The sequence below is a fragment of the Nicotiana tabacum genome, chromosome 15, assembly GCF_000715075.1.
Source record: "Nicotiana tabacum cultivar K326 chromosome 15, ASM71507v2, whole genome shotgun sequence".
Taxonomy (NCBI): Eukaryota; Viridiplantae; Streptophyta; class Magnoliopsida; order Solanales; family Solanaceae; genus Nicotiana; species Nicotiana tabacum.
The window spans coordinates 13295166-13367254 of NC_134094.1; the positions used below are offsets into that span (position 1 = coordinate 13295166).

Genomic DNA, 72089 nt, shown 5'->3' on the forward strand with positions numbered 1-72089 from the left:
CTTAAGCCCATTTAATTAATTATTTGAGATGAAAAATCCATAATAAAATTTCCAATAATTATCAAACCAACAAATTCACGAAATTACATAAATATTCAAGTAACAATCACATCAAATTGTCATATAACAACATATTCAACAATAACAAGGATTTAGGTACGAAAAATAGATGATTAAATATATACCAACAATTATCTAATTTACCACACAATATTCTCAAGACTTTAACTCATGAAAATTCACACATATAAGCTCGAGTACGTACTCGTCACCTCGCGTACACGGCTTTTCACATTTTACAAATGGCACATAAGACTCGATGCCTAAGGGGTAATTCCCCCACTCGAGGTTAAGCAAGACACTTACCTTTTTGAAGTTAGGCCGATATTCTAAAATAGCCTTATTGCTTGAATTGACCTCCGGACAGCTCAAATCTATCCAAAATAATTGTATAACTTCATTAAAATTCATCGGAAACAGTTCCGGATAATAATGCATCGACTTAAAAATTTATTCCAAAAAATCAACAAATGTCAACGCGGGGCCCGCCCCTCGGAACCCGACATAATTTTCATGAAATCCAAACACCCATTCCGATACGAGTTCAACCATACCAATTTTATCGAATTCCAATAACAACTCGACCTCCAAATCTTAAATTTTCGTTTTTGGAAGATTTTACAAAAATCTTGATTTCTTCCATTAAAATCCGAATTTAAACGATGAATATAATCATAGATTCATGAAATATGAATATTTTAGGATATAGAATACTTACCCCAATCCATATGGTGAAAATCGCCTAAAAATCGCTTCAATCCGAGCTCCATAGAACCAAATATGTTAAGAACGGCTGAAACCTCGAAATATAGCTACTGCCCAGATATTTACTCTTCGCGATCGCGAAGCTCCAAAATTTCACTTCGCGATCGCGAAGAACAAACTCCTCAACTCTTCAAGACAGCCTCTAGTATAATGGTCATAACCTTTTGTACGAAACTTCAAATGATAAATGGTTTAGCTTTTGAAAACTAGATTCCAAGGGATATACTTTCATTTGTTGTTCATCTACCAATTCCTTATATATATTGAGATATAGGCTTCCAAAGTCATACCTATGCAACAGAGATTTCCAAACTCTTCCCGGACAGCTTGTAGTTTATCCATCATACCTTTTTGTACACACCTCCAAATTACAAATAGTTTACATTTCTGAAAACTAGACACAAAGGGCTACAACTTTCATTTTTAGATCATCTCAAAATTCCTTATAGATTGCGGGATATAAGATTCCAAAGTTGGGTCAGTGCAGCAGAAACATTCCTCTACGCGATCGCGAAAGGCCTTCCGCTATCGCGATTCACTGGCCATTTTCCCCCATTTTGTGCTTCGCGATCGCGGCCAATTCTACGCGATCGAATAGCACATTGCTGTAGCCAAAAACTAGCAGCTATAAATGACCTAGATATGGTCCGAAACCACCCTGAAACTCACCCGAGCCCCTCCGAACCCCGTCCAATCACACCATCCAGTCCCATAACATAACACAGGCCTGTTCGAGGCCTCAAATCACATCGAACAACATCAAAACGACGAATCACACCTCAAATCAAAATCTATGAATTTTGAACTTTCAAATTCTATATCTTGTGCTGAAACACATCAAATCAATTCGGAATGACTTCAAATTTTGCACACAAGTCATAATTGACATAACAAAGCTATTCAAATTTCCAGAATCGGATTCCGACCCCGATATCAAAAAGTCAACCCCCCGGTCAAACTTTTCAAAAATTTAACTTTTGCTCACTACGGACCTCCAAATAATTTTTCGGACACGGTCCTAAGTCCAAAACCACCCAACGGAGCTAACGGAACCGATAGAACTCCGTTCCGGAGTCGTCTTTACACATTTCCAACTATGGTCAAAATCCTAAGACTTAAGCTTCCGTTTTAGGGATCGAGTGTCCCAAATCACCCTGAATCATCCGGTAACTGAATTCAACCACGCACGCAAGTCAATACACATAATACGAAGCTACTCAAGACCTTAAGTCGTTGAACGAGACGTTAATTCTTAAAATGACAAGTCGGGTCGTTACATTCTCCACCTCTTAAACAAACGTTCATCCTCGAACGTGCTAAGAATCTTTCTGAGGACTTTGAATTACTGAGTGTATTCTTACACACATACTTGTGAGTGATTCTACATTCCCGCAATTTAACACGGGTCCGACAGCACCATCTTAATTGAGATTATTTATTTTCTCCATTCTTATAATCTTTAAAGCAAAATCCCTAACTCTCCAGTCATTTCAAAAATGTCTGATTTTTACTTCGACGCACGATATTAGTCTCAACTGGCTATAGAAACTCATGCCTACGCACACATCAACTTTCTTGATAGTATTGAAGTACTCCGGGGTGTTACATTCTCCCCCGCTTAGGATCATTCGCCCTTGAATGAGAAGTAGAGTCCGCCCTCAAACACATAACATAACTTTTCTCTTTTTTCGCACATAACAATCTCCCAAATTTTTCATTCAGAAAGTTCGGCATAGTCTCCCCTGTAAATGGGCCTATCCACCTGCCAGAGTAACGCAAAACAACTCCTAACAACACATGCACAACCCAACAAAATACCACAAGGTATATATCAATAACACTAATCTCAACATTACAAGGATTGCATTATTATAATGATATCAGGACATGAAGTACATCATATGTATGCCCATCATCACATCTCTGGTCTTAATAATTGTTCATAATCGATTACAACATCGCCAATTAACCTCATATTAACCAAAACTTCGTTTCGAAGTCTCACAACACTGCCAACAGAATGTGAGGCATGAGTACTTCATAATTATTTATCCGAATTAACGAGTCACATTTAATGCCACCCGGGCACTCACCTGGTAGGCTAACACCCAATAATTACAGCACAATTATGACACAGAAACACATAAAATAATTATCACATAAGCCTATCAGGCATGACTCCCTATTAATACTATAGTACAATTTAAACTTCACAAAAGGGAGAATTTGAACTCATAAATATTTCACCACAAGGACCTCGTCCTTATATACTCCTACCGCGGCTTGTATCCCGGTTTAAATATTTCACATCATATAAAAAATGCGAGGATCTCGTCCTCAACTCCGTATCACAAGTATTTTGCACATTGTGCCAACTGAAATTTTCAATCTCCTTTCTTTATTCTTTTCAATAAATTTCGTAAATAGTTTTCACAACACATAATGAACCCTCATACCGGTAGGGCATATAATTCATAATAATTGGAATCGATCATTCCGAAACACATTAAACCCACTGTAATGAATAATATTAATTACTTTTTGGACTTAGAGCCCTCAATGCTGTATAAAAATAAAATGACAGACACGGGCTCACATCTTCAAATCTCCCAACGGGGATAAACATATAAGTGGGTCACAAATTTACAAAGCTCACCCATAAGCGGAGCATAATAGGAGGACTCATCTCAATATTTAAAACCGAATCAAATTAAAGGAAAATATCCTTTTATAACAAAATCAGGATCGTACCTGTAACGACACCATCTGGTGTATCGGCCTCAGCCAAATCATAGTGATTATATCAACGGGTCAGGCCTCCACCTCTTAGGGCCCCACTACCCGCCTGTCCTCCACCTCTAGCTGACGGTGCATGTGGAGTATTAACTGGAATAAAGCTTGTAGCTGGAGTGCTCTAATGAAATCCACCCCTCCCAAGTCTGGGACAATCTCTCATAATGTGCCTAGTGTCACCACACTCATAACAACCCCTCTGCGGGTTCGGCTGCTCACACTGAGTATGTGCCGGATAACTGGAATAATCATTACAGGAATCCCATGCCGGTGGTGCATTGTAAGAACTTACTGTAGTACCCCGAATATTCTGAAATTATTTTTGTGACCCCGCTGGTACTAACATATAGAATTATTAAGGACGCAGAAATACCGCAAGCCCCAGCATCATCCATACAATCTCACCTCTTAATCATATACAAGTTTCGGAGAACCTTTCAATACCACATAAATACATCTCAGGTCCCAACTAATATAGCATATGACCCCGCAATCTGATCATTGATAGTGGACTCCCCTCACTTAGCGCGAAGCCACATGATACATTCTGATGATCCACGATACTAACCTTCATCGCTCGTAGGACACCGGTCATAAAACACCTCAAGCCATTTATTTGGCGCATGTCATCCTCGTGACAGTTAAACTCGCTTCCTCCAGTGCTTTGGCTGCGTATGTACCCTTCGCTAAATAGAAATCCCATACGAACTACATAGTCTCTAATACCACCAACTATTTCAGATCTACAGCCACCTCGTGACCCTACCACAATTGTGATGATTAGGAAATTAATTAAACCTTCTTAAGATCATACTTATTAACCGGATGTCAGAACTTGTTGCACCCCCATGTGCACAACCGAATGATCTCTAAATACTTTCGCATCCTCGATCTGGATGACACGTTGTAACAATGGTTGAACAACCCTGGTGCCCTTATAACCCCTCTGTAGTATCACAAACCGTTGGCGCATAGTTGATACTGAGTGCGCAATTTCATACACGAGTGGATGCAAAAGAACATAAGATATATGCTTCAAGTTGAATAAATGTCTCACGATAAGGAATGAAAGAAGTGAATTTTTCCTACTAGCTTTGTAGCCTCTCGAAGATAAGTACAGACGTCTCCGTACCGATCCGCAAGACTCTACTAAACTCGTTCGTGACTCGTAGAACCTATGAACCTAGAGCTCTGATACCAACTTGTCACGACCCAAAATCCCACCACAGGCGTCGTGAAGGCACATAGTCTCTAAGACTAGGTAAGCCGATTTCTTTTACATTTTGAAGCCATTTTTTTTTAATTAAATAAGTAACCAAAACTAATAGCGGAATAAATATGAATATACAACCTCCCAAGACTGGTAGTACTGAGTCACGAACTCTAACTGAATACATGGAATGATCACGAGGACCGAATATACAATACCGTTTGATTAAAAATTAACAGTACAATGAAATGAAAATACTTCAAGGGACTGCGACGACCAAACAGCTCTACCTTGAATCCTTACGGTCCCGCTTTAACTATGCTTAAGTCCGATATCTCCAATACCTGGCTCTGCACAAAAATATGAAGAAGTGTAGTATGAGTACACCACGGTCGGTACCCAGTAAGTATCAAGACTAATCTCAGTGGAATAGAGGCGAGGTACAGTCAAGACACTCACTAGTCTAATAGCCTGTGCAATATAATATACAAGATAGTAGGAAACAGATAACAATAAGGACATCATAAAACAACCAGTGATATGCACAACAAGACAACAAACACCATTTAATATCGTTCAACAAATAATAAATACAAGTACACCCAATTAAATCAAATTCTTCATATAAATATCCTTCACATATAATTCTACCAAATAACTCTCTTTCAAATATAATTTTCCTCAAATAAATATCTTTCAAATATAATTCTTTCATGTAATACTTTCTAAATAAAAATCCTTCCAAATAAATATTTTGAATATAATTCTTCAATTAAAAAGTCACCATGTGACACCTCATTTCATAATCATAAAAATACAGGTCTTAGCCCATTTTCATATTTTTCATAAACACGGGTCTCAGCCCATTTTTTATATCTCCACGTCACTTCGTGCTCATAATTAAATCATCATATTTTTCCGGCACCTCGTGCCCTCATTTCATATCATAACTGCACGGACAATTCACATGATGTATATAAGATCCACATGATCAATTTATTTCCATTAAAGTGAGTTTAGAATTTTTAAATCAAGTAAGAAATCAACAAAGAATTGAATTTATTTTTAGAAATCATTTGGGTGAAAAAAATAACATTGCACTTAAATTAAAGCATTTGATAAACTACTGGTTTGGTTGTAAAACTATTTAATTTAAAATATAATAATAATTTTTTTTATTTAAATCAACTTAATCATCGAAAATCAGTAAGAAAAACCAGAAATATACTTCTTCAGAGTCTCGTGCTAAAAAGTCAAAGCCAACACAATACCACTAGGAGAACAAAACACATAATAATAAAGTCAACTAGTACATCACAGAAGAAGACAAGAATTTACATATTAAATGAAACAAAATCACCCAAGGTAAGAACGTAAATAAAGAAATATCAACAGGGCACTCCCAAGGTACCGCCTCGTAGTCCCCAATCGTAAATAAATTCACAATATCTCATTTTTTATATTACCGCGGGAGCCTTCACATTTAATTTTACAGAAATTATTTTTTTCCGAAATAGCATCCCGCATTTTAGCCATCCTTATCACACCGCATGACTTCTAGTAGTTCCCCTACTAGCCACGCGTCTCAAGCTACCCTTATCTCACTGCGTGCGTTTCAACACCCTGACCTTATATCACCGTATGACTTCTAGTAGTTTCCCTACTAGCCACGCGTTTCAAGCCACCCTTATCTCACTGCATGCGTATCAATATCACAATATTTCACAAATCGCACCTCAAGTGCCCAAATATCACAACATAATACAACTTGCACCTCAAGTGCCCAAATATTACAGCATTTCACAAATTGCACATCAAGTGCTCAAATCTTACAACATATCACAGATTGCACATCAAGTGCTCGAATCTTACAACATATCACAAATTGCACATCAAGTGCCCAAATATTACAACTTGCCACAGAAATCAACAATACATTATTTTCCACAATAAGGAGCCCATGGCTCGACCATAATGTGCACAACACGCAAAAACAATCAATAGAGATAGAAATTACTCAACATAAAGCAAAGTCTTCATTAAATTCAAATTTTCAATAATTATATAAACACCTCTTCTTAAGCCCATTTAATTAATTATTTGCAGAGGGAAAATCCATAAAAAAATTAAATTCCAATAATTATCAAACCAACAAATTCACGGAATAACATAAATAATAAAGTAACAATCACATCAAATTGTCATATAAAAACAGATTCAACAACAACAAGGATTTAGGCACGACAAATAGATGATTAAATATATACCAATAATTATCCAATTTACCATACAATATGCTCAAGACTTTAACTCCATAAAACTTACACATATAAGCCCGAGTACGTACTCGTCACCTCGCGTACACGGCTTTTCACATTTCACAAATGGCACATAAGACTAGATGCCTAAGGGGTAATTCCCCCACTCGAGGTTAAGCAAGACACTTACCTTTTTGAAGTTAGGCCGATATTCCAAAATCGCCTTCTTGATCGAATTGACCTCCGTACCGCTCAAATCTATCCAAATTAATTGCATAACTTCATTAAAATTCGTTGGAAATAATTCCGGATAATAATATGTCGACTTAAAAATTTATTCCAAAAAGTCAACAAAAGTCAACGTGGGGCCCGCCCCTCGGAACCCGATATAATTTTCATGAAATACGAACACCCATTCCGATACGAGTTCAACCATACCAATTTTATCGAATTCTAATAACAACTCGACCTCCAAATCATAAATTTCTATTTTTGGAAGATTTTACAAAAATCTTGATTTTTTCCATTAAAATCCGAATTTAAATGATGAATATAACATAGATTCATGAAATATAAACACTTTAGGATATAGAACACTTACCCCAATCCATATGGTGAAAATCGCCTCAAATATCGCTTCAATCCGAGCTCCATAGCTCCGAATAGGTTAAAAATGGTTGAAACCTCAAAATATAGCTACTGCCCAGGTATTTACTCTTCGCGATCGCGAAGCACAAAATTTTTCAGCTCCAAAATTGCTCTTCGCGATCGCGGAAAACCATTCGCGATCGCGAAGAACAAATTTCCCAACTTTTCCAGACAACCTCTAGTATAATGGTCATAACCTTTTGTACGAAACTCCAAATGATGAATGGTTTAGCTTTCTGAAAATAAGATTCCAAGGGCTATAACTTTAATTTGTTGCTCATCTCCCAATTCCTTATATATTTCGAGATATAAGCTTCCAAAGTCATACTAATACAACAGAGATTTCCAAACTCTTCCCGGACAGCCTATAATGTATCCACCATAACTTTTTGTACACACCTCCAAATTACAAATAGTTTATATTTCTGAAAACTAGACACAAAGGGCTACAACTGTCATTTTGGATCATCTCGAAATTCTATATATATTGCGAGATATACGCTTCCAAAGTTGGGTCAGTGCAGCAGAAAATTTCCTCTACGCGATCGCGAAAGGCCTTCCGCGATCGCGATTCACTGGCCATTTTTCCCCATTTTGTGCTTCGCGATCGCGGCCAATTCTACGCGATCGCATAGCACACTGCTGTAGCCAAAAAACAGCAGCTATAAATGGCCTAGAAATGGTCTGAAACCACCCTGAAACATCACACCATCCAGTCCCATAACATAACACAGACCTGCTCGAGGCCTCAAATCACATCGAACAACATCAAAATGACGAATCACACCTCAAATCAAAATCTATGAACTTTGAACTTTCAAATTCTATATCTTGTGCCGAAACACATCAAATCAATCCGGAATGACTTCAAATTTTGCACACAAGTCGTAATTGACATAACAAAGCTATTCAAATTTTCAGAATCGGATTCCGACCCCGATATCAAAAAGTCAACCCCCCGGTCAAACTTTTCAAAAATTTGACTTACGCCATTTCAAGCTTAATTCCACTACGGACCTTCAAATAATTTTTCGGACACGGTCCTAAGTTCAAAATCACCCAACGGAGCTAACGGAACCGACAGAACTCCGTTCCGGAGTCGTCTTCACACATTTCCAACTATGGTCAAAATCCTAAGACTTAAGCTTCCGTTTTAGGGATCGAGTGTCCCAAATCACCCTGAATCATCCGGTAACTGAATTCAACCATGCACGCAAGTCAATACACATAATACGAAGCTACTCAAGACCTTAAGTCGTTGAACGGGGCGTTAATTCTTAAAACGATAAGTCGGGTCGTTACATTTACCAAAAATTAAAAATTATTTACCCACATTTTACTCATTTTAACATGACTTCTAAACTGTAACCTTATTCTATTCATACCTAATTAATTATATAGGCATCCGAACTCGATTATTATGAATAATTTATTTTTTAATTTTTAGCCCGTTCGTTGTCTTATTTTATCTATGATTTCTTTTTAAGGTACTTTTACTTGCGGCAAATTACATATATATGTTATTTTCTCTATTTTAATTTCTTTGTATAAAATATTGATTAGTCGTTTTACCGTTTAAAATAATTTTACATTTTAAAAGACTGTCATTTGAATTTCCTAATATCTAGACAATAAAAGTGGTCCAAAATTTGAGTATACTTCAAATTCTAAGTCCTCTGACCAAAAAGAAAGTCTTGATTGCTAATTCTAAATTCATACCACCTCAATATAATGCTTCCACATTTTATAATCAAAACTATATTTAACTGCACTTTTTTTACGTGCCTTGCCAAAACAATTGAATTATAATTGTTGTGTCCTAATTGAACAATATTTCGTTTTTTACGTCCTAATTATTAACTATAATTGAACTATAGTTAAATAAGAAAATAATTTATATAAGTAAAAAATATCTAGAATTCTGTTCCGATTTAAATTATACATATATATATTATTATAAAAGCACGAATGTTTTACGCTAAATGTTGAACGACAAAAATACCCTCAATAAATTGATCGACTTTTATGTCCTTCAAAACATAATTCTATGTTGGATAAAATTGTAACTTAAAACTTGGACTAATATTAATTTGCATCAAATTCTAATCATAATCAAATTTAATCGGACTTAGAAGTAAAGTTTTAAAAAGATAGTATGATTTGGAGTTGAGATAAAGTTTAAGAATCATAGAAGAAGATTAATTCTATTAAAATTAATTATTTAATTTTTATAGACCAATTGTAGGTCTTGTTAAAGAGAAAAATATGGGATATCGGCTCTCTGTCATTCTCTCAAAGTCACGGATAATGTCCTTTTTGTTGGTAAGATTTTGTAAATGGTCTTATTTTCGCAGTGAAAGAAACAAAGTCAAGTCGATCTCGGTATTATATTGTTCATGACTCAAAAGATAGAGCAGGTAATTAATTACTTTGTCATCCTAAAGGATTTGTAAGGTTTTTCTTTTTGTTCAAAATTTTTGGACAAAACTTAGTTTGTGATGCAACATGGCGTATATTAAACTAATCATTAGTAAACTTTTTAAGAAGTAAAGCTCTTATCTTGTCCAAGCCAATCAAGCAAAAGACAAGGAAGGAATACAATATTTTGATGCATTGATATCTTAAAGTATGCTAATTATGTGGGAAACAAATCGGTAAATTTCTTTATTTAGACTCAAAAATAATTGTCCTGCCTAACTAATAATAGATATTGCTTACGAATCCAGTACTCGGTATTAGTAGCCATATGATATTCATCAAGATTTAGCGTATATATGTTACATGTGAATACAATTTTGATTTCAATGGAAGACTTTTATCGTACGACTTTAAGCGTTGACCGTAATTCATGAAAAATTTGAACATTTGGTTAAAGTATAGTTTGCTCATATTAATTATTGATTGAATATTTACTTACAATTATTAAACAGACTGAATATCTACGTGCAATTATTAACGTGCAATGCACGTTCATAGAGACTAGTACTATATTAAAAGCATGAATGTATTTAACGAAATGTCGTTCGTCTTTTTTACCCTTTAAAAATAGAGCTCACATTGAATAAAATAGTCATTTTATTAATTTTCTAATATCTAGGATTTTGAAATCAACTAAAACTTTATTTATTATAGTAGGAAATCCCAATATTTAGGACATTTAAATCAACTAGAATTTTCCTTTTATAATTCAAAATCCTAATATTTAGGAATCAAATATAAGAACTATTTTTTTTTACGTTAAAATACATTTTAGGAATTCAAATTTCAAAGTTTAAATATCTCACCACTAAGCGTTAGATTTGGGTTCAAGACATACTACTTTTTAATTTAAAGTATTGATTCGTCCATTAATTTTTTTTGTCCAGTACTATTAATTATTCTAAATGGAAAGCTAGATGAGAAATTAGAGTTAAAATAAGCCAATATACGTGTCACGACCCAAAATCCACCTAGTCGTGATGGCACCTAACCCAACTCGTCAGGTAAGCCAATTAACAACTATCCAATTCCATTAATATATAACTGACTCTAATACACTCCCCAAGGACTGATACTACAAATCATGAGCTTCTAAGATTAGAATTTACAAAACTGGTATGAAATAAATACATCATCTGTTCGAAATGTGCATAAACAGATTCTTATAAATCTAGGGCTACCATGAACAAGAGGCAGCTACAACCGGAACGCATGTACGTCTTCAATTCCAGCTCCCGTCGAATACAGCAACATCATCATCCAATATCTGCACGCAAGGTGCAGAAGTGTAGTATGAGTACAACCGACCCCATGTACTCAATAAGTAACAAAGCTAACCTTAGGTTGAAAGTAGTGACGAGCTTGTACCAAGGTCAGAGTCCAACTCTCATAAGCAACAATAATTCATAATAACATAAAGCAAGAAATAAAAGAAGTAACCCAGAGATAAAATACTCAGTTGAATCATGATTTTTGAAAATAGTTCTGCCTTTCGAGTACATCAGTGAAAAAAATCAAATCGTTTACCGAAGTTGCCAAAAACATGAGTAAGTTTGAAAACAGTAATTTTCCAAAAAAAATCCTTTCCACAAATGTTTCATTTTTCTTTCCAGATAGCCAGTGAAAAATGCATCATTATGCCCATAGGCCAGTATGTGTGAGAAGTCATGAATGACGTGATACCGTACAACATGAGAAAAATGCATCTCTATGCATGTATGTCAAATGTACATGTCAATGCGATGCAACTCAGTGATAAAATAATATGCATACTCTCATAGTATCATTTCACTCAGTCCTCCCAGTCACTCAATCCTCCCAATCGCTTAGCACTCGGCACTCGCACTCAGTAGGTACCTGCGCTCACTAGGGGTGTGTACAGATTCCGGAGGGACTCCTTCAGCCCAAACGCTATAATCTGCATGGACAACTCACGTGCTATAGTATGAATATCTATTTTCGCACGGGCAACTCACGTGCTATAATAAATGTCACGACCCAAAATCTCACCACAGGCATCGTGATGACACCTAGTCTCTAAGACTAGGTAAGCCGATTTCTATTACATTTTGAAGCCATTTTTTTTTAATTAAATAAGTAACCAAAACTAATAGCGGGATAAATGTGAATATACAACCTCCCAAGACTGGTAGTACTGAGTCACGAACTCTAACTGAATACATAGAATATTCACGAGGACCGAATATACAATATTGTTTGATTACAAGTTAACAGTACAATGAAATGAAAAGACTCTAAGGGACTGCGACGACCAAGCAGCTCTATCTTGAATCCTTACGGTCCCGCTTTAACTCTGCTCAAGTCCGTTATCTTCAATACCTGGCTCTGCACAAAAATATGCAGAAGTATAGTATAAGTACACCACGGTCGGTACCCAGTAAGTATCAAGACTAACCTCAATGGAGTAGAGACGAGGTATAGTCAAGACACTCACTAGTCTAATAACATGTGCAATATAATATACAATATAATAGGAAACAAATAACAATAAGAGCAACATGAAATAACCAGTGATATGCACACCATACAACAAGAATACCATTAATATCACTCAACAAATAATAAATACAATTACACCCAATTAAATCAAGTCCTTCAAATAAAAGTCTTTCTGCCATATAATTCTTCCAAATAACTCTCTTTCAAATATAATTTATCAAATAATTATTTTTCAAATAATAATTCTTTCAATAAATCTTTTCAAATATAATTCTTTCATATAATACTTTCTAAGTAAAAATCCTTCCAAATAAATATTTTGAATATATAATCTTTTCAATTAAGAAGTTACCATGTGACACCTCAGGTCATAATCTTAAAAATACGGGTCACAACCCATTTTCATATATTTCCATGGCACTTTGTGCCCTCAATTAAATCATCAAATTTTTCCGGCACCTCGTGCCAACTTTTCATATCACAGTTGCACGGACAGTTCTTGTGCCAATATTATTATCATTAATCACAGCACCTCGTGCCCATATTTCATATCACAACTGCACGGACAATTCACGTGCCAATATCCCCATTTCATATCACAATTCACGACACCTCGTGCACATATTTTATTTTATAAACTGCCTGGCACTAGCCACAGGCTCTCAATTTCAACATAAATCAGATTGTTATCAATTTACCATCAACAAGATAAATTACACAAGGTATAAAAGTAAACACAAAAAAATCACAACATCACATAAAAATCACCAACACCACAACTCCACATCATCATATCTCGTCCCTCACAATAGCCACCCTTTATCGCTCCTATTGCCGCCCTTATCACTCCTATAGCCACCCTTATCACTCCGCCCAGACAATATCAATAGCCACCCTTATCGCTGCTATTGCCATCCTTATTGCTCCTATAGCCACCCTTATCGCTCCGCCCAGACAATATTCCAACAAACACAACCACAGTGAAATGTCACCCTTATACCCACATAATATCAACGGCGAAATGCCACCCTTATATCTTTAAAATAATAATTAACACAACACAATAATTTACACGAAAAATTATCACGACAACATAGCAAAATCAATTCATATCACAATTTGCCAATGGCTACAACCAAAATTCCAAAGATACAACCAAGTCAATTAATTTCACAACAAATAGCCGAAGGCTCCACACAATGTATACAACACCCAAAAACAATCAATAGAGATAGAAATTACTCAACATAAAGCAAAGTCTTCATTAAATCCAAATTTTTAATAATTATATAAACACTTCTTCTTAAACTCATTTAATTAATTATTTGCAGAGGCAAAAATTCAAAATGAAATTAAATTCCAATAATTATCAAACCAGCAAATTCACGGAATTTCATAAATAATCAAGTAACAATCACATCAAATTGTCATATAACAACAGATTCAACAACAAGGATTTAGGCACGACAAATAGATGATTAAATATATTCCAACAATTATCCAATTTACTACACAATATGCTCAAGACCTTAACTCAATTAAATTTGCACATATAAACTAAGTACGTACTCGTCACCTCGCGTATATGGTTTTCAATTACACAAATTGCACATAAGACTCAATGCTTAAGGGAAAATTCCTTCCCCCACTCGAGGTTAAGCAAGACACTTACCTTTTCGAAGTTATGCCGATATTTCAAAATGGCCTTCTTACTTGAATTGGCTTCCGGACCGCTCAAATCTATTCAAATCAGTTGTATAACTTCATTAAAATTCATCGAAAATAATTCCGGATAATAAAACGTCGACTTAAAAATTTATTCCAAAAAGTCAACACGGGCCCGCTTCTCGGAACCCGATAAAATTTCCACGAAATCAAAACACCCATTCCGATACGAGTTCAACTATATCAATTTTATCGAATTCCAATAACAATTCGACCTCTAAATCTTAAATTTGTGGTTTATGAAGTTTCTACAATTTTTCCCAAAATTCCATCTCAAAGTACTAATTAAATGATGAAATCAGTGATATATTCATGTATATTAACCCAATCCGAGTTAGAATCACTTACCCTGATGAATTTCTTGAAAAACCCACGTAAAATCGTCTCAAACCGAGCTCCCAAAGTCCAAAAATAAAATAATAACCTAAACCTCGGATATATAGTATATCCTCTGAACTTCCAATTTGCGGTCCGCACAAAAATGGTGCCAGCCTTCTCCTCTATCAGGCTTCAGTAAATTAGCCATAACTTTCTTTACAGATGTTCGAATTACTATTTCTTTACTTTTATTGAAACTAGACACAAAGGGCTACAACTTTTGTTTTTGAATCATCTCAAAGTTCTTTGTAGATCAAAAGATATTAGCTTCCGAAGTCGGACCGACGAATGTACAGAACTCCCTAGAGTGTGGCCGCGGACAGAATTGTGCGGTCCGCGCCCCTCCTCTAAGGTCCGCATTTTTCTGCTGCGGTCTGCACTCTTATGTGCGGTCCGCGCCCCTCCTTCACCTCAGCACCCAAAAATGTGCGGCCCGCACCCCCAAAGTGCCAGAACAATATTAGAGTGCCGAAATGCCCGGACTCGCTCAAAACTCACCCCGAAACTCATCCGGAACCTCTCGGACACAAACTATATATGAATTTCAATCATAAAATATGCTATGGACCTGCTCGCGTATTCAAAACACTGAAAAGAGGTCGTCTTGACCCGATATTGACCATGGTCAAACTCCCAAATTTCTTAACTTTACTAATCTCTCAACCAATGACCCAAAATATACACCCAAGCCCCTCGGGACCTCAACCAAATATACCAACACGTCCCAAAATATAATATGAACTTAGTGAAAACTTCAAATCTCGTCAAACAATGTCAAAATTATGAATCGCTCCTCGAATCGAATTATGAGTTTTCAAATCTCCCAACTTGTATGTTTTGCGCCGAAATGTATCAAATCAATCCGGAACGACTTCAAATTCTGCATACAAGTCATAATTGATGTAATGGAGATATTCCCATTTGAGGAATCGAAATCCGACCTCGTTATAAAAAATTCACCCTTCGGTCGGATTGTTTTCCAAAATCTTCTATTTTCCAATTTTCACCAAAATGTGTCGAATTGTCCTATGGACTTCCAAATCCAAATCTGAACATACGCCTAAGTCCGAAATCATCATACGAAGCTATTGCCATCCTAGAAATTCTATTCCGGGGTCATTTGCTCAAAAGTCAATTCTCCGATCAACTCTTTCCATTTAAGCTTCTAAATAAGAATTGCTCTTATAATTTAATTCCGAATCTTCAGTAAATCAAACTTGACCACACCCGCGGGTCATAATACATATTGCAAAGCTGTTCGGGACCTTAAGCCACCGAACGGGACGTTAATTCTTAAAATAACAAGTCGGGTCGTTATAATAAAGCCTATAAGGCCTGCTGCATGCGGGCAACCCCGATCCACATAATAATAAAGTATATAAAGACAATATGGCCTGCTACGGCGTGCAGCCCGATCCCATAATTATCCTCACAATCAGGACCTCGGCCTCACTCAATCTCTCCAGTCTCTCGGGTTCAGAATGTCATGAAACTAGCCCAAAATGATGATATGATGAATCAATAAATAGCAACAGAGACTGAGATATGATATGTAATGAAATGAATATGACTGAATATAAATTTTCAATTTAAACAAATAATTCACAGCAATATGACCTCTGTGGGTCCCAATAATACAAGCACATAGTCTCAACATAATTTTTTAATATGATTCTCAGCTCAATTTCTTTAACACATAAAACTGCATAGAAAATGCCAAGATTATTTGACTACAAAATTTCACGGAAACAATTATGTCACAATTTCTATGGTGCACGCTTACACGCCCGTCACCTAGCATGTGTGTCACCTCCCAACAATTCACATAATACATATATTCAGGATTCATACCCTCAGCTCCAAGATTAGAAGAGTTACTTACCTCAAACCGTGAAATTCTTTACTCTGCTATGCCTTTGTCTCGCAAATCGGCCTCCGAATGCCTCGAATCTAGTCACAAATAATTCATTTTAGTCAATAAAAATTACAAGAATTAATTATATATGAAAATACCAATTTTTCAACAAAATCTGAAATTTAACTCAAAAATCGTCCATGGGGCCCACGTCTCAGAATCTAACGAAACTCACAAAATCCGATAACCCATTCAATTACGAGTTTAACCATACTAATTTCACTCAAATCCGACTCTGGATCGGTATTCAAATCCCAAAAATTTGTTTTATGAAATCTCTACAATTTTTCCCAAATTTCCATCTTAAAATACTAATTAAATGATGAAAACAATGATATATTCATGTATGTTAACCAAATCTGAGTTAGAATCACTTACCCCGATGAATTTCTTGAAAAATCCATGAAAACTCATCACAAACTGAGCTCTCTAAGTCCCAAAAATAAAATAATACCCTAGGCCTCGGTTATATAGTACACCCTCTAACCTCCCAATGTGCGGTTTGCACATTTCCAAGTGCGGTCGCACATTTCCAAGTTCTGCGGTCGCACAAAAAAATTGTGCGACCGCACTTCACAGCCTCTCCACTACTATGTTTCAGTACATTGGCCATAACTTTCTCTACAGATGTCCAAATGATGCTTTCTTTACCTTTTAAGAAACTAAACACGAAAGGCTACAACTTTTGTTTTTAAATCATCTCCAAATTCCTTGTGGATCAAAAGATATAAGCATCCGAAAGCGGACCAGCGAACCTGCAGAATACTGTGAAGTGTGGCCGCAGACAAAATTGTGCGGTCCGCATTTTTCCTCTGCGGTTCACACATTTTGCATCTGCTGCAGCACTTTTGCATATGCTACAACACTCAAAAATGTGCCTCAGCACATGAAATTATGTGGTCCGCACTTCCAACGTTCCAGAGCAACATTAGAGTGCCGAAATGCCCGGACTCGCTCAAAACTCACCCCGAAACTCACCCGAGGCCCCCGGGACCTCAACCAAAGATACCATCAAGTCCTAAAATACCATACGAACTTGGGCGAACCCTCAAATCACCTCAAACAACATCAAAAACACGAATTCCCTACTGATTCAATCCTAATGGACTTTGGAATTTACAACTTCTACAAACGACGTCACAACCTATCAAATCACGTCTGATTGACCTCAAATTTTGCACAAAGTCATAAATGACAAAACAGAGTTGTTCTAATTTCTAGAATCACATTTTGATCCCGATATCAAAAAGTCAACTCCCGGTCAAACTTTCAAACTTAAATTTTCTATTTTCGCCATTTCACGTCTAATCTAGCTACGGGCCTCAAAATAAATATCTGGACACACTCCTAAGTCCGAAATCACCATACGGAACTATTGGAACCATCAGAATTCCATTCTGGGGGTCGTTTATACATAATTCACCATCCGGTCAATTATTTCAACTTAAGCTTCCAAAACAAGAATTGTTCTTTCAATTAAATCCCGAATCATCCAAAAACCAAACTTGATAGAATATAAGGGTCCACCAAACTCTATAGAGAACTAGGTTCTCTATTGGTTCCACTGGAACACACGCACACAACAGTAGGTAAATGACAAGAGGAGTTTTACGTGGAAAATTCCCAGCTCAACGGGATTAAAAACCACGACCTACCCTTGTAGGATTTTAACTTCACTATTGAGCAACTTTTAGATTACAACCTATGCAACATAGGAATTAACCTCTTAATCCCTCACTAACTTGTAATACTCTATTACAAGCTACTTTGTAATAACTCTATTACAAAGACTTTACAACTCGACTAACTCTAGCCAAGACTCAAATACAAAGGTTTAAGGTTTACAAAGAGTTTCCTACAGAATACTTCTAAACAAGCTAAGTAGGAAATACAGTTTAAGAACTATTACAAAGTTACAACTCAACTAAGTACATACAATGACTTGTTGTGGGGAACTGGTCCATAGTAGTGTTGTTCTTTGTTCTTGATGCACTTGAGAATTGATTTCTTGATGATTAATGACCATAAGAGTGCTTGAATGAATTCTCTAAGTGAACAAGTGATTTGTTTTTATCTTTCTTGATGTTAATAATGCATTTATGACATCACTAGGATGATGTAAGCAAGGTAGGTAAAAGACACTCCCCATAAAGTTGACTGTTGCACTATTTCTGCACTGTAGCGTGTGCAGGCAGCAACTTTACAGCTGGGGCAGTTGACTTGTACTGTTTCCTCGGGAAACAATAGTTATCTGTTTCCTCTGTTGTTCCTCTAACTCTGAAGAGTCTAAGCATATTCCAAGCTGGAACCTTTCGATCTTAAGGTCTTGAGGATATGTAACTGGTTCCTTATCTGGTTCTTGACAATAAGTTTGTTAGATCATCAAAACATAAAGCAAGGTACTTGCAACCTATCAATTTCCCCCTTTTTGATGATGATAAACTTATAATTTAAACATCCCAGAAAAAAAACGCACAGAACCAGACAGTGAACCAGAAAAGCCTTAAGTTTCCCCCTGAGTCTGTATTCCCCCTTAATCAGTGCTCATTAATCAATTATGCACATTCATCTTCCCCCTTTTGGCATCATAAAAATAAGAGCAACAAGTATATAGAAAAAAGAAGTCTAGCTTGAGTTAACTCATGCCACTTGTGTGCACACAACATGACTAAAAACAGAGCATAAAGACAAGGCATAGTTAGCAAAAAGGAAAAGTTGGCATTAGCATTAATTTTGATTTTTCAACAGGAGCAGGGTCAATGTTACTACCACCACCCACAGTTTTGAACAAACAAAAAGAACCACCACAAACATCATCATAAAAACTGACACTGAGGGAATAGACTGATCACTAAAGACTGGACACTGTTTAGGGGACACTATTTAGGGAGCACTGGAAGGAGATGGCTTTGAGAGGGCTTGGAGGACTAAATCCATTTGAGCATTTGCTGACATTTGCTCGTTGAGCAGTCTCTCTTTCAGGTCCTCCACTTATTTCCTGAGCTCAGCATTCTTTTTTGTTAGACGAGCAACCTCTTCTCCTTGAGAACAACTGGAACCAAGTGCCTCCTGCAGATGACTTAACTGAGTCTCACGGATAGCATTTCTTGCTTTCAATTTCCTTTTCTCCGAGGTAGCACTGTTCTGAGCATTTATCAGCTGAGATATGGTAGAAGTGCTTCCAACCCCTCCAATTTTCTTGATACACTCACATTCTTCAAGAGTAGCTTTGGAGAAAGATTACTTCTTTGTGCCCACTTTAGCTTATCCCATAGGAACCTTGAAATGTTTAAAGACCTTGGTGAGAAGGAACCCATACGGCAGCCCATGATTACCATCTTTAAAGTCTGCTACTTTGTTCATGTGCTCTACCATAATTTTAGCCAGATTAATGGTAGTGAAGTTGTCCAGTGCTTCCATGAGGAACAGGTCTGCACGAGAGGTGATAGATCTTCTCTCAGCTCGAGGCAGCAGGACCTTGTTCACCATCTCAAACAGCAGTTGGTATACAGGAAGGAGGGCCTTCTTCTGAACCCGTTCCCCCTGCTGAACTGCTCTATCCTTTAATATGGCATTTCTGAAATTTTGAGAACAGGATCCATGAACACTAGACAGCCCTTCAGCAGGCACACCAAGAATGGACCCCAACAAGGCAGAGTCCATCACCATATCAACTCCATTCACCAACACACAGATGTGATCATCTTCAACTTTAAAAAGGTCAGCATAGAAACTTTGAACTTCCTCTTCATACACCATTGGAGCATCATTTATGAACAAATGTGTCCACGGTTGGAACTCACAGATCTCAACCAGTTGTCTCATACCAGCCTCATCCAAGATATCATAGGCAAATGTGCAGCCCCATAGCACCATTTGACTTCCTAACCTCTCTTTCCCAGCACTCCTTGGATCACCCACTCTGGCCTTCTTTGAGGAACCAGGTTCTTCATCCGTATCAGCTTTTCTCTTAGCAGACTTGCAAACATTCTTTCTTTTTTCATCAGACTTCACAGACTTTTCACCCAATTCTTCCATCACCCTGGCATCAGACTCTTCTACCAACTTATCACCAGATTCTCTCACCACATTTTCGCTAGTAACAACATCATCAGACTTGTTCAGACTTTCAGCAGACACAGAAGACCCCCTTTTAGGCTTGGGGAGACCATGCTTCTGTGAGCGTTTTCTAGTCAAGGAACCAGGTTCCTCTTCTACTTCATCATCCATATTCATAACTGGCACTATCTTCTCGTTCACAACTTTCCCATCTTTCACTAATTTTCCTCTCCTTGACTTAGCTTGGCTGTTCTTAAGCACAGACTCAAGAGCCTTCTTCCTTTGCAACCTTGTAGTAGGTCACTTAGGAGTAGACTCTTGAGCAACCATTGGTCTACGCCTAGTCAAGCTAGCAATTGGCATATCATCAGAATCCTCTTCACTATCACCTTTTTCTTCTTTGGACACAGATCTTTCCTCAGGCATCACCACACACAAGGGATCAGCATCAAAATGAGGAGAGGGAGTAGGGTCAACACTGACCTGGGGCTCTGGAGAGGACCCCTGAGTTAGATCCTCCTGGAAGAAATCAGGTCCCTCATTTGGTACCCCAGTAGTATTGTCCTGTGCCGATTGTTCAACAGGCACAAGCTCTCTACCCTCTTTCACAGTCTTCGACTCTTCCCCCTGAGTCCAAAAACCATCATCACCTCCTTCTATAACAACCCCTTCATGAGCTATGGACAACATGTTCTCTATTGCCTCTTTTTCTTGTACATCCATGGAAAACTCAGTAGAGAAAGGAGTGTTACCTGTGGACATAAGATCAGGAGCAGTGTTTGTTGAGTCAAACTTCTCGGAACTATCAGTTGGATCTACCTTTGACCCTTTTTTCATAGGCGAGCTTGAAATTTCCTGATTTTCTTCTTTGTCAGCACTACTCTGTTCATCCCCTTTTTTCGGCGAAGTAGGAGAAGGGCTTTGGGCTACAAATCTTTTGGGAGTCGAGATTTTGCGACTCCTATAAGAACCAGAACTCGAGTGGGTAGGAGATGAGATGGAATGTGGGGGTGACTATGTCCTAGGGTTTTGGTTAGCAGTGGTGTGGGGTGAGGAGTCTAATATCGGTGTTTCAATAGGTGAGGACTCAATGGGGATGTCACTTGGAACACTCGAGGTTGTTTGATTTTCAGCCATTGTGATAAGAAGAGAAGGGATTTGACAGTTTAAAGAGAGGCAGAAGAATGAGGTTTTGAAATTTGATGGGAAGAGTTATGACAGTGATAGATGAATTTATGATGGATGAGGGACCGGTTAAGAAAGGGCAGCAGTTTTGGGAGTTGGGTCGGTTCTTAATGGGTGAGACGTTTGGGTTCAAAGGACACAAGGAAAAAGTAATTGACATACTGATGATGTGGCATTTATTTTAACTGTTCAAAATTGTGCATGAGAGAACAGAGAAACTACTAACCTGTTGTCAGGAGAACCAGGTTCCCTAACTAATCTTGCATCTGTAAGCTTTGCCCTTTTTACCAGTGCGTACTGCATCAACTGCCTATTTGCTCTGTAATCATCATGCGTGTCTACCTGTAACGGTATAGAGGTGAGTTAGACTTTGCCAGAAAATACTTTTTAGCTAAATTTACCTGAACATTTATTTCATAGCCAATCATTGAGGGACCAGGTTCTCCATTGGGTTTTATCAACCCCAGTGCCAGGCGATTTTTCTCAAAGTGTTCTCTGCTTAGGGTTTTGGTGAAAATATCTGCAATTTGATCTTCAGTGCTGCAGAACTTCATGCATATAAGTCCTTTTTCAACATTGTCTCTGAGAAAATGATGACGTACATCAATGTGCTTGGTCCTCTTATATTGAACTGGATTTTTTGCCATATTGAGTGCACTTGTGTTATCATATATGAGAGGCACACAATCTGAGAGCACTCCAAAGTCTTCCAACTGCTGCTTGATCCACAGTAGTTGAGCACAGCAAGAGGCAGCTGCTACATATTCTGCTTCTGCAGTTGAGAGTGCCACTGAGTTCTGTTTTCGCGTACCCCATGAGATTAGGCAAGAACCTAGGAAATGTGCCATTCCAGACGTGCTTTTCTTGTCCATCAGATATCCTGCATAATCAGCGTCAGCATACTCAATAAGATCAAGGTTGTCACCTGAGGGATAGTAGAGAACCAGGTCCTGCGTTCCTTTGAGATATCTCAATATTCTCTTGGCAACCTTCAGATGAGATTCCTTTGGATTAGATTGAAACCTTGCACAAAGGCCCACGCTGAACACAATATCTGGTCTGCTTGCAGTGAGATACAAGAGTGACCCTATGATCCCTCTATACATGGTCTGGTTTACAGGGGAACCAGGTTCATCCATGTCTAGATGGGTAGTTATGGCAATAGGGGTGTCGATGACTTTTGATGCTTCCATGTCAAACCTTTTTAGCAATTCCTTGAAGTACTTCTAATGACTTATCAATGTTCCCTTCCCTTCTGACATCACTAGGATGATGTAAGCAAGGTAGATAAAATACACTCCCCATAAAGTTGACTGTTGCACTATTTCTGCACTGTAGCGTGTGCAGGCAGCAACTTTACAGCTGGGGCAGTTGACTTGTATTGTTTCCTCGGGAAACGATAGTTATCTGTTCCCTCTGTTGTTCCTCTAACTCTGAAGAGTCGAAGCATATTCCAAGCTGGAACCTTTCGATCTTAAGGTCTTGAGAATATGTAACTGGTTCCTTATCTGATTCTTGACAGTAAGTTTGTTAGATCATCAAAACATAAAGCAAGATACTTGTAACCTATCAAAACTTAACCACCCTCGCAAGTCATAATACACATTTCAAAGCTGCTCGAGACCTTAAGCCACCGAATGGAACACTAATTCTCAAAATTACAAGTCGGGTCGTTACAATACGACTAATATAAGGGAACTAATTTCTACTTCCTCCGTCTCAAATTATTTATCGTAATTTCTAAAAATTGATAATTCAAATTATTTGTCATTTTAACAGTTCAAGACAAAATTAATTAAATTTTTTTCATTTTATCCTTAGTAGTAATTATTCTTGAAGATGGAGATGGCACATAAATAAAGTAAATGTTCAATAAAGAAAGATTATATTAAAAACATGTATAAGGGTAAAATAGTCAAATTCCTTCTAACTAATATTTTCTTAAGGGAATATCAAATAGAAATACGACAAATAATTTGAGACGGATGAAATATTTATTAGTAATCAAGAGCCTTTAAATAGGTAGAAAGATGGTGAATTTGTTAATGTTATGAAACATTTATTTTAACAATAAAAACGTAACTCCTACCAAACAAATAATTGGTCAACGACAGAAATCTCATCAATTGAATGATGGTGAACAATTACAATTACAGATTTATTAATACAGAAGTTGCACAAATCTACAATGTCATTCATCTTTTTTACCCTTTAAAAAAATCGTATTGGACAAATATGTAATTTAAGTTACTTTTCCAATATTTAGGACTTTAAAATCAAGTAATTTTTTTTACTATTGCCTAATATTAGGAGTTCGAGATCAACTAAATAAGGATAAAATATATTAAGAAAAAAGAAGAGAATATAAAAAGTAAAAGGTGAGTTTCTTTTCAATGGACAAAAAATATTATATATTCGTGTAAATTTTTGTGCCTATATCGTACAAAGAGAATTTTATCGTGCAAGATCAATTTTGATCCTTTATTTTCCTTTCCATACAAAAATATTTTCTTGGCTGTTTAAATTATATTTTACTAAATTGTTTCAAATCTATAATTATTTCATGTGTTAATTTTCCTAATATTTACCTATTTAGGATTTTCAAATCAGGTTTATTTATCGAATATGTATTATTTGAACCATGTCAGAAGTCTTAATATGTAAAATTCAAAATTAATTAAAATTTTAATAATCTTTTACAAATTATTTCCTTAAGCAAATATTTAATCTATTTTGATATAAATTTCTATTTTTTAATAATTTGTTCTTCTTACATATAAATATATTTATTAATTGACGCGACACACACGTGCAACGTACGTACACTAAAACTAGTAATTCAAATAAGGAAAGAAAATTTTAGTTGATTTTAAAATCCTAAAAGTTAGGAAAATTATTTAATTACGATTTTGTTTAGTGTGAAACTTATTTTTAAAGGGTAAAAAAGGCGAACGATATTTCGCTAAGGGCCTTCATGCTTTTAATATAGTATAGATAGATATTAATATAGTATATAGATTTTTAGACTTGACACAAGGTCCATGTCATCGATACACATTAAGGGTGGTTTAGTCAAAAAAAATAAGTTATTCCATGATTAATTATCCCGGGATTAGTTATCCCACCCTCCCATAAGAATAAAAAATATTATAGTTTCGGGATAACTAACACGAGATTAGTTATATTAACATTCTCAAATTTAATATCGGATAAATTATCCCTTATCCCTCGTACCAAATGAGCGCTAAGGTGACTATTTTTTTTATGCGAAAAAGGGTCAAAATGCCCTTGAACTATTTGAAATAGCTCAAAAATGCCCTAAATTTATTTTTGGTACCAAAAATATCCTCGTCGTCTATATTTTGGACTACAAATGCCCTTAAACCGTTAGTCTTGTCATTGATGGTGACATGGCAGTCCAACTGGGTTAGATTTGCTTACATGACCATTCACCTAAGCAATCCAGCATGGCAAAAATATTTTTTCGAAAATTTTTATTAAAATACAAAATCAACACTTATTCCGAAAAAAGTAAAAAATTTCCGGAAAAATATTTATTTCTGAATTTTTTATTAAAATATTAAATCAACACTTATTCCGAAAAAAGTAAAAAAAAATCCGAAAAATAACCCCCAAATATTTATTTTTCCGGTTTTTTTTACTTTTTTCGGAATAAGTGTTGATTTTATATTTTAATAAAAATTCTTAAATAAATCATTTTTCCGAATTTTTTTTACTTTTTTCGGAATAAGTGTTGATTTTGTATTTTAATAAAAATTTATGAAATAAATAATTTTCCCGGGAAGTTTTTACTTTTTGGAATAAGTGTTGATTTTGTATTTTAATAAAAAATTTCGAAAAAAGATTTTTTCCGAAAAAATAATTTTGCCATGCTGGATTGCTCAGGTGGATGGTCATGTAAGCAAATTTAACCCAGTTGGACTGTCATGTCACATTCAATGGCAAGACTAACAGTTTAAGGGCATTTATAGTCTAGGGATATTTTTGGTACCAAAAACAAACGGATAACATTTTTGAGTTATTTCATGTAGTTCAAGCGCATTTTTTGGCCCTTTTCCCTCTTTTATGATTTGAGTATATTTTACTCAATTATAACTAGTATTAACATAAAAAATCATATGGATTTCATAGGAATCGCAAAGGTTCTTCAAGAAACCCCAATTTCTCCAAAGCTAGGGGTTTTCTACTACAAGGTAATTCTACTGCTCCCTCTTCAATTATGGAGTTCAAATGATGTTATTAAGTGTATCTGGGTATTGCAAATGTGATTAGAACATAGTATTATGAGATGTAACCCAAAAAGTGGGCTTGTGAAAGAGATGATGAATAATAACTTAAAGCTAAGGAATAACTCGGGTAATTGTTCTAATGGATCGTGAATACCATGTTTGGGTACTTTACTTATGGGAGTAATCGGGCACTGATTTTGTGATTTGCTGTAAAAATTTCAAAACTTCATTGTTGGTCCTTAGAAAACTGTGTTGAAGGATTCTTGTTGATACAGTAAAATTCCTTTTTAACTCTTTGTCCATGATTACAAAAATGAGAACTAGTACAATCATAACTGACGTGATTAATGCGAAGTAAACTATTCATGTTATCCTTAATCCTCAATTAAATTTACTACGAGGGTGTCTTCTGAGAAGTAAGCTTGGTGAATGACCTTCTATTGGGGGTTTCTACTTGCAACTTATCTAAATATTAAAAATTATTGACTTTTTTTAGCCTCTCTATTCCTTTTGAATTTCACCAAAAAGATTGTTCTTCAAGAGATATCCAGAAACTCCAAGCTTATCATCAATAGCTAACAAATGATTTCCGGATTGGACCTTTTAGTCTGTTATTTGCTGATCAATTCGTAACGAAAGCTGGTTTCTTGAAAGATCTAATTAATTTTTTTGATGACCCAACTAACTTCCAACTCTAATGTACCAGCAAGAGCACGTGAAGACATGTATAAATATAAAAAGAGGTTTTCAAATGATTTCATGAACTTGATGGCGATTCGATGTGAAGGGTAGCCTTGGAGCAACGGTAAAGCCGTAAAGTTGTCTCCGTGTGATCTATAGGTCACGGATTCGAACCGTTAAATCAGCCATTGATGTTTGCATCAGGGTAGACAGCCTACATCACTCTATTGAGGTGCGGGCGTGCGGCCCTTCCCCGGACTCTTCGTAAACGCGAATGCTTCGTGCACCGGGCTGCCTTTTTTTTTTTTATGGCGATATCGATGTCAATTTGTTTCAATCTAGCAACAGACGTCCCACGGTTATAGGGCATCACGTTTTGTGGAGATTAGAGGCTCACAATTGATGCAGGAAGAAAGCCATTTAAGCTGATATATAAATGTAGTCCCCTATAACTCCAAATCTTTGAAATCTTCCCAATTATAAGGAAGTAAAGATAATTTCATGATCGAGAATCACTTTACAGGTTATATTATCTCATTAGCAGAGGTTCCTTCTCTATGAGTAGCAGATTTGGTTCAATAATTATGGGTTCAAATCCTTGTAGTTACTTAACTATCAATTTCTTTCTTTAATCAGTTCTAGTACAAACAATGAAGTTCCTAATTAAATAGTATTAGCACATGTCAATGGTCGAAAGAGCTACTATAAGTTATTGGATGTTAACATGGCTGAAGAGGTGGTGAAGATGCTTTTTCATGTGTTAGCATTTATTACCAGATCTTTAACATTTTTTCAATCTTTTTTTTTTTCTAACATGAAGCTTACATAACTAAGTTAATAATTGCTAGCATTATGTTCTAATTAATGTAGAACTGTTAGCATTAATATCTTCTAAATTATAAATTTAATCAGTTTCAATACGGATAGATCATCAATGGAGAAAACATCCTCCTCCTTTCTGCTATTAGCATTTTTGTTAATATCTCTTCACATTATAGCAACGTCATGCTTAGCCATGAATATAAGCACCGATCAATCTTCTTTTCTTGCCTTGAAATCCCACATCACTTCAGACCCTTATCAAATTCTCTCAACGAACTGGTCTTCTAATTCTACCTCAATTTGTAACTGGATTGGAATCACTTGTGGCTCACGCCATCAACGAGTTACTGTGCTGAATATTTCAGACATGGGCTTGACTGGTACCATCCCACCACAATTTGGCAACCTTTCTTTTCTTGTTTCACTTGATCTAAGCTACAACAATTTCCAAGGTGAACTTCCACCAGAGTTCACTCGTTTGCTAAGATTAAGAGCCATTGATCTTAGTTTCAACTTCTTGTCTGGACAAACTCCTCAGTTATTGGGTGATTTAGAAGACCTTCGAATGCTCTCTCTGGAAAACAATAGTTTCAGTGGGTTTATTCCTTCTTCTATCTCTAAGATGAAGAATCTTGAATTCTTGAATCTGAAGTACAACAATCTGGAAGGAAATATTCCTATAGAAATAGCAACTCTTCAGAGATTGAAACAGTTTTCCTTGGGATACAATAAACTCAACGGATCCAATGTGCTTTCCATGTCAATATCTCAAGTACACTAGAAATTTTGGATCTAAGAAATGCTGGTTTAACTGGTGATTTCCCTTCTGATTTATGTTGTCGCCTTCCCAGATTACAAAGGCTTGGACTTAGCTCCAATATGTTAAGCGGAGAGCTACCAAGAAGCATATCTGAATGCGCACAACTTCAAGTCCTATTGTTGTTTCAAAATAACATTGTTGGAACAATTCCAAGAGAAGTAGGTAACTTACTGCTGCTGCAATATTTGGATCTTGGACAAAACAGGTTAGAAGGTAAGTGTTCTTACCATTTTTCTTGGGAGTTTAACTTATACAATTAAACCTCTTTATAACATTATCCCTATATAACAGTCGTTCACTATAAAAGTCAAATTTTTTCCGGAACCAATTTTTATGTTATGGTATAATATTTGTCCTCTATAATAGCACTTCACTATAATAGCAAAAAAATATCGGAACAAACGAGGCTATTATAGAGAGGTTTATAACCTGTTTGGCCAAGCTTCTTAGCTTGGAGGCTGTAGCTAATAGTGTTAATTTTTCAAATAAATGCTTATTTTAGAAAGTTGAGGTGTTTGGTTAAACTTTATAAATTTTGCATTTATATTAATTAAAATTATAATATACTTTGCAATTTTATAATCTTTCATAGTGGACACTTAAAATTGTTTATCTAATTAAATACTATTAATCGTAACGGTCGAACTGCTCGCACAAGAAAATAAAATTAGTACAAGCAACTCATGGATTAATCACCTCATTCCACGAGGTCAAGTTCGAATTGGTCTATTATGACAACCAATATGTTGCTTAACTCTATGGATATATAAAAAAGTCTAATATATTTATAACAACAACAACAACAACCCAGTATAATCCCACAAGCGGGGTCTGGGGAGGGTAGTGTGTACGCAAACCTTACCCCTACCCTGGGGGTAGAGAGGTTGTTTCCGAATAGACCCTCGGCACAAGAAGATGAAATGCGACAACAGAAAACAACAAGGTCTAATATATTTATATGTATCAAATTTTCTCTTTATTTGATATATTAAATTAGTTTAAGACATCTGAAAATTTTATTAAGTTAGTTAATCTAATGAATGAGGATTTATTAGTATCAAGAACTCAATTTAACCAACAAACGATTGAAATTTAATCATTAAATTTAGTTTTGTCTGAAGTAGTACAAGCTTTAAAATTCCACTTCAAGAACAATGTTTAGTAAAATATGTACGAATTACTATACTTATTATTTGAAGAGATATTAAAATATTTTCACTTATGTTGGCCAATTGCGAATATAATATCATTATATATGGTTTTGTTTGATTTTCCATGAGTATTATTGTATAGAAGTTAAATTAAGTATATGATTTTGTTTAAGTGATATTTCTGTTTAACAATTTGGCAGGCACAATTCCAGATGAGATTGGTCATCTTCATAACTTGAAGGAATTGAGGATGGAACAAAACGCATTAACGGGGTCAATCCCTTTAATCATATTCAACATTTCATCACTTGAAGTTTTATCAATGTGGAACAACCAGCTTGAAGGACCTCTACCAAAAAAAGTTGGAAATTTGACTATGCTTAACATACTTGATCTTGCAAATAATACCTTGACAGGTATGGAAAAATATTTAATCCACGTCCATTTAAGAATTTTAGTTTTTTGGATACTTCTGCTTATAAAAGGGCAAAAGGAACAGCCCGGTGCATAAAGCACCCGCGTTCACGCAGGGTCCGGGGAAGGGCCGCACCCCAAGGGGTGTGATGTAGGCACCGTACCCTGATACAAGCATCAATGACTGATTTCACGCCTTGAACCCATGACCTATAGGTCACCCGGAGATAACTTGACCGTTGCTCCTAGGCTCCCCTTCTGCTTATCCTAATATTTATTTTGTTACAGGTGTAATTCCAGATGAAGTTGGTAATCTTCAAGAGTTGGTTGGCCTTACATTGTATCTCAATAACTTTAGTGGATCTATCCCTATTGGTATCTCCAATATCTCAACCCTTAGAGCTATTTCCCTCACAAATAACCACATTTCAGGTAAACTTCCTTCCACTATAGGCAAAGGGTTACCTAATGTTGAAGGAATTTATCTATTTGAAAACAACATTAATGGTGTTTTACCTTGTTCCATCTCAAATTTGTCCAAGCTTGCTGTTCTCGAACTCGGTGGAAATGTTCAATTCCTGAGTCTTTAGGAAATTTAAGACAACTTGCAAGTCTCAACTTGTATGGTAACTCCTTCAAAAGTGACTTGAGCTTTATACGCCTTTGGCCAATTCAAAACACTTGTATAGATTGATATTGTCTTTCAATCCCCTAAATTCAATGCTTCCGAAATCCATTGGCAATCTTTCTTCTCTTCAAATGTTTGAGGCAATAGGTTGTAACCTCATGGGCCATCTTCCAAATGAAATTGGAAAATTGAGAAACTTATCTTCTTTGTTCCTGGAAGATAATGACTTGACTGGCGTTGTGCCAACGGCAATAACTTCTTTGAAAAAACTTCAACGGCTTTCACTTGGTGCAAACAGATTGATTGGTTCTTTCCCAAATGGTTTGTGTGAGCTATCCAACTTGGGTTTGCTAAATCTTTCACAAAATCAAATGTGGGGAAGTATTCCGAGTTGCTTAGGGGATGTGACTTCTCTAAGGGAGATTTATCTTGATTCCAATAACTTCACTTCTAACATACCTTCAAGTCTATGGAACCTCAAAGATACTTTGAAGCTGAACTTGTCTTCTAATTTCTTCAATGGGTCTCTACCACTAGAAATTGGAAATCTCAAGGATGCAATACTTTTGGATCTTTTCTGGAACCAAATCTCAGGCAACATTCCTAGTACAGTGGGAGGTCTACAAAAATTGATTCAATTATCATTGGCTCATAACAGAATTGAAGGATCTCTTCCTGCCACTATTGGGAAACTCGTAACTTTGGAAGCATTGGATCTTTCATATAACAATATGTCTGGTGTGATCCCAAAGTCATTAGAGGCACTTAAGCAACTAGGCTCCTTTAATGTCTCATTCAACAGGTTACACGGGTAAATTCCAAATGGAGGACCGTTTGTTGATCTCCCTTACCGGTCTTTCATGTCGAATGAAGGATTGTGTGGTAACCGTCAAAAGCATGTCCCAGCTTGTCCTTCTAATTTAAAGAAAAGAAGACTGATATGGATTGTAGTTGCCTCGTCAGTTATCTCTGTAATAGCGCTTGCTTCAGCAATAGTTTTCATGTTGATGAGACGTCGGGGTAAAACAGTCAATGCTGAAGATGAGTGGTTGCCCGAAGTAGCACCACAAAGAATTTCTTACTACGAACTTCAAAGAGCAACTCAGGGCTTTGATGGAAATACCTTGCTAGGTAGTGGAAGTTTTGGTTCTGTTTATAAAGGGACATTGGCAGATGGAATGATAGTAGTTGTTAAAGTTTTCAATGTGCAGATGGAAGGTACATTTCAAACATTTGATAGAGAATGTGAAATCTTGCGTAATCTTCGTCACAGAAATCTCACTAAGATCATTAGCAGCTGTTGTAACTTGGATTTTAAAGCATTGATACTTGAGTACATGCCAAATGAGAGTTTAGACAAGTTGCTATATTCTCGAGATTATTGTTTAAATATAATGCAAAGATTGAATATCATGGTCGATGTTGCATCTGCTCTGGAATATCTCCATCATGGTTATTCAGTACCGGTTATTCACTGTGATTTGAAGCCTAGCAATGTCTTACTTGACAACGACATGGTTGGACACCTGAGTGACTTTGGCATTGCGAAACTTTTAACTAAGGAAGAATCTATTGCTCACACTACAACCTTTGCAACAATTGGTTACATTGCTCCAGGTGAATTCTTTATTTAACTTTGTAACAATGTAATTGATTAATGCAACAACAACAACAGACCTAGTGAAATCCCACAAGTTGGGCCTGGGAAAGGTAGTGTGTATGCAGTCTTACCCCTACCTTGTGAAGGTAGAAAGGTGTTTCCGATAGACCATCGGCTCAGAAATTCAAATACACAACATAGTCGAAAAGAGATACAATAATGGAATGTAATTGATTAACGCGTTATAAGTTTATTTGCTGACATATTTTTTATTTTTTTATTTTTTAGAGTATGGTTTGGAAGGCCTTGTATCCAAGACGTCTGATGTTTATAGTTATGATATCATGCTGCTGGAAGTTTTTACCAAGAAGAAACCTAATGATGAAATGTTCACTGGAGATTTGAATTTGAGAAGCTGCGTGCATAATTCGCTTCCTGATGAGTTGCATCAAATCATAGATACTGACTTACTAACATTGGATGAACAAAACTTAAGTCAAAAGCTACAATGTCTGACATCTATCATGGAGTTAGCCATGAATTGCACAGCTAATATTCCAGGTGAAAGGATGAACATGACTGATGTTGTAGCAGCATTGAAAAAGATCAAACAGCAGCTTTCTTCCTATTATTGAACGACTAAACGACGTAACATCAGGTACTTTCCATATTCCTGTGGGGAAAAAAGGCTATAAAAGTTCAGTAGCATTTAACCATCAGTAATTGTTTCCTCCAGTGTCATTGCAGGAGATTGTGTGACTATTTGAAGTTAGAAGGATGGAAGCTACAACTTTGTAGAGTACTCTACAAACATCACAGCCATGTTTGTAGAGTTGTCCAGGTGGCCAGCATTGTGTCCAAAAATTATTACATTCCGTAGTTTTTCTATCAAATGTAGTTTCTAAGATATCCCCATACTGCATCATTAGCAAACATCAGAGGAACTACCAAAATTCTTGGTTTGTCAAAAGAGCTTCACCTTTACCCCTTCTTTAGCTAGGAGGTCGGTCACCCGGTTCTGCTCTCTGTAACTATGGCTGATGACTGGGTTCCCCAGTCGAGCCATCAATAACCTGCATTCAAAAATAATGGGTTTATAAGGCAAGTGTCCTGATTTCGACATATTAATAACTTCCATAGAATCCGTGTTAATGTGTAGTGGAGTCAAGTTCAGTTCCACTGCAATCTTAAGACCCTGAAACAACAACAACCACCCAGTATAATTTCACAAGTGGGGTCTGGGGAGGGTAGTGTGTACGCAGACCTTACCCCTACCCTGGGGTAGAGAGGCTGTTTCCGATAGACCCTCGGCTCCCTCCCTCCAAGAACTCTTCACCTTGCTCTTGGGTGACTCGAACTCACAACAAGTATTTAATTCAGCCGGTTATTCATGAAGCCTACTACCCAATCACCTTTATTCTGAAAAGAGATTAGTTCCTTGTAGTTACTTATCTAAAGTCACGGTTTTACCTTCTTTTGGCCTTAAGGGGTCGTTTGGTATGCGGACTAAATTATCTCGGGATTATACTCCCTAGATTAATTTATCTCACCTGGGAGATGGGATAATATAATCCCAAATTTGATGGGATAAGGTGGGATATCCTGTATTAAGACTGGGATAAAATTTATACCATGTTTGGTTGGCGATATAAATTTACAGGATAAATTTATGCCGTCAATCAAATATGGTATAAATTTAATCTCACATCTTATCCCACCTTGTCTCGCATACCAAAACGACCTCTAAGAATATAAGGTGAAGGACAACATGAGTAAAACAACGTCTATAGCTACTGATAAATGTATATTCAATAAGAAAACTGTGAAGACTAATACAGACTATGAGTTCATGCAAATTAAGAACTCATAAACTTAAAATCCTGGCTCAGCATTTGATTGAGATGAGACTCTCTATAATGTATAAACACAAAAGCTAGCTTGTGAGACAGTATAATCCAAAATTTTATAAAGAGACAAAAAATACATCGCTCATATAATGTGGGCACTTAACTGATGGTACTTATATTCATATATTTTTACTTTCACATTATAAATAAATATGCAATACATTGGCTCATTTATATATTGAACCATTCAAAACACTCTTATGGTACCATATCACCCTTCTTTTTTTGTTGATAAAATCAGTCCAATTTAATTTTCACTTCATCTTCATATATTCCATCATTGTGACACTGACTTTGAATTCTCATGCATTGTAGCTGCTTTATGTTACATGTACCTTGCTCTTCCTTTCTCAGTATTTCACGTGAAAGCGGTGGCGTAGCTAGAAATATCGCAAAATCATTTGAAAGTACGTAATTGCTTGAGCAACTTTTTATAACCATCATTTGAAAAAACATTTTAGAGAAAAAATGTTAGACCGGAAGAATAACGTGTTTTGATTATTGTATTTTATTTTTGTAAGTGTTTTTTTTCAATTGAATACGATTTTATTTGCTCAAAAAAATCATTCAAGTCATTTCTTCAAGTGTTTTTAATTTGTTTTTAAGCGAGGTGGACGGACAGGCAAGATAAGTTAATCGAACAGTTATTTTATGTCCACAAAAAAATAAAAATTAAACTCAAGAAAATTAATAAACTTAACTTATATGCACTAAGATTTTTAAAATGTTGTACTTAATTAGATCGCATATATGATAGTTATAGATAAATTTTTATAGTAAGTATTATTTAATAAAGTGATGAAAATTATAGCTAATCTATTACCACAAATTAAAAATTTAAATTCTATGATAGCGTAATAATTTTAATACTAACTTTTGTTAAGGGGACGTTTGGTTTGCTGTATAGGATAAAATAATCATTGTATAAATTATACATTTTTTATTTCTTTGTTTGGTTACTGTTTTCTTTCCTGATATAAGTAATTCTTGTATAAGCTTATACATGAGCCATTATATTATTTTATACCACCTCCATGTGGGAAAAGCAAAATATGGAGTAATTATACATAGAGATAATCAAATTGACAAAATCACCCTTCTCTTGAAATCTTTTCCCTAATACCCTTGGGCATTTGTCTTTCTTTAAGGACCATGGTTATAATCAAAGATAAAAATCTACCCAACTTAAAATCAAGGCTGAATACATATTATATACATAAACATCTAAAGTTGTCACGGTTTTTTATTTAGACACCTTAAATAAAACTTGTCTTGTTAAACAACTGTAGTAGGCCTAAAATGTTTCAATCAGATACATTCATGATGATAGTGTGAGTTGTAACTATAGAGTGCTTGTGTTCATAGTCAACTAATGCTTTAGGAGTACTTTTGACTCGTAAATATATGTTCACTCACTTTCATCTATTAATTACTCTACAACAACAATAACATATCAGTAATATCACACACTGTGGGGTCTATGAAGGGTACGCAGATCTTACCCCTACCTTGTGAGGATAGAGAGGTTGTTTCCAATAGACCCTCGGCTCAGGAAAATATAAGCACCGCATTAATAAAAATATAGACAAGAAGGGACAGTACCAAAAAACCATATAAAAGTAAAATAAAAATAACAAGACACTAAGGTGATCAACAATGAAAGACAACAACGGTTAGTCATAAAAACCTACTACCAACAGAAAGCGAGACTGCGTGCCAATACTACTATTATGAACACCCTAGACTGCGCCATGTCTTGCCTGGTCACCTCTCCCCACCTTTTCTTTGGGCTACCTCTACCTCTTCGTAGACCCTCCAATGTCAACCTCTCGCCTCTCACTAGTGTGTCTGTGGTCCTCCTCCTCACATGACTAAACCACCTAAGCCGCGTTTCCCGCATCTTGTCCTCAATAGGGGACACACCCACCTTATCATGAATAACCTAATTTATGATCCTATCTAACCTGGTGTGCCCACACATCCATCTCAACATCCTCATCTCTGTTACCTTCATCTTTTGGACATGAGAGATCTTGATTGGCCAACACTCAGCCCCATACAATATCGTTGGTCTGACCACCACTCTGTAGAACTTACCCTTAAGTTTCGGCGGCACCTTCTTGTCACACAAAACACTGGAAACGAGTCTCCATTTCATCCATCTCGCCCCAATACGATGTGTGACATCTTTATTAATCTCCCCACCCCCTGAACAATAGACCCAAGGTACTTAAAACTCCCTGTCCTAGGAATGACCTGCGAGTCCGGCCTCACCTCCCCTTCCCCTCCTTGAGTTTCGCCACTGAACTTACACTCCAAGTATTCTGTCTTAGTCTTGCTCAACTTGAAACCTTTAGATTCCAGGGTCTGCCTCCATATGTCTAATTGTGCGTTCACACCATCTCGCATCTCGTCAATCAGTATAATATCATCTGCAAATAATATGCACCACGACACCTCCCCTTGGATGTAGCGCGTCAGTACATCCATCATCATAGCAAACAAAAAAGGGCTGAGTGCCGACCTCTGATGCAACCCCATCATAACCGAAAAATAGTCTGAGTCCCCACCCACCGTCCTCACTCGGATTTTTACTCCATCATACATGTCCTTAATCAGCCTAACATAGGCAACAAGTACACCTCTAGCCTCTAAACATCTCTACAAAATCTCCCTCGGAACTTTATCGTACGCATTTTCTAAGTCGATGAACACCATATGCAAGTCATTCTTTCTCTTCCTAACAAGGTGGATGACTTCTGTAGTCGAACGCCCTGGCATAAATCCAAACTGGTTCTCGAAAATAGACACACTCCTCCTCACCCTTAGCTCTACCACTCTCTCCCAGACTTTCATAGTATGGCTAAGCAGCTTGATACCCCAATAGTTATTATAATTTTGGATATAATCCTTTTTCTTGTATACAGGAACCATCGTGCTCCACCACCACTCGTCGGGCATCTTCTTCGTTCTAAAAATGACATTAAAAAAAGTAGGAGACATGATAGAATTATTATGTAAAAAATTAAGGTAAAGGATAAAATATATTTATTTAATAATAAGGAAGGGCAAGATGAGAAAAAAAAATAAGATAACAACACGACCATACCAAATTAGTCGTTACATAAAATGACACTTTTCATCGTTATGTAACGACATATTTAACGATACGATACAATAAAATTTAAGTAACAATCAAAATAAATATTGTATCTAAAGTAACAATAAAGTACAATACAATACAATACAATAATAACCATCCAAACAAGTTGTTAACCAGTAGATGTATAATATGTGTATAACCGTATATAATTAGTGTATAAATTGTGTAGTAAAAATATAAGCAGTAAATCCGACCAGCTATTTGGGTAACAATCCCAATAAATAACTACTACTCAATGAGTTATCCGGAGCACAAAACTGACCCGAGTAAGAACCCGTTTCTTGAGGCCCATTAGCCCAAAAGTATTTCTCCGAAACGTATATAGCCGTTATTATACGTTAACATTCAACCAGAAACTCAAATCCTTCTCTCTGAATTCTCACTGAAGAAATTCTAACGCGCTCTCTTCTCTCAGAAATTGCACTGCGGAAAACGCCATTAACACTATTCTTTCTCTCTTTCATTGTTTCTCAATTTTGCGTTTTCCCCTTTTCTTGTATTCACTTTTGTAGTAATCGTTTGAGTATCCAAAGATTTTAATTGGCTGGGTCTGTATCTATGGATGCAGGGAGTAGATACAACAACAAGTTTCGCCGTCCTCTCTTTACTCCGATATCTCACAAGAAAACTTCTCGAGAGAATGTATGATTTCTATTTCCCTGTATATATATACGGTTTCTTGAGTTTGTGTCATGATTTCTTCGCTCATTAAATTGGGTTCGATAAACCCAACTAATTTAGGGTTTTGGGCGTCGTTGATAATTGATTGATAATTAATTGATATTTTTTCTTGGCTCGTTAATTGCAGTGAATTAGTGTATCCTTTTTGATTTTTGTTTTTGGGTTTTGTGCGTTTTGCTTAATTTGTGTGCAACTTGGAATTCCTCTTACATTTTTTCCCCTGTAATTACGTGGATTTTCTTTTTTTATTTTGTTTATTATCATGCAATCTTAATTATTGAACATATTTTCTTGCGATCTGGTTTTGCTACATATTTTCCAGTTTTTCCTGTTATGCATCTTAAATTGTATGTCAATGTTGTTAACTGATCACTTCTACTTTTGTTTAATAATTGTTTTCGGATGTTTTTACATTTTTATTTAGAGAAAGAAGTTAAGAGTATGGGGTTTATGGAAGATGAAGAAATTCTTTTGGACTAAAATTTATTCCTAAAATGTCAATCAAACTTAGGAAATTGAAATAGGAAAATAGGAAAAGGTTATGTTTTTGCTTTGAGCTTTCATCCATCAAAATAGGGAAAAAAATGGTGTTAGGTGTTTTAACATGTACAGATGAAGTTTCAGCTCTTTGCGTCACGTAATCCTGTTTTATGTGGTATTCTAATGATTATTCTCATTGTTTTTATAATGTCAGCATTATGTTGTGTTTTGCTTTTTATATGAAATTTGCTGTTAGGTTGGATTCTAAATGCTAAGTTTTTTTGTGAAATGCAGTTGGACAGGTTCATTCCCAACCGTTCTGCGATGGATTTCGACTATGCACATTACATGCTCAGTGGTGGAAAGGTTAAAAAGGAAAATTCTGGAGTAAACTCTGCATCTAAAGAAGCCTACACAAAACAGTTAGCAGAAATTTTTAACATGAATAGAACAAGGATCCTTGCTTTTAAGAATAAGCCTCCTCCTTCAGCTGAGAGAGTTTCTAAATCTCCATCACCTATTCAACAGTCAAAGACCACTAAAAAGAGGAGATTCATTCCCCAAGTGAGTATTTCTTTCTTCCCCTTTTTAACTACTCCCTCCATCCCAAAAAGGATAATACTTTTTGGATTTTGAGAGTAAACGAATTGTTCTTTCACCACGACTTTTTCATATACCTTTTAAATATTTGAATTGTTAATTGTTGTGACTTATAGTACTTTATATGTAGTTTCCAAATATATAAATTTTATTTAGAAAAACTTAAAGATTCTATGTCCGAATTCCTGGTCAAAGTTAAGAAGTTTGATTCTCGAAATCCGCAAAAGTATAATCCTTTTTTGGAGGAGGGAGTATCATGTTAGTGTAAATTAAATGCTTTTTTTCTTGGCTTTTGTTCCTAACTTAGAGAAGTCCTTTGATTGTTAACAGACTGCTGAGAGGACGCTGGACGCTCCTGATATCCTGGATGATTTTTATCTCAATTTGTTAGATTGGGGATGCAGTAACATTGTCGCCATTGCCCTAGGAAATTCTGTATATCTGTGGGACGCTTCTGATGGTTCTGTTACTGAGCTTCTCTCGGTTAGTGATGATTTAGGGCCAGTTACTGGTGTCAGCTGGGCACCAGATGGAAGACATCTTGCATTGGGCTTGAATAATTCCCATGTTCAGCTGTGGGACTCCCGTTCCAGCCGGTTGGTGAGTAGATTCTTTCGTCTTCTCTCTCCATAGTCTAATTAGCATACAGCAAATTACTTCTCTTCCTTATTAGAAGTCTAATATCTTTTCTTTATAAACAGCTGAGGACTTTAACGGGACACAACTTAAGAGTTGGCTCTCTTGATTGGAATGGCCACATACTGACAACTGGAAGCATGGACACTATGATCATCAACAATGATGTACGTATAAGATCCCACGTCGTTGGAACATACAGGGGGCACAATCAGGAGATATGCGGATTGAAGTGGTCTGCTTCGGGCCAGCAATTGGCTAGTGGAGGGAACGACAATTTGGTCCATGTATGGAGTCTATCTATGGGGTCACTGAACTCTACACGCCAATGGATTCATCGTATGACGGACCACACAGCTGCTGTGAAAGCTATTTCCTGGTGTCCTTTCCAGAGTAACATGGTCGCCTCGGGTGGTGGTGTTGGCGATGAGTGCATTAAGTTTTGGAACACCAACACCGGGGCGTGCTTGAACTCTGTGGATACAGGTTCACAAGTCTGTTTGTTGCTTTGGAACAAACACGAACGCGAGCTTTTGAGTTCTCATGGCTTTACTGATAACCAGCTGACAGTGTGGAAATATCCTTCGATGACAAAAGTTGCAGAACTTTTCGGTCACACATCAAGAGTTCTTCATATGGCTCAGGTATGATTGGTTAATGCAAATGCTATGTCACGTTCATTTATGCTTATGTTTCTTTGTGCTTCACAGTTTACTGACTTTTTGTGTAATATATTTCAGAGTCCAGATGGCTATACTGTCGCGACTGCAGCAGCTGATGAGACACTAAGATTTTGGAATATTTTTGGGAATCCTGAAGAGACTAAGCCTGTACCAAAGAGAAAACTAGAACCATTCTTTGACTTGGCTCAGATTAGATAAAACTATTAGGTATGTGATAACTGTTGGAATGTAGTCACTGAGGATAACTATTGGCACATTTTTATCTTGCACCATTCCGGTAACAAAGCTGCTTGGAGTGACAAGGGAAGAATCGGTGAAGTCCAGACGTGAAAGTAGCTTGTTTATACTTTGATGGATGTGGTTACCAAGTGGTGTAATGACATTTGATGTATTGCAAAAATAGTGTTCAGATTCTACTTGAACGAACCTTCTCTAGATGAGTTTTGGCAAATGTATAGTAAGACTGTATAAAAGTTAGTTTTGGGACCTTTATAGTATGTCATTATAATGTATTACCGTTAGTGTGATCTTCTGAAAGTTCATAAACTGAATTATGATAATTTTTGCATTTGATGTATTATCTTGTTTAGCAATAAATTGTTCAGAGTCTGCTTTGAGCAGACTTCTCTCTCTATTGCAAGTGTATTTTTGTTATATTGAATGTATAGACAGTTTGTGGGAACTTTTGAAGTATGTCATTTAATATTACCATCAGTTTGATTTTCTTATACTTTATTTTAATTCAATGAGTTGTGGATAACTTCTAAAATGAATCACGGAAGATAGCGAAAAAAATGGTGTGTAATTTTTATTTATTTATCTGAACAAAATTATTCAAAACTTGTGCTGAATCGAATCTCATCTTTTGACTTTTTCCTTATATGGCAAAAGTCAGAGTGAAATTCTAAATTCAAAAGCATACCTTTGTTAGAAGTGATCCCCGCCTTCCTTTTTTGATTAACCCGTTAGTTCATAGCTTTGCTGCTTTATTTCAGAGTCGAGTTACCACGCTCTTAAAAACTTAATTAACAAATATTCAATAAATTAAGCAAGACACACCAATTTGACCTGAGTATTACAATAATAACAATTACTACATCTTTATTCCAAACAAATCCGAGGTGGGATATATAGATACTAATTCTATCTATGTGAATTGCTATATTGTGGATTCCAAATCTAAAAAAAGAATAGAGTTGTAATAGAATGACAATCACTCCAAAATCTACAATTAGTATAATATAAAATAAATTCATACTAACATTGAACAACAATAACAACTCAGTATAAACTCACTAGTGAGATTTGAGGAGGGTAGTGCGTACGCAGGTTTTACCCCTATCTTGAGATAAAGAAACTGTTTTCGATAGAATATCGGTTCTCTCCCTTCAAGAAATCTCCACTATGCTCTTAGTTGTAATTCGAAAACCTTTTGTTTTCGTACTAACATTCGAAAGATAAAGAAAATTCAGATTAATTGTTGCATCAATTGGTCCCCCCTTACCCTTCCGACCTCAATAAAGAATAGAGTTGCAGTAGGATAACACCACCCCAAAATCTACAACCATAATACAAAATGAAATCATATTAACATTTGAAAGATAAAGAAAATACAGTAGTTGTTACATCAATTGGACCACAGCAAGACATGACAGAAATACCCCAAGCCCCCGCCCCCCTACCCCACACATCCTCCTTTATTCCCCCATGTCCCAATGCTTCCCTTAACCTCAACACTCATAAAAACTCTTCCTTTAACTTCCCCAAAATCCCCCTCCACTTCGGTCTTTCTCTGCTAAAACACAATGTCAACCTCAAAATCTCCATTTGACTAGTTCTAACTACCATATAATCAAACCCCACCTTAACAAAGTACACTATCAGTCTTCACTTTCTTTCCTCAAAAACTTTTATCTCTGTTCTTCTTGCAGGTTTTATCCAAACCCTAGATCTGTCTCCCTTTTAGGTAACCCCAACTACCTCTGCTCTCTACCAACACACACACACACAGAGTTATACACAAAACACACAGTTACGCAAAAAAGACTGATTTTTTAGGTAACCCCATCAACCTCTGCTCTCTACACAACACACCACTCACACAGTTACACCAAAAAGACTGTTCTTTTTCAATCTTAGCATGTAAATATAATTTTATTTGTATATTAACTGCTACTGTGTTCTTTTTCGGATGCAGCATTTTGTGGAGGGAAAAGGGTGTAAAATGAGTGGGACATCGACATCATTGGGGGTAGGGGTGGGAGGAGGTGGTGGGGAGGTGGGGGCGGTGGGATATGACTTTGGATTCCGACCACCATTTACGGCGGTGCAGTGGCAGGAGCTGGAGCATCAAGCAATGATATACAAGTACTTAGTGGCGGGGCTGCCCGTGCCACCGGACCTTGTAGTTCCAATTAGAAGGAGTTTTGATGCTATCTCTGCCAGGTTCTTTAATCATCCTAGTTGTATGTTCCTCTCTCTTTTCTCTTTCTTCAGTGTTTTAAGTGTTTTTTTTTTTTTTGGTTTGTTTTGTAGTTAATTGGTCAATGAGTATTCATATATAACCGACCTCAACTTGTTGCACTTGTTGGGATTGAGGCGTAGTTGTTATAGTTATTTGTAGTTAATTTGGTTAGTTTATTGTAGTTGAGAGCATATTATAGTGTTTAGTTGAGAGCATGTTATAGTGTTTGCATTTTATGAATTGGGAGATTATCATACTTTGATGGTGAAAATGGGAGCATGCAGATCTAGGAACATTGCTTCTCAACACTTTTTTTTTCCTTTTTATATTTTGGGTAAAAAAGATCTTTACTTGAGGTATGCGGTATGCCTGAGCCTTGGTGGTCAGAGTTATCCGGTACTTGTGTTAGTGGGGATAGCAGGAATGCTTTAGAATAGTAGAGGTGCACGCGAGTTGGCTGAGACTTTAGGAAAAAGAAAAAGAGAGACATTTGATTGTTGTTAAGGCAGTAGAATCATGAAAACCCAAGACTGTGTTTGATTCTAAAATCTGTGTTGAAAGTATATTATCCTTTCAGTTGTTGAAAATTATTTCTTATTCTGTAATGGGTAAAGGGTAAATAATGCCCCTAAACTAAACGAAACTTTGCCATCTGTCAAAACATGGCCTCAAAGCTATTCCCATCGTTACCAAATTGGGCCTAATATTGCCCTTTTCAAATAACGGACTTGGTTTTGTGTTAATTTTATATATAATTACCATTTTTAGTCCATTTTAATGTTGGGGGTGCGTAATTAAAACCCCCTTGCCACCTGTCCCCAATTAACATCCCGTGCCACCTTCAAGTTCAACCATAGACTAGTCGTTGGGGATTTTTCATTTTCACTACCACTGGTGTACCCCTATGAGTATTTTTAGCCCACCAGGCACCAGCTAATAGATGATGCCATTGTTGAGTTCTTGAAAAACCCAGATGAGAAAATTAGCCAAAAACGTCTTCCACATTGAAACTTTGACTATATTTTAGCTCAAATTAACTCAATGGGTTTGCCACAAAGTTTTCAAGATTGGCTAATTTCAACTCAAATCAACACAATGTGAACAAGCCAGACGGAAAATTTTTAAAGGGTTGTTGAGTTTAACTAGAATTTACCACCCTCAAAAGGCTATGACGAGTCTCCATAGCGGAGTCTCACAGGTGCTTTGACAATAACGCGAGGTGGAGTGGAGTGGCTCAACGCCGGGGGAGTTCGGGAGTATGAAGGGGATCGAGGCGTGTGTGGAGTTAGTGGTGGAGGGAGAAGTGTGAGACAAATATAGAAGGGTAATTATAGATAATGTGGAAGCCATTGTGGTGGAGTGTAAGAGGATGAGAGGAGATGATGGGAGAAAAGAGTGAAATAGCAAATGAGAAAATATGATTCATGGGGGGTAGGAACAAGAGGCAGGTGGGTTTTAATTAGTGACTGCATCAAAATGTGCTAGAAATATTAATTATATATATAATCAATACAAAACCAAGTTCATCGACCAAAAAGGGCAATATAGGCCCAATTTAGCAACGACAGGGATAGCTTTGAGACCAAGTTTTAATAGATGGCAAAGTTAAACCATTTCGCATAGTTCAAGGACATTTTTTACCCTTTGCCCTTTTATAATGGATTAGTCCTAGAAGAAGTTGTCATCATTTTTGTTAAAAGAAGATTTCTTTTGAGTAGGGTGAATGGGTTTGAGCTTTGAATTAGTCTACTATCTAGTGTAATCTAGCTGAGGATGCAGTTCGTGTCGGACCTAGGACATTGCACTAGGGGGTCAATGATCAACGGCAAGCAAGCGACAAAAGTAGAAAGAGCCAAGAGATGTTACATTTGTTGGTGGGTAATTAGGTTAACTTAGGGTAGTTGGCCATTTTATAATGTTTGCAGTAATGAATGGGAGGCGTACCAAACTTTGATGGTTAAATGGGTGCATGCAGATCTAGGAACATTGTCATTGCTTTCCTTTTTCTCATTTGGGTGGGAAAAAAACCTTTACTTGTTACGGTTGTATAATCATGAACAACCAAGCTTGTGTTTGATTCTAAAATCTTTGTTGGAAGTATGTTACCCATTCATCTTTTAAAATTTATTTCTTATTCTGTAACGGATTAGTCCTTGATGAAGTAAGTCATCATTTTGTCTTTTACAAAAGCTTGTTTGCGCAAGGGGGTCAACGATCTGTGACAAGAAAACAACAAAAGTAGAGAGAGCCGATAGATGTTGCATTTAAGCGGAGCAATTTACAAATTTAATTCTAGTTAGTTAAATATGCACAACTCTACACATAATTAACTTAACAAATTTAACTATTCATAATACGTGAGAGCTACCCAAGCAGCAAGTTATATATATATATATATATATATATATATATATCATTTGTTCACCTTTCGCCATGTCACTTCTCCCCCTTTATCCGGTCTTGGGACCGGCAATGTGAGCAAAGGTCACACACGCGGAGTTATAATAATTAATATATAGATGGTAATTTTGTTTATCGTTTGAATTATTCATAAATCAATTTATAATCTTTTACAAATTTAATTGTCATGACGCAGCCTCACGGCGAGCATAGAAGGAACTACTCTTCTGCCTTCTATTAAACACTTTTACTTTTCATGTTTTTCTTCATTAGTTTCCAACTTCTTATTTTTGTTAAAAACAATACATAAATATTTACAATTTATATAAATAACCTAGAAATAAAAAATAACAATTAAATGATAAAAGGGTACAACCCGTTGCACGAAGCATCCAACATTCACGTAGGATCCAGGTTAAGGCTGCACCCTAAGGGGTGTGATGTAGGCAGCCTACATGCTACCCTAATGCAAGCATCAATGGCTTATATAAGTCACATACGACAACTTTATCGTTGCTCCAAGACTGTTCTTCCAATTAAATGATAAAAAATTAGCTAGTTTATAAAATACATCAAATTTAAAAAACAACACATTATTCCTCGAACACGTCCTCTCTTTTTGAAAAAATTGGGCAAATCGCATTGTCTTGTTTAAAATGAAAAGATAAGTAATGCCCTGGATTTTGTGATTTGAACCCGCGATTTTAGCCGAATGGGCCTTCACCATTATACTAAATTCAATCATTTATATAAAAAAAATTCAATCATTTATATAAATAGTTAATTTTTTACGCCCGAAGGGCTTGCTTAAACATAGATCCAGCCATATTAGCATCTAATGGGTTATATCTTTGTGCTTCCTTTTGGCAATACAGCTAAGGTTGGCATGTTTTTTTGCCTTTCCAGAGGCTTATCCAGTGTTTGCCTTTTGGTTTATTTCAAAATGTGTAACTGTATTAAATTTTGATGTCTCTCATGGACTCTTATTGAGATTGTGCCTAAATGTCAATCCCTATTACCATAATTCCAGTCTCATGGAGTTTTGACTGCCGTTCAAATCTTGTAAAACAATTTTTTTTTGGCTAGAGAAATGTCTTTCTTTTTCATTTGGTGGTTAAGGGGGTTGTTAGGCAACTGTGCAGCTCATTGTATTTCACATGTGCAGTGAGTTATTGTTCTTATTATGGGAAGAAGTTTGACCCTGAGCCAGGAAGATGTAGAAGAACAGATGGAAAGAAATGGAGGTGCTCCAAAGATGCACATCCTGACTCCAAATATTGTGAGCGGCACATGCATCGAGGCCGTAACCGTTCAAGAAAGCCTGTGGAATCTCAATCTACTTCCCAGTCCTTGTCGACTACGATATCACACATGACTACTGGGAGCAGCAATAGAAATGGAAGTTTCCAAAGTAATAGTAGTGGAAACTTCCACAACATGCCATTATATTCCGTTACTAATTCAGATGGACTGAGTTATGGAAGCACTGCAACAAAGCTTCAAATGGAGCGTGTCTCTTATGGGATAAATAACAAGGAGTATAGGTACGTCCATTTTTTCCTCTATGGTTCCTATTCTCCTTAGATGCATTTTTCTCCTATACTGTCGTGCACCTTCATTATGCGATGTTATAAAGAGTTCTCAAGTGGTTGGCATGTCAGTTCCGTTACTTTGATCTAAATTCTCACACAGCTTTGCAGGAAATCTTGGTATTTGGTTGTATATATGTTTAATAGCATTTTTAGTGACAACTCTTCTGCTCCTATTTTTCTGCTGTTTTCTACTGCTGATGAAAGATAGAGTTGCTGGCTCAAATCTTTTACATTTGAAAGGTGCTAAATAGGACACGGGTGACTGTCGATACTTCTTTGTTTCCCAGTTATTTCAAACTTAAAACTGTCAAGTAGCGGACATATTCTCCTCTCTTATACACAGTTACGATCTTCCCTTCGTAAAATAATTTGAGGTCCAAATTTAATCTTACGTATGAAAGTGGAAATACTAGTGATTATCATGAGTACTTAAGGGTTATGTTGTGCGGACTCTCTAAAATCCTGCCACACCTGTGTCGGATCCTCCAAAATACACTACTTTGGAGGATCCGACATGCACTGGCGATATTTTCGTAGTCCAAGCAAAATAGCTTAAGGGGGCTATCACTAATCATGAAACTATCTCATCATCTGCTTCAACAATTTTAGCTCTTCAACTATGGCACAGTTAGAATCCTTTTTATATTTGTCAGGTTCTTACAAGGAGGACAAGATTTTATGCAAGAGGGCAAAGGATGACAACATTCCTCTGCTTACAATGCATCCCCTACTTAATACAAGCATGAAATTGTCTGTTGTCAATCTTATTATTTTAAAAAAAAGGAAGAAAGAAAGGAAACAAAAAATGTTGGTTGTCAATAGATCTCATTAATCTGAGGAAACTATATCTTGTTCTTTTCAGGCCCGTTCTTAAGACAATGTTTGCTCTTCACATTCATTTAGTAGTAGAGGGTTGGGTACCATTCAAAGTGCCACGTGTATTTTCTTATTACCGCTCCAGTTGATATGTCTGATATAGTGGTAATGTTGGTATTGCCTTTGGAGTAAATGGCATAAAATCCAGTTTCATGAAATGCTACACAGGTATCTCCATGGAATGGCTCCTGATGCTGATGGCTCGTCAGAAGTTTCCGCGAGTGTGAGTAGTCTAGGGATGGGTTCTAACACAGACAACATGTGGCGTCTAATGCCATCACAAGTTCCGTCAAAGCCCACAGTGAATCCGAAAAATGATTCCCAGTTGCTGGGTAGCTCACCTCATCCATTCGAGCCGGTAATTGATGCAACAATTGCAAAACAGCAACCCCAACATTGCTTCTTTGGCAATGACATAGGTTCACCTGGTAATTTTGCTAACGAAAAAGCCTTTAATGCTATTGAGTATCCCTTCCTTTTCCAAGTATTTTTACGAATACGCTTTTTTGATGTCGAATACAGTAAAGCAGGAGCCGCATCCAATGCGCTCGTTCTTTGACGAGTGGCCTACATCCAAAGAGTCATGGTCCAGTCTTGATGAGGAATCCGGCAAAAATAATTTCTCCACCACACAGCTCTCCATATCCATTCCAAATGCTCATTCTGGATTCTCTTCAATGAGTACACGTTCTCCCAAATGGTGAAATATTAGCATCTTTAGCTACCTCTTTGTCGCATTATAGTTGCAAGTAAGTGCTCCTCAGCAAGCTTATCATAACTCTTGCGCTTTTGTTATGTGCAGATGCTTAAGGAAGCTGCCACTGCGCTGCGCTAACTCTAAGGAGTTTCGGGTGCTACGCGGAGGAATGGTTGTCGTTGTGCTAAGTGACTTCTGTTTGTATGAGTTACATGCACTTTTTATATTACTGGTACATTTAGTCCTTGTATGTGTTTGTATTTGTGCTTCAAATTCAATACTCTTTTAGGCAAGTGCTACACAAGTTTGCCATAAAAAATAATGTATTTATTCAAGTCAGTTGCTGCCTTGCTGGGTGAGATGATCAGTTTGTGGGTTCTTGCTGTGAGAGATCAACCCATTTTATGGATGGAAACTATCTTATTAAGTCTGGTTAAGTTCATGTGCTTAGGTGCACTTGATGGATGTATCGAATAGTAGAAATGACACCAGGTAGCCACTCTAAAGGGCTGCTATTTAAGTAGCAAGTGCGTCTTGAATCAAATTTTTGGGATAAAAATGTCTTGAATTGTCCTGAAGTTAAAGATTTTTAGTTTAAAATTTTAGGACAAAACAAGTGCCGGCTTATCTCATTGCATTCTACTCTTGTTCATTAGTTTTATAAATTCAAATTCGTCAAACTACCTAAATTTTAAGCTTTGATATTGCATTTTATCTACTAAACTAACTTTTCAATCACTATTTTAATAATTTATTTCGAAATCACTGATATAGTGTTTGAATCAGATCACACCTTGACATGCTCATGTACCAAGATTTGAACATGAATATATCACCATAGTAATTCAGCAATCTATTTTTCCACATTAAAAAAGAGGAAATCAATGTACAAATCATCTTGCGTTCACAGTGAGTCTGGGCCCAACACCAAAGGGATACGATGTAAACAGTCCATCCTAATTCAAGTATTAGTGGTTGTTTCCATAGCTTGAACATATGAGCTATAAGTCGCACGAAGATAATTGTACCGTTGTTACAAAGTTCCCTTTCAATTGGAAAAAAGAGAAATCATAAATTCGAATTCATGATGCTCTGTAAGGGTGGCAAGTGGACCGGTTCGGGACCGGGACCGCGGTTCAAATGGGCCAAACAGGCTAAGTGGGTCGGGACTGGTTGGACCGGTATATGTGGACCTGGGCCGGTCTCGTGGGTCGGTTCTTGGCTTTGGCATGTTTAGGTCCCAATGGTCATTTTTTTAAAAAATAAAATAAAAAATGGCTATTTAGAAAATAGCCGTTGGGTAGCCCAAAAATAGTCGTTGGCTATTTTGAAAATAGCCATTTAACCCCTCTAACTTTATTTTAACCCCAAACTTTTTATAATTACACTTTTTTCTATTTTCAACTATAAATACCTCCCCATTCTTTTATTTTTCTTACAAAATCAATATCAATCTATCACAATCTGTCAATTTTACCATAATATTGCACCCGGTGAACAATTAGACCATGAATTAATGAATGTTCTTTATTCTAATAATTATAATACTATTGATGAAAATGATGATGAGGAAATTGATCTTGATGAAACTCAACAGGATGATGATACACCCACTAGTCCTGCTCCTGATGTTAACTCAACTAGTGATAACCCTGCTAATCCAAATGATGACCCATCTGATACTTCTGTTACTGCCCCTACTTTTTTTAGACAACCTACAAAACGGACGAAAACATCTCCTGTTTGGCCATTTTTTACACAACTAGTTCCACAAAATAAGGTTAAGTGTAAAACTTGTGGTGCTGAGTTAACTTTTAAATATGATGTTGGATCGGGGGGAGGGGAGGGGGGACTTTGGCTAGACACATAAAAAACACCCTAGAGATAGAATAAAATATGAACGTATGAAAGATTTGGCCTAGGGGAGAAGTATACCTAGTCCTAGCCAGGGTGACCCTAATACTGATTCAAATCAATTTCAACTGGGAATTAACACTGTTATCGGTGGTATTTTATATTATGATCCAAAAAAAAATCGGGATCGGGAAAAACTGGTAAAAATAGTAACTGTTATGTGCTTACCCTATAGTTTTCCTTCTGACCCTTCGTTTGTGCATTATATTAGAAAAGTTTTTAATCCTGCTTATAAAAGTTTTCCTCGCACAACCGTAAAGAGCGATATTTATAAATATAAGCATGAATATGAACAATATTTGTGTTATTTATTTACTCATATAAATTGTCGTGTTGCTATTACCACTGATATTGGTAGAAGTAGCAATGACTGTGATTACCTTACTGTTACTAGTCATTGGATTGATAAGGAATGGATAATGCAAAAGCGTATAATTGCTTATGAAGTTTGTAAGAGATACCATGTAACTTGTATGAACAAAAATTAGTATGTATTATGTAACTTGTATTTTGACACATCTTGATTAGTTTCTTTTTCGTCTCAATTGTGGTATTAACACCTTGTTGTGCTCATTCCATAGGGAAGAGAAGACTAAGAAAGATATTGCCATATTTTTTTAATGCTTTTATAATAAAATTAGAAGGCATTACTTTGAATATCTCTTTACAATATTTTTGTCTTTAAATTTTGAATTAAAAAGTTTAGGTCACAATTCTATAATAAAATTTACAAGGCATTGCCTTAGATATTTTTTTTATATTTTTTTGTCTCTAATTTCAATTCTAATTATTTTAAAAATAAATTAATATTTCAGCCGTTGGGCCCACTTAGCCACGGATCCGGCCCGTTTAGCCAGGGACCATGAGTTCGTGGGCTCGGGCCGGTTCTTAAAAATAGATCATTTAGCCCGGGACCGTTTGACCCGTTTAATTAGGGACCGAATCGGAACCGTTTAGACTGGCCCACTTGACCCGTTTAAGGCCCGGACCGGCCCACGTGCCACCCCTACTCTATACGAATTGAATTGTCTTGATTATAGGCTTGACTCTACGAAATTAGTTGTTATGCAAGAAAACTAGGCTTTGAATTTTCTTCTGCACCGTTAGATGCTTCATGTTATGTCTAAGGATTATCAAAATTTTACATGACAAAAAAAGTTTTCTTGGATATTAAATATATCTTATAATTAACGTAATTCTAAAATTTATAAGTTTTTAAAAAATATATGTATAATTTTTTATGATAACATATCTGAAAATTTGATTGTAATTAAGTAAACTAATTTTTTATGTTCTCACATAGAAGATGCTTGCAGCAGGCATAAAAGGTCAATTTATATTTATTTTTTTAATTTTATAGTGAAAACGAGTTGTTGAAAACTTGAAATTAGAAATGAACTTGAGCTCACGGGTTCGGATTCAAGAATAAATAAATTTTCGCTAGAGAGTAATTCTCTTCAATAGTCTTTACGTAGGACGAATTTAAATTATTCGGATTAGTGAATTTAAACTACCATATGATTAAACAAAAAAATAGTTACATAGTGGAATATTCAAATTTCTTAATTTTGAAATTTGTCCAACCCCTTTGCCCCCCTAAGAAAAAACAAACCCACCTGTTTGTTGCTTTATAAAATTGACAAAGGAGGAAAAAAACAAGAAGAGAGCGGGGCGAGTCACCGACTAAGCATTTAACAACGTCGTATTCGGGTCGTAAAATCTATTTAATTCACGATAATAAAATCCGCTTATTCTCCTTTTTCGTAATTGGGAGCTCCTCCTCAATCATCACGGAACATAGATTTTCGATCATATAATCACCGAAAAAGGTAACTTTCAAATCCCCAAATTTCACTTTTATTCTTATAATTGTTGTGATCACTAAGTTTTACTCAAATCACTCCTAAAAAAATATGCCAAAATAGTTTCTTTTATTATTTCATAGATAAGAGAAAGAAGAATTTCGAAAGAGTTGGGAGATGAACTGATTGCTAAACGTTTGAAGTTTGGGAATTGTTGTTGTTTATTGCTGAAGCTGCTGTCTGCCGTCCTCTCTTCTAAGGCATCTCGTTAATTAGGTATGTTTGTTTTTCCCTAAGCTGTATTTTGTTTTGTTATGACTGTTTTAATGCAAAAACCATCCTTCTGTGTGATATAGCTGCCCAGATCTGCTATTTCAAGTTAATTTCAGAATGGTTGAAGTGTTAATTATTGAATTTGTGAGGCAATCGAACTTTGTTATTCATGAAATGTGATTTAAGTTCTATGTCAATCTATTTTTTATCACTGTCTAATATGAAAAGGCGTGAGAATTAAGTGTTCGAATGAAGTGGGATTAGAAGCTTTCAACTGGTGGTCAAATTTCCAGATTTGAGTTAAAAATGAAATTCCAACTGTTCTGTAAATTGATCTGCTTTAGGATGTTGTTTATTTCCTTGCCATGAATGACAGACTTGCGATTTAATCTCCATATGTTAAAGAGACCTCGATTACTTCGTATATTGGATAACTCGATTTTATGGACTCAGCTTTAAGCAATGGAGTGCGTGTGGAACTGTTTGTATCTCTGTCTGTGAATTCGAATAATCGCGGGCAAATTTGTTAGAAGATGCCTCGCTATAAAACAATGATAACCATGGCTAACATAAACTCATTTGTGGAGTATTAAATGCTCAGTTATTTACTTTCATTTGGTTATGCAAAAGCTGTAAATAGTTAGGACAACAACAACAACAACCCAGTGAAATCTCACTAGTAGGGTCTGAGGAGGGTAGTGTGTACGCAGACCTTACCCCTACCCCGAAGAGGTAGAGAGGCTGTTTCCGAAAGACCCTCGGCTCAAGAGGACAAAAAAACAAAAGGAGACAATATCGGTATCACCACAGAAATCATAGGAAAAATAGGAACAACATGAAATCCAGAAGAAAGATGCAAAGCAAAAACAATGGCTAGTAAGTATGTCCGGAACTGAAACGTAAAAGAGTAAGACACGACATTGCCACTAGTTAGCTTAGACAAAAACCCTTCCAGACTAGTCTTACAACGGTACGAAGTAAGGCAAGACTCAACTACCTCCTAACCTACAACCCTAATACTCGACCTCCACATCTTCCTATCGAGTGCCATGTTCTCGGAAATCTGAAGCCTACGCCATGTCCTGCCTGATAACCTCTCCCCAATACTTCTTCGGCCGCCCTCTACCTCTTCTCGTGCCCTCCACAACCAGCCGCTCACACCTCCTTACCGGGGCATCTGGGCTGCTCCTCTGTACATGCCCGAACCATCTGAGCCTCGCTCCCCGCATCTTGTCATCAATGGGAACCACGCGTACCTTCTTCCGAATATCATCATTCCTGATCTTATCCATCCTAGTGTGCCCGCACATCCACCTCAACATCCTCATCTCTGCTACTTTCATCTTCTGGATATGTGAGTTCTTAACAGCCCAACACTCAGCCCCGTACATCTTTGTAATAGTTGTAGATAGTTAGTCTTTGTAATTAATGATTTAGATTCTGCCATTTTTTATAAATTACGACTAGTTTCCTTTCATGGAATTTGGAGTAAATGGACTCCAATACTACGCTGTTAGGCCAATGCCTTGAAGTCTATTAGGATTTGTTCCATGAACATAAACAAGCAATTAGGGAACTGATTATAATTATCCTTAGTCTTTTCACCGAAGCTCAACCAAAAATGAACTCCACAAATTCTCGCCCCATAATAATCTCAAATTAGTTCAGGAAAATATCGTAGTTTGCCGTAGGCGCGTTTAATAATAAATCATCGCGACCATGGGTACGGTTCCCGTGGCATGGTCATGATTCGTAATCCCCAATTCGAATGTGCGTTTCACGTGACTCGACCATCACTTCAAATAATAATAATAATAATAATAATAATAAACATGTTGTAAATCGCGGGTGCGTTTCACGTGACACGATTCGCAATGTGTTAAAAACAATAAGTGCGTGACATCGCGACTTATTTAAATGAATTCCATAAACACTAAAAGCAGTTAAATAAATAATTAAAAAGTAAAAATGCACAATAGGTTTTAAATATGTATTAAATCAGATAATTAGGCCAATTATTAATAGTTGAGCGACCGTGCTAAAATCACAGAACTCGGGAGTGCCTCACACCTTCTCCCGGGTTAACAAGATTCTTTACCCGGTCTTCTGTGTTCGCGGACCATAAATAGAGTCAATTTCCTCAATTTGGGATTTAAAATGAACCGGTGACTTGGGACACCATAAATTATTCCAAGTGGGGACTCTAATTAAATAAATAATCCATTTCGAATAATGTCACTTTAATTGGAAAAACTCTCTATCCCTCGGAAAAAAAGAGGTGTGACAATTCTAATTTGTCATATTGAAAAACCTTAAGAGGAAAAGTAGAAAAAGCTCGATTTTATGGTTTTATTCTTTTTTATAATTCATTGTAGTGCAATTACCGATAGTTTGATCAAGACAAAATTATCGAGTATTGTAATGAATTGGGTCCAAATGGAAAAGAATTGATATTGAGGATTCATATAGAAAAATCCAAACTATTTAATGAGCTTTTTGTTGTGAAATTTAAGTGTTGTGCTTGTTTAAATTGGGAATTTATGCAGATTTTAAATTTGATCTGATTATTTTGGTTCAAATTCAGAAATTTTTAAAAGCTAGGGCTTTGGTTTTTATGCATGATTGTTAATTCTTGGTGTACACAGCTTATTACTGCTGCGACTTTAGATTGTGGTTCAATCACTAATAACATGTTCTGAGACAAATTATTGAGTATTGGAGTGAAACGGGTCCAAATGGAACGGACTTGATAGGGAGGATTCATATAGCTGAACCTACTGTGGGATTGAGGTGTAATTATTATTGTTGTTGTTTTTGTTGATCGCATATTAATCTGCAACTTTAATTAACCTAAGGATGCTTCGGGTTTGCATACATCATTATCTCGTTGAAGGGCTTTAAAAATGTTGTATTTTTTTTGTCTTTGGGTGGCTTTCACTAACCATCTTGTTTTTTCGTGTTACCCTACATTAGAAATCAACTACTCTGGGTAGTTATATTTCGTGGAGTTGAACATGTTGTTCTCGGGTTAAATTTGGAGACGGTCTGAATTTGAAACCTGATATATTATTTGGTTCAAATTCGGCATTTTTAAAAGGGCTTTGGCTTTTTGCTGTTAACTATTAATTTTTGGTGTAAGCATTGTTCTGATTTTTAGATCCGAATTTGAAACTTCAAAGAGCTAGCCAGGTAGGGTTTAGAATTTTGATGTTTATGTAGTGATTTTTAGCGTGCACAGCTTTGTACTGTCTAGTCCAAATTTGAAACTTTGAAAGCTAGTGGTTCGAGTTTGGTTATTCAAATTAATGAGTTTAGTGTACATATTATTTAAGGTTATGATTTTAGCTCCAAAATTGGAACTCTGAAAAGATGTTTGGGTTTGGAAGTGTGATGCTTACATGTTGATTTTCGTATACAGCTTTTTCACTTCTAATGTTAGCACCTAGCTCCTTATTTGAAAATTTGGAAACCAGGCTTTTTAAATTTTGATTCTTAAACACTTTTTTTTTTTGGTGTATACAGCTTGTTGGTGAGAAACAGTCAACATGCCGGCCACAGCAGGTAGGGTTCGCATGCCTGCGAACAATAGGGTTCACAGTAGTGCAGCCCTACAGACGCATGGCATCTGGCAGAGTGCTATTGGTTATGATCCATATGCTCCTAGCAAGGAGGACGACAAGAAATCTACCCAGAAGGCGTCAACTGCAGACCCTGAAAATGCTTATGCGAGCTTTCAGGGTTTGCTTGCACTTGCCCGGATCACGGGATCCAATGCTGATGAAACTCGTGGGGCGTGCAAGAGGTGTGGGCGGGTAGGCCACCTCACTTTCCAGTGTAGGAATTTCGTGAGTGTTAAGGATGATAACAAGGATAAGGATCCGGAGGCGATTGAGGCTGCCGTATTGTCTGGATTGGAGAAGATCAAGGGGTCTAAGATGAAGGGAAAAGCAGAAAATGAGGAGAGCAGTGAAGAAGAAGAGGAGAGTGAGAGTTCTGATTCGGATTATGATTCTGAAATGGAGAGGGCAATTGCTGAGAAGTATGGGAAGAAGGTGAGTAGGAAGTTGAAGTCATCTAGGAAGCACAAGAAGAAAGACTCGGATGATGATGATGATGAGTCAGACTCTGGAAAAAGGAAAAAGCGGGGCAGATCAAAGAGGAGGAGGAGTGGGAAGAAGAAGGGACACAGTGATTCGGAGGATGATGATGAAGATAAGGATCGCAGGAAGAGGAGAAAGGAAAAGAGGAGGAAACGGGATGACTCATCAGACGAGGATGAAGATCGTAGGAGAAGGAGAAAAAGTAGGAAGGAGAAGAGGAGGAGGAGAAGTCATAGACATGCGGACAGTTCTGATGAATCAAGTGATGATTCTCCTCCACGGCGCAAGCGTAGGAGCAGGAAGACAGCCTCAGCATCTGATTCTGATGCCAGCAACTCTGATGATTCACGAGTTGGCAGGGACAAAAAACGTTCTGAGAAGAGGAGCAGGAAGCGTCATGATGATGAAGAGTAGTAATGGACTCGTGAAAGGAGATATACCATCTACTATTTGAATTGCAGGTCCATTCCTTTCTATGGAACTGCTTATCTAGGCACTTGGTGTGTATCTGTCTCTGTGTACTTTTATCTTTTTACCTCAACAAATACTCGTGTGCTTATAAGTCTCCCTTCATGGTCTCGAGTATTGTTTAACTGACGTTGCAGTATTGTGCCAGTTATTACAGAATATGGTCATCCTTGTTGAACTAGAACCTACATCATGTTATCCTTTTGATGGTTTTGCGGAGTTATTAATTACAACCCGTAACTTGTGCAACTTCGTAAGGTGTTTGTTGAAGTGATATATCAGCCTGTATTTACAATATTGATAACTGCATGTGTTTAAATTTTTCCAGAAAAATGTTACCATAGCCTTTTAACATTTGGTTGTGCAACACCTTTTTTATTTTGTTTCTCAATTCAGAAAATTATGTTTGGAATTCTGGGGGTATTGATTGCTGGTTATGCACAATGTCAAGTAGTGTCGAATACCATATGTAAAAAGAACGAAAGGATCATAGGGTCCAGTGAGCAAAAATTACAGGGACACGCCAGAATTGGAATTGTTCCTTACTGAATTAAAAGCCAGAAGCTGCTTGATTTGCTCATCTGGGAATAGCATAGAAAGTGTACCTTGACACATCAACACTTCCACACACTCACCACAAGTCTTCTTCCATTCCTTTCTTGTACTGCTTCTTTGAGTCAGAGCAAACTTAGACTCAATAAAAGAATTATATTTAGTTATGAGAAGAGATTATGGTGTAAGGAAAGATCGAGGGCCCTCAAGAAAATCTCGCCCCTCCCTCCACTTGGAGAATGATATCATTTCTAATCCTGTGCTTACAGGAAGAACATGGTGGAGTGCTTAGTCCCATTTGGTTAGAGAACCAGACTTGGACAGGCCATAATCTGGTTTCTGAGAGGCCATATTGATCATTCTAAATGAACTCCACAACTTGCGATAAGGCAGTTCCCTTGAGGGGTTAGCTATAAGCAGTTTTTGTTATAGAGTTGAATATTAATTAGTACTTTTTAAAAGACTGATGCCCTCATTGAATCACTAGTGTTATGATTTTAGCCTCTTAGGGGGTGGGTTTGGTATGAGGTATAAGGTGGGATAAGATGTAGGATAAAATTTATACCTTTTTTGGTTGGAAGTATAAATTTATCCTAGGATAGATTTATACCGCCAACCAAACAAGGTATAAATTTAATCCCAGACTTAATCCAGGATATCCCATCTTATCCCACCTTATCCTATCAAATATGAGATTATTTTATCCCATCTCTCATGTGGTATAAATTAGTATTGGGATTATAATCGCGGGATAATTTAGTCCACGTACCAAACGAGTAAGACTAAAGTATCAGAGTGCAAGAGTGTAGCTGAAGAGCTTCAAGCACTTGGTTGTAGAGATCTTAGGTACCTGATGCTCTTTGTAAACCAGATCAGAAACAATATACCAGATTTAGCATCTGCAACTTCCAGGGTCTTCTGAAATTAAGTTTCAGACAAGTAATCTTAAGTGTATTATATATTTATATTTTCAATATGAAATGACAACTCCACTATTCTTGGGACAATTGCATTAAATACCCTTAAAGGACAAGCTTTTTCAATGTAGGGAAGTAGGGCATGAGGTAGTAAATGATAAAATCCTCTTCCCTGACTTGAAGAGTTGCCACTTGTTGCATGAGAAACAAAATCTTTAATTACTACTATATGTTCTAATTAACTTCATCTTTTATTACTCTCCAGATTAATAAATCCAAATATCATAGGCTATGCTTCATAGTTCGAGATGGGCAAAGTCACAACATTCTCCAACTTTAGTTACCAATATTGCTTAATATCTGTTTACTTTCAAAATTCATGCTTGGGCTAATGAAGTTAGTTGCAGACATAGAAAGGTTAAAACTCAACTAAGTTTGTACCAAGTTGACTAAGCCTAAGCTTGCACTCGATGGTGGCCTAGTGGTTGATAAAGCGTGATAAAACCCATGGGAAATCAAGATTCAAATCCAGTAGACAAAAAGAAAGCGGTGATATCTTACAATCTACTTAAGTATTGGTAGACAAAGTTACTCGATATCCTTACTGGTTGGACGTAGCGGGGGATAGAGTAATTGAGGTGCACTAAACTAGTCTGATGCCACCTTTTTATAAAAAAACAAAAAAAAAATGGTGCTACGCTCAGGCCTACACCAATTTGGGCCTGCACCCAATGGTGTGGCTTAGTGGCCAATAAACAACAACAACAACAACAACAACAACAACAACAACAACCCAGTATAATCCCACTAGTGGGGTCTGGGGAGGGTAATGTGTACGCAGACCTTACCCCTACCATGAGGTAGAAAGACTGTTTTCAATAGACCCTCGGCATCCTTCCCTCCAAGAACTCTCCACCTTGCTCTTGGGGTGACTCGAACTCACAACCTCTTGGTTGGAAGTAGAGGTTGCTTACCATCAGAGCAACCCCTTAGTGGCCAATAAAGCTGAATAAAAATCATGGGATATCAGGATTCAAATCCCACCGGACAAAGAGAACGCAATGATATTTTCCCATCTGGTTAAGCATTAGCAGACAAAGTTACTCGATATCCTTACTGGTCCGAGGTAGCAGGGAATAGAGTAATTGAGGTGCGCGAAACTAGTCAACATGCCACCATTAGAAAAAAAGGAAGTTGCTAGGCTTAGGCCTACACCAATTTGAAGACTGCAGTTTCATGATCTGGTTAGTTTAAGCCCTATCAACCTAGGAACACATACACCAAAAAGCTTACAGGTCTAGACAAAGTACAACAGTCTTAAAGTTGGAACAATCTTAACTAGCAAGATCTTAAAATCTAGTAGTTGCTAAAAGAACAGAGAGAAGGGGCACCTGGTCTCTTCTTTTAACAATGGGTAGGCCAAAATCTTTCATAAAACAGAAAGAAAACCAGAAAAGAAGCTAAGAATATAATCAAAGTAACACAAAGAAACCTTGGAAATGGGAAAAGGACCTGAGGATTGAGAGATCCATTAAAAGGGAAATCCTTAACTCATCATCCTATATACTTTACAGATGATGATCTATGAATGGCTTTTCAAATAAATCACTTTTTCATACTTTGCATATTGTTTTCTATTTGTTTTGATTGCATTCCTAACGTTAGAAGAAAGTCTAATCTGTCTATTCCACTTGTTAACCTTTATGCACTTTGTTTTTTTTGAGTTGGGTTGGCTGAAACCTTGTGTTTAGGGAAAGGCTTTTATTCAAAATTACCTGTTGATTCTTCCTTTTTCTAATTCATTTTGAGAGAAAGTTTAAGAGGGTTCCCTCCCAATCTTTTTTCTTTGTTTGTTTCTTTTTTATAACAGTGGTATGCGGCCAACTTGCGCACGCCATAACTATTTTACGAGGTACCGTCATACTGCATAAGTCTGCCCACCAAAAGCTTAGACAGATAGGAACAAATCACTCGGTGTATTTTGCTTTTGGAATTTGCACCATGTCTCTATAGTTTGCATCCCATTTCATTAATCACCGAGTCACACCTCTTGGGTACATTGGTAACCTACTACTTACATTTATGTAGTAAAATAGTTAAAAACTAGTTTGGTATATCTATTCTATTACTTTTGCATGTATTTGGGTCAATAAAAATCGAGAAAAAAGGGGAGCTAGCATTAACGAAAAACTTAATCAAAATGTTGATAAAAGTTCACCTATTTTATAATGTTCATGTACTAGCGCAGTGAACACAGAAAGAATATTGTACCATAATCAGGCGAAGCTAGAAATTTTTCCTAGGGTATTCAAATTAAAAGAAGTGAAAAAATTCTGACAAAGGGTGTTCAATATATGTTATATACCTCTAAAACGTAATATTTTACCTATATATACAATACAATTTTTCGACGAAGGGTAGTCAGTTGACCACCCTTAGGACCATGTGGCTTCGCCACTGACCATAATCACTAATAAAAGTTGAAATAAAAATTTAAAAGCGCAAATGTTCTTCATTTAGAAGTTAAATAACTTTGTTATATAATAGTAATCTTAGAAGATATACAAAATCTTACAAAAAGGCACGACTAGTTCAAAAAAATAAAATAATAATAATAAAACAAAAATGATCTTTCTCTTGTGTTAGGTGATTAGGCAGGACATGGTTCATCTCCAGCTTATCGAGGACGTGATCCGTAATGTTGAGGTCAAGGATTAGAGTAAAAAGTTAGTAGGTAGTCGAAAGTCTTTCCTTCCCATACTACTAGCTTTATTATTATTCATTCCTTTTTCTTAGATTTTGATTACTTCCTTATGTTATTTCTGCTTTGGTGTATTATTAGATTGCTATTGGTTCTGCATATGTTCCTTCTTGATTTTTGCGTCTCTTGTTCCAAATTATCGTGCTTATGTTTGCCTTAGTCGATGATTTATCGGAAATAATTTCTCTAGCTATACAAGATAAGGTAATGTCTTCGTATACATTACCCTTCCCTGACCCATATTAATCGGATATATTGTTATTGTTGTTGATCTTTCCCTTGTGTTCGGCTGTAGCGGAAACATTCTTTGATTAGAAAAGTTCACATCATTACTTAATGATTATGTTAACAATTGGCCAAAAACCCGAGTTTTGAATTAAAGGTATTTAGCACTCGCAAAGGCATATACATGGCTAGATTTATTAGGCCCCATTTCCATAAGGCAAATATTACTATTTATAGTACGACTAATATATTATTTTTACTTTGCCATACATTATTGGTCACACACACTGCCAAAAAATCTGCACAGGGCAAAGAAGCAGATTGATAAAGATAATGTGAATTTGAAAATAGTATAAAGTGTTTTCCTCTCTTGTCATTCAAACATTGTTGGATTTGAACTAAAAAAGGAACACAAGTTTAGCCATTTAGACAACCCCAAAATGGGTATTTTGGCCAGACAGGGAGTTAAGGATGTCTGAAAGAGATATACTTTGTGACCTTTTGACTATGCTTTTCTTCCTAAGAAATCTTGTATGAACCCAATCTTTTGTACAATAATAAAGCTAAAGTATCCCATTCATTGCCACGTGGCAGAGACCATTTAGTGAATGAACGGAAGTTATTTATTTGTATTCGGTGTTTATATCAAACAAATATATCTAAGAGGTATATTTTGTGTAAAAACTAATATTACTTAATCATAATTAAGTGATATATATTGTCATTTTACTTTATAATTGTTATGATCAAAGAACTTAGTTTGGCAGAAACATTAGGTTGAGTAAGTATTCTCTAGGAAAAAGGGTCAAACTCGCCCTTGAACTATGTGAAATCATATTTTTTGTCATTCGTGGGTCATTTATATATTTGTCGTATTTGTTTTTACTAACGACCCCTTAAATACGGGTCTAATAAGGGTAATTAGCATTGGAATTTGACACGTGTTCTGCACGTGGCACAATTAAAACCCTCCCCCTCTTTACCGGACCTCCTCTCTTCTTCTTTTTTTACCCCTGTTCAATTCAAGGGTAATATTATTCTGAACCTTACTCATAGTTAAGGTGCAAATGTGTATTAATATATATGTTGAATTGGATTTTTACAACTTGGTCCAAAATCTCTAAAAATAGGAAAGAAACAAAATGCTGACAACCGACAGGAGCAGGTAAACTGCTGAGTAAATATGGAAGGCCTCTCTACCAAACAGAGCAGCTTGCAATGTACAGTCACAGCCGGTATTCAGTCGTCAAAAATAGCGAAGAAGAAACTTCTGTTTTCTTGTTTAAACGTGCGGTAACTAAGAAGTAAATATATTTATCTTTTTGTTTCTCATTCAATATCCGTACTTATCAGGGCCTCAAGTAATTGAAATTTACACTACGGTAAAACTCGTTAAACAGAAAAACGCTCCTTACTAGATTCTTTCTTATTTTCATGGGTTGAGTCTAGAGATTTGATTAAAGATGAGTGATCATATTCAACTCACCCAATCCTTAATGATAAATAAATTTATCAAATTGGGAAATTATCCTTTTTAGAATTTGAAATACTCGAATATTCTAAAATTATAGATTTGATCATTTTTAACTTATGACAAATAAGAAAATAATTTAACACTTAAAGAATAGGAAACATGATTTATGATTAATTTGGAACAGATATGAACACAATAAAAAATCTTTAAAAGAATATTTGATTCCAATAGCCAACCATTTTGATTTTTGCCAACACTAGGAATAAAAATTTCCAATTTTGATCCACCTTAATGGTTCTAATCCACTCAAATCTTGCCACGTGCCCTCATGTTTTAACATTATTTTTTCAACTAGACAGGTGGGTCCATATGGGCCACTTCACCCATTAGTCCAATTATCAATTCCACATTAGAAAGTACATCTATTTATGTACAACGTACAATCAGACTATGCACAAATATTAAAAATACACGTTTTCCGTTAGCTAACGACACCAGAAAAAATGACGGCGTCACATCCTTCTATAAATACCTCAAACATTTATCCCGATTCCTTCTCTCCTTTGTCTCCATTCTATATTTGTTTCCTTCTCACACACACACACAGAGACTAATGTGTGTATTATATACAGATATTTTACGTATTTGAAGATTCTGTGTATATATGAGAATCTGAAACTTTCCGGTTTTTAAGCGCCGTAGAATCTCCTAAAATTCGCCGGCGGGGAGTTTGCCGGCGCCGGCGAATATTCCATTTTTTGCAGAAGATTCTTTGTAGCTGTAGGAGAAGCTTAATGCAAGGGATTTTTCACTGCTCATTTGATTTGATTTGATATCTTAGTTAGGGTTTTGGACTCGCAAAAAAGTAGAAAGAACAGAGCAGAGAAATAAAAGCTCTTTGGATGGTAAATTCATCAATTTTCGAGTGGGTTTAGAGCTGAATTATAGCTTCGGTGACTATTTCAGGTATGAATTTTCTGATTAAATTGCGAGCTGTTTTATTAATTTTCTCATATTTGGAGAAGAGTACAACTTTTGTTTTAAAAAAACTTAAAGTTTTATCTGTTTTTGTACATTCAACGGGCTGATTTTACAGCTAGAAATTGCTCATTCAATTTTCTAAAGCGATTAGCCAATCATTTTTTAAAGCCCCCTCTAACCAGTTTCAATTTTCAACTCCTATTCTCTACTACTACTTGTACTGCTATTACTGCAGCTACTGCTATTCTAATATTTATTGCCTCTTTCTCTCTCAATTTTCTTTTTTTCTTTTTTTTTGACAGTGATATGTATTTATAGATTGATGTATTAGTATGTAATTTACGTACAAATTGTACGTATGTGTCTATGTTGTTCTGTGACGGAGACAAATTTAGAACGGATTCTATGAGTTAACTTAACTAGATTTTATCTTCCCCAAATTTCATATTGTGGGAATAGACAAAATATATTGTCGTTGTTGTTGTTCTATGAGTTAAATAGGCTTATTTTTTAAAATTGAATTATATATACAGATGTAACAAAATTAAATGTATACGTGTAATAATATGAGATTCTTTATAGTTTGATCGATTTTAATTTCTGAATTCGTTTATACGTGTATAAGTGTAACGGGAGAGGAATTGGGAAGAAAAAGAGTGATCATAAAGAAGAATAAAGGGAATTGATGATGAATATGCGTTAGAAACTTAGGTTCTGGAGTATAAGAAATTAAAAAAGATTTTATTGCTGGTTTTTCTTTATTCTTTGCTTTTTCTATTGGGTGTCTGATGCTTTAAAGCAAGAACAGTGGAAACAACTTTGGGATTGGAATTCTAACAATTGATCACTATTTCAATCTCTTCTTCCAATAAAAACAACTCTTTCTTTTCCCTTTTGATCACTTCCTTGGATTCTGAACCAAGTCTTCTTTTTCGTGTAGTCAAGGCTCTTATGTTTTTTTAGGAGTATAGTCTTGAAGCAATATTAAAAAGACAATTCATGTGATCTAGAAATTTATAGTTTGAATCGTGAAATGAGTAACTAATATTTGTATTAGAATAATCTACTTACATCATACTTCAATGGGGTGAATAATTTGTATACTGGATTGTCCTTTTTCGAAACTTTTATTTTTTGGGTGGGAAAGTACAACAACAACAACAACCCAGTGTAATCATATTAGTGAGGTCTGCGGATGATAGTGTGTACGTAGATCTTATCCCTACCCTGGGGTAAGGAAGCTGTTTCCGATAGACCTTCGGTTCCTTTCCTCCAAAAACTTCTCACCTTGTTTTTGGGGTGACTCGAACTCACAACCTCTTAGTTGAAAGTGGAGGATGCTCACCACTAGTGAAACACAATCATGGGTGGAAAAGTACATGAGTACAAAGTCATTTTTCAAATCAAATTTAAGGATTTAGATATTGTACACTAATAATGTATAGATTCTTTTATATTATCAGTGCGTTTCAACTTTTGATAATAGATTAGTTATTATTTTTATTAATTTACTAATCAACGCTAATTATAATATCAGTGCACAAAAGTTAAATTCATTTCGTAACATTCACTTGTTATTATTTTTATTCGTTTTTTTTTTTGAATTAAAGCTTTTTAAATTTGTTTCACATAGTTTGTTGGGATTTCACAACGGGGTTTGCTGATATATTGACTGGAATATGCAAAAATAATACTCCATTTTATCTTTCTGATAAATATATGCTTATTTAAGACAAAAGGACAATCTCTTGGAAAGTGATACATGTTGGATTACAATAGTGTTAATATTTCCCCTTATTGATTTGTGGATGGTGACATTTTTTCTTGAATTAATTATTGGCTCTTTAATTTTTCCGGGAAATGTATATTAGACATTTAAAGCATTTATAAGAGTTGTCATATTCATTTCACATATCTTTTTTTATGTGTGGAACTCAACATCTATTCCCCTTTCAAAGTTTTCATAGTAGTATTTAAAATCATAATTGCTATTAAGGGGTGTTTTATCATTAGCAAATTTATGTAATTAACACCACTACAATTTACTTTGATAAAAATTTATCTCCACCGGATATTTACGTCAACTCAATATATTTGGCATATGTTTGCATATAGAAGACTAGAGAAATTTCACTAAAATTGGAGTCCACCAAAAATAATTGTTGAAAATGTATATATTGTGTATAATTAATTTATAATAACTATATATTGGCTAGGAGATGTAAATATATTTTTTCTTTGCAAACTACAGTTAACTAATATATAATGTCACCTCATCAAATCATTAAATTACGATAAACAGATATGATTTGTGCAAATATTTAATGCAAATAATTTTTTTATGATTTACTATATAAATCTTGATAAGTAATGATTTAATTTTGTTTTTGCAGGAACCAAAGAGAGTAAAACAGAGATTAAAGGGAGATGTTGACGTGTATAACATGTAAGCAAAAAATAGATGATGATGGAGGAGAAGAAGGTCCACGTGGGACCCCCAATACTAAAGACTCAGTCAAAAGCTTGACGGCCCAGGTTTTAATCCTATACCTTCCCTTACTCTATTATTTCTCTATATTTGTTTCTAATCATTTAGTATGAAATTTAGTGGCACGATTAGTGTAAATTCACTTAAGTTATTAACAATGACGGAGACAGGATTAGCGCTAAGAGGATAAAAAAAAAAGTTAAAAAAATTATAACTAATGGGAATAGAACCAATGACCTTACAAAGATTTTGAACATTCTTAACCACTAAGCTTTACTTTTGGGTTATGTCAAGGGAATTCAAAACATAATATATATATAGATAAAAAAAATAGATTTTACCTTATATATACAGATCCGCTCTTAGTTACTAAGTTAACCAAGCACGTAAAATGATTCATATCAAGATATTTTCTGTTCTCAAGATTCAATTCCAAGATTAATTAAAGTGAAGAGATCTTAACTATCCCGTCACATTCGTGATTGAATAATGCAATTTTTTGCGTTACATGTCAATTCAGCCATATATCTTTTGTGGGGTCCAAGTTTCCTCATTTGGGCCCACATCTCCAATTGGGTTTGGGCTATTTTGGAATTGGGGTTAGAGTTGAATGAAACTTTTTGGTTCCTTGGGGAGTGGAGGAGGACCACAAAATGTGTTTGAGGGTCCAAAGATTAATAAAGTGTTTTATTTGTGGACACTATAATAATATTATTAAAATGACTTAATTGACCCTACAACTTGGCCTAGTACTATTTGTTTTTATTCTTTTTTTTTTGGGAGGCGGGAAGGGTTAAAGATGTTGAGTGGGTGCTATTTCTTGGATCATGTGTCTAAACTTTGGTCCCATAATGTTCCAACTTTAGTTTTTTTTTCTTTTTTCTTTCTGATTTTTCTTTTTTGATCATCATGCAATTATAAGAGTCTTTGTCTTCTTTATTCAATTTCGGCCACAATGTTCTTTTTTTTATTTTTTTATTTTTTTCGATTTTCGTGTGGAGTATATAATAATCATGACGTAAAGCTATTCACTTGAAAAGATCTTGCTTGGAAGTATGTAGTCTTAAAAAAGTATTCATTAGGCCAAAATATCTCAATTTCTACGGAGTTTATCTTTTTTAAGGTCTAAAAACTATAATTTGAACTATAGTTCGATTTCAATTATCACAAAATTGTTGTTGCTAATTGAGCATCATACTTCTTTGTAATCTGTAAGAGAAAACAAAAGATGAATATTAATTATTGCGCTTCTTAATTCAACTTTGAAAGCTGGTTTGAGCTTTTTCTTTTTAATTCTAAACAGTCATTATTTGTCTAAAAAGCACAAATAAGTGTGACAAATTATTTGTGCTTCTAACGGATGAATGCTTTTGTGTGACAAATTAACAAACCATTGTAAGTTGATTAACTGGACCAATTAGACCCAAAGGAAAGCTTTGTATTATTAATTAATTAAATATAAGTGGAAGTGGAGGTACACCAAATAGTCTGACAAAATTAATATAAAAAACTAGTTCACATGTGCACTTTAGACCTTCTAGCTTTGACTAATACAATTATCGGGTAACTATGCATATTAAGAGCAAATAAAAATAAAAATCATCTACTACTTTTTATGGATTTTCACTCACTTTATTGATCTATTAAATATATATGTATTACTATATTTTTAAAACTCCAGTCAAAAAGTTATTAGTTCTTTCAATCAACTTGAACTCTCTTTTCCAAATTGTAACATATATTTTAGTTAATTATAACCATACAACAACTACAACATACCAAGTGTATTTTCATAATTGGGGTATGAGGAAAGTAGTATATACCCGGTTCTTACCCCTACCTTAGGAAAGATAAAGAGATTGTTTCCGGAAGACCCCGGCTTAGATTACACTCATCTTTTCTATTATTTCTCGATAAGGGTAATCCTTGATCATGCTTTAGAAAATCTTGATGACATCACATTATGAGGTAGTTGATTGAGTTATTCTTTAGCATGTTTTTTTTAAATATTTTTTGGGTCAAATCCTACTAGAATTTTCAAAGGCAAATGAAGGGATCAATATTTGGTACTATAAAATCCAAAGTAAGGGTGATTCTGATAAAAGACAATACATATGTCTGGAAAAGACATGTCCAAGTTTCTTTTACCTGACCCACCATTGAATTCTTGTCTTTCCACTGTTCTCCAGCCTTCTGCTTACTCAACCCTGCAGTGAAAGTTAACTCGTGAAAGTAGGTGATTTTAAGTATTGCAAAGGACAATCAAACAGTAATGTCACTGCTTTTGGACAATCAACCTTGACCCCTCCTTTTCTTTTAATTTTCTTTTGCATGTCGTGGTATTTAGTGACAGATTCAAAATTTAAACTTGATGGGTTCGATCTTTATGTTCTTACCATTGAACCCATTAATTTTTAAAATAATGGCTTCAAAATTGAATAATTATTAGAAGTTTATTATTTTTTCACATATATACATTTGTTACATGTCTAAAATATTAAGTTTAGCTTAACACTATACAAACTACATAGCTAGGGGCAAAGGTACATTATCTGAAGGGTGGTCAATTGATCACCTTTTGTCGAAAAATTACACTGTGTATATAGATAAAACATTAGCTTTTAAAGGTGTATAACATGTACTGAACACGTCGCGGAATTTTTTCACTTCTTTCAAGTTTGATAACCCTTGCGGAAATTCCTAGCTTCGCGACTGTCCATAGCTGAATTGCTTGCTTATCTTGCTACACTAATGGCTACTGTGGGAAGCAAACTGGCTTCACTTCCTATGGTTTGAATCACCTGAGGATTTCAATATGTAATTTAATTGTTAAACCAACATTAAAATGTCATTTGGCCTATCTTTTACCATGTCCTCTGGGATAGGCCTTGAAGTTCAAGCTCAAATTTTGGACGTGTACTGTATTAAGCTAAGATATTTCAGTAACCAGAGGAGTGTGGTGAAATGTATTGGATCCTTCAATCCTTAACTCGAGATCTCATATTCGAGCCTTAGGAACGGGAAAACTGTAAAGAGACGCTTCCTCCTTTAATGCGATATATGCTACGTGAAATCGGATTAGTCAAAGTTAGTGACCGTTAGCGAATGCACAAAGCAAAAATAAGATATTTCTGTTGATCTTTTAACAATGAATTCATCTTCCTTATTTTGTACTGCTTGTCTCTTGTAAAATTAATGTATCAACAAAATTTTGCAGATAAAGGATATTGCATTAAAGGTCTCTGGTAAAAGCAGCAAGTCCAGTACACCAACTAGCAGTTACAGGAGAGGTCACAGACCTTATCCTGATTTTGAGACAATTTCAGAGGACGTTCCATATCAACCAGGAAGTTCAAGTTCACCTCCAGCTTGGGATTTTACAAGTACCCAACATCATCGTACTCCTCGAGCTGATTCAAGATTTGCTGGAGGATATAGTGGTGGTGATGAAGATAAAAGAGAATCTGTCTACTCACAGTCAGGTGATGTGGTGCTGCCCGACGAGGAGGGGCCAAAAGAGTGGATTGCTCAGGTGGAGCCTGGTGTTCAGATTACTTTTGTCTCTCTTCCTAGTGGTGGAAATGATCTCAAACGAATCCGCTTTAGGTATATACCAAGAACCATTCTCTCTTGAAACGTAACACATTTCGCCAATCGGCCAAAAACAATTACAGTAGCTAGCCAAATATATAAAAAATATACAATGATTATGTATATATATATTAAATGTATATTATACACTAATATACAAAAAAATATACATTTGCCGGTTGTTATTTTGGGGGATGGCTATATTGCGTAAATTCCAATCCTGGGAAACATTGAACTTGTTGTCTATATATAATATTGGACTAGATGAGCTTAAATGGAGCGACATGGTCAGTGAGTATTCATATAGTCGACCCTAGGATTGAAGTGTAGTTGTTATTGTCGTAGTAGTATTGAACTAGTCTGTAAAACGACCTTTCTTCCCTCACACCCTTCAAAAATATGCATGACCTTCTTCAGACCATTTCATTCACAAGTTTGCCTAGAGTTTTGTTTATTTCTAGTGGTGGAAATAATCTTAAATAAATCCGATTTAGGTACATATCAAGAATCTTCTTATCTTGAAACTGATTATGGGAAATATTCAACTTCTTGTCTAAAGGTTTCAATTCGAAGAAAAGGAAGGTAATTGCCATGTATAGTTGAACAATTTTCATCTTTCACACCCTTCAAAATATAGTCATGACCATCTTCAGTCCCTTCCATTCATCAATGAATATTCAGTTCTTTCCTTAATGTAGAATCGATGCACACTAATTCTTCTGTTTTCTTAGAAAGTACGGATTTGAGTCGTCATTAATCATTTGAAATAGTATTCAATATGTATATGTGTTTATAATTCTCTCATTCTTCCACAGTCTTGTTGAGTACATGTTTTCATGGACCCGAGAACAGGTAAATATCTGATGCGGATGTGTAAGAGTTCAATATGGACACACCATTTTTGCTAACTTGGTTAAGTTTGAAGATTTTCATGAAATACCCATATATCTTATGTTACAAATCGACATTATGTCGAAGCAGACGAAAGATCATGTACGATGTTTTACTTTTCTTTTGTTCTGTTCTTGTCTCCCCCACTAGTGGGATTACACTGGGTTTGTTGTTGTTGTTGTTGATATTGTTGTCTGTTCTTGTCTGGTCAAATTTATTGCATGTTTACTACTATACCATTCTTACTTCCATTTTGATGTGTATTTATGTTATCTGAGTTACTCGCCTAGTTGATTGAATGTGCACGTGGAATCTAGCTTTCCGACTCGCTCTTTAAGCTGCAAATAAAACATATCCCAAGTGTACTGACATTAGTTTCACATGTTTGCAACTTGAAGTCGGGACATGTTTGATAAATGGCAAGCTCAAAGATGGTGGGGTGAGAATTTTGACAGAATTATGGAGCTCTACAATGTTCAAAGATTTCATCAGCAAGCTATTGACACTCCCGGGCGGTCTGAGCTTGGAGTAAGAATGCTGCCTCTTTTATTCATATTTTCTATGTGCAGAACTCATCTCTAACTTGCTGCTGCTTTGATTTACATCCACCATTAAACTTGGATTTGTTTTTTCCTGATTTGCTAGTTTTCTAATCAAAAGCAAATGGCCAAATCCAGTACCGCTGGATTGAACAATAGGAAGAATTTGCACTTGACTCTTAAGTTCTATTGAGAAATTCAACAGTTTAAAGTACTCAAAAACCAGATTTGAATGACACAAATCTTATGGTAACAACTTGAGAGTGGCTTCATTAGTTGATTATAGCGTTTGCTTTATGCCCTTTTGTACCTTACGTTTAAAGGGATTAGTTAAAACATAAGTACAGTTTAAGCTACTCAAATTTTACAAGATTATGATCCCTTATTGTATCTTTACATGCCATTTTTTTTTATAATTCTAAAAAGAATCTCAGATGTACTAAGCATTAGCTTAAACTAGGATGTCAATTTCATGCCTTTTCTTTTATCTGCAGAGAGATTCTAATTATACAAGGCTAGGGTCACCTAGGGAAAGCAAGGATTGGGGTCCAACAAATTATAGACCGTCCAGCAGTAGCCAATACAACTACGGTGGAACCAGTTCTTACGCCCCCGGTATGGAAGCATCAAGGAT

General features: G+C 36.0%; 5 protein-coding genes across 6 annotated transcripts in view; all 5 read left to right on the forward strand.

The window, feature by feature from the left end:
* The first annotated feature begins 28054 nt into the window (after nucleotides 1–28054).
* LOC107797696 (uncharacterized) lies at nucleotides 28055–33422 on the forward strand. The gene is given in 8 exon segments (XM_075231403.1): nucleotides 28055–28446; nucleotides 28539–28720; nucleotides 29859–30074; nucleotides 30361–30639; nucleotides 30642–30725; nucleotides 30728–32317; nucleotides 32589–32958; nucleotides 33037–33422. Coding segments are annotated over 7 exon segments (3090 nt in total). The 3' UTR covers nucleotides 32936–32958; nucleotides 33037–33422.
* Nucleotides 33423–37719: 4297 nt separating this feature from the next.
* LOC107797697 (cell division cycle 20.1, cofactor of APC complex-like) lies at nucleotides 37720–40996 on the forward strand. Its single transcript, XM_016620607.2, has 5 exons — nucleotides 37720–38012; nucleotides 38826–39095; nucleotides 39462–39731; nucleotides 39833–40411; nucleotides 40508–40996. The coding sequence occupies exons 1-5, from the start codon at nucleotides 37929–37931 to the stop codon at nucleotides 40646–40648; spliced, it is 1344 nt and encodes a 447-aa protein (XP_016476093.1). The 5' UTR covers nucleotides 37720–37928; the 3' UTR covers nucleotides 40649–40996.
* Nucleotides 40997–42161: 1165 nt separating this feature from the next.
* LOC107799160 (growth-regulating factor 4) lies at nucleotides 42162–48916 on the forward strand. The gene is made up of 6 exons (XM_075230594.1): nucleotides 42162–42508; nucleotides 42648–42915; nucleotides 46480–46858; nucleotides 47951–48210; nucleotides 48305–48482; nucleotides 48585–48916. Coding segments are annotated over exons 2-6 (1059 nt in total). The 5' UTR covers nucleotides 42162–42508; nucleotides 42648–42674; the 3' UTR covers nucleotides 48586–48916.
* A 3140-nt stretch (nucleotides 48917–52056) lies between these two features.
* Nucleotides 52057–57310, forward strand: LOC107799164 (CAX-interacting protein 4-like). 2 transcript variants are annotated; one of them, XM_016622249.2, is made up of 3 exons: nucleotides 52057–52222; nucleotides 52319–52471; nucleotides 55991–57310. In XM_016622249.2, the coding sequence occupies exon 3, from the start codon at nucleotides 56014–56016 to the stop codon at nucleotides 56980–56982; it is 969 nt and encodes a 322-aa protein (XP_016477735.1). In that variant the 5' UTR covers nucleotides 52057–52222; nucleotides 52319–52471; nucleotides 55991–56013; the 3' UTR covers nucleotides 56983–57310. The 2 variants fall into 2 exon arrangements, with proteins under 2 accessions (XP_016477735.1, XP_016477734.1); XM_016622248.2 differs by having other exon boundaries at nucleotides 52339–52471.
* Nucleotides 57311–63519: 6209 nt separating this feature from the next.
* The window catches only part of LOC107799159 (protein BREVIS RADIX), a 9934-nt gene continuing 1364 nt past the window's right edge, over nucleotides 63520–72089 (forward strand). The window contains exons 1-5 of the mRNA XM_016622244.2: nucleotides 63520–63931; nucleotides 66340–66481; nucleotides 69652–70040; nucleotides 71315–71444; nucleotides 71950–72089. The exon at nucleotides 71950–72089 is cut by the window's right edge and continues 147 nt beyond it. Of these exons, the coding sequence (XP_016477730.1) occupies nucleotides 66374–66481; nucleotides 69652–70040; nucleotides 71315–71444; nucleotides 71950–72089 (767 nt within the window). The 5' untranslated portion in view covers nucleotides 63520–63931; nucleotides 66340–66373. The remainder of the gene's footprint in view (nucleotides 63932–66339; nucleotides 66482–69651; nucleotides 70041–71314; nucleotides 71445–71949) is intronic.

Bases quoted from the DNA above. Each gene is read 5' to 3' on its own strand.
- LOC107799164 (XM_016622249.2), top strand. From the start codon at position 56,014: ATGCCGGCCACAGCAGGTAGGGTTCGCATGCCTGCGAACAATAGGGTT.
- LOC107799160 (XM_075230594.1), top strand. From the start codon at position 42,675: ATGAGTGGGACATCGACATCATTGGGGGTAGGGGTGGGAGGAGGTGGT. The intron at 42,916-46,479 runs GTATGTTCCTCT...TCACATGTGCAG, and splicing joins GTTCTTTAATCATCCTAGTT to TGAGTTATTGTTCTTATTAT. The intron at 48,211-48,304 runs GTAATTTTGCTA...TGTCGAATACAG, and splicing joins CAATGACATAGGTTCACCTG to TAAAGCAGGAGCCGCATCCA.
- LOC107797697 (XM_016620607.2), top strand. From the start codon at position 37,929: ATGGATGCAGGGAGTAGATACAACAACAAGTTTCGCCGTCCTCTCTTT. The intron at 39,096-39,461 runs GTGAGTATTTCT...GATTGTTAACAG, and splicing joins AGAGGAGATTCATTCCCCAA to ACTGCTGAGAGGACGCTGGA. The intron at 40,412-40,507 runs GTATGATTGGTT...AATATATTTCAG, and splicing joins GAGTTCTTCATATGGCTCAG to AGTCCAGATGGCTATACTGT.